The sequence below is a fragment of the Adiantum capillus-veneris genome, chromosome 10 (assembly GCF_014529385.1).
Source record: "Adiantum capillus-veneris isolate H3 chromosome 10, ASM1452938v2, whole genome shotgun sequence".
Taxonomy (NCBI): domain Eukaryota; kingdom Viridiplantae; phylum Streptophyta; class Polypodiopsida; order Polypodiales; family Pteridaceae; genus Adiantum; species Adiantum capillus-veneris.
The window spans coordinates 122799675-122871763 of NC_140940.1; the positions used below are offsets into that span (position 1 = coordinate 122799675).

A 72089-nucleotide genomic window follows, 5' to 3' on the forward strand; every position below is an offset into this window, starting at 1 on the left:
TGTCCTTTTGTTTTTAAAGAGTTAAATTGTGGGCCACCATACTTAAAAACCTATAAATTCTATGAATTTTGATAGGCAAGGGTGCCTATAAAAAATCACACACACACACACACACACACACACAAACATACACACACAAAGGACAACTTTTTAGCACCTAATGAATGGCACGTCAAGGAGAAGGGAGGAGAGAGAAAGAGAGAGAAAAATGTTTAAGGGTGTAGGAACAATCTAAAGAGACATTAAAGTTCTACACGATAAGTTTACTACAATTGGAAACCTATGGGGAGGAAGGGGAGAGGGGGAGAGAGAGAGAGAGAGAGAGAGAGAGAGAGAGAGAGAGAGGGAGAGGGATGGAGGGAGAAGAAGATAACTTTTAATTACATAGCTTCAATCCCAAAAGTTATATTTGACAACTTGGTAAGAATAAAGTTATGCGTGTTTTATCTTCTCACTCTCTCTCTCTCTCTCTCTCTCTCTCTCTCTCACTCACACACACACACACACACACATAGATACACACACACACACACACACACACACACACAATTCTTGATAAGAGGAGAAATCAAACATTGTTGGAAATATACAATGAGATTTCAAAGATCTATTCGATGGTCTCAAGTTCAAGACTAGAGAGGGGGGAGGAGAGAGGGACCAATCATAGCCATCTATACGCTCTTTAAAGAGGTTGAGAAAAAGGAAATCGATTGGTCTGTCCACGATCCTCAGGGGGGAGGAGAGAGGGACCAATCATAGCCATCTATACGCTCTTTAAAGAGGTTGAGAAAAAGGAAATCGATTGGTCTGTCCACGATCCTCCTCTCTTCAATCGTAGCACCAATCTTTCAGTTACTATGTCATGATGGTAGGTCACATGTGTATGCACGCACAAGCTCCAAGCAAGATGCTATCCACTCAACACATGGGTGTGTGTGTGTGTGTATGTGTGCATGTTAGAGAGAGAGAGAGAGAGGGTGGGCGGGTGGGGGTGGGGGTTGGGGGGACACAAGGGGGGCATATAAATTTTTAATTTCATAGCTACTAGAGATTTTGACATCATAAGAACACCTGTAATTGCTATCAAATATCTATCCATAGAGTCTTGAACTCAAGTGCACACTCTATGTGTGTGTGTGTGTGTGTGTGCGTGAGAGAGAGAGAGAGAGAGAGAGAGAGAGCGAGAGAGACCTTAACATATACCTTTCATCTCTGTATCATTCCAACTTTATCAAATGCTTCAATCTTTTAGATAATTAAGGATTCTTGCTATGATGTTAGAATATTCTATAACTTCTTTATTAGGATTAAAAGTCTCCTAAACAATTGATATGTCCACATGTAGCCCTCCCCTTGTAGATTTCCATAGTGGACGAGAGAGGATGCTTGCAACCCAGCATATCAACAAGAAAAATTTTGTTTTCCGACGTGTGATTTTATTTTCCGGCGAGTTATTTTCTTCACGCACGATGGCTCCTCCTCATAATGGGGGCCTTACAAATATGAATTTTTAACACAGAAAGTTACAAGGGGTAAATCAGGCTCCATACTTAACAAACTCCCACTTGGAGACTGATCTCCAAACCAAACCCGTGACTGCTTTCCATCCTGGCTTCTTATCCTTGAATGCTGATTACACATGAGCAAAAGCTGAACTTCTCCTTGTTGACCACCTTTGTAAACATGTCTACAGGATTTTCACTTGTATGCACCTTTCCTAGCTTTAGCTGTCCTTCTTCCAAAAGAGTGCGTATGAAGTGATATCTCACCTCAATGGTCTTTGTCTTGAATGAAAGGCTGAGTTCTTTGCAAGATGGATAGCGCTTTGGCTATCACTGTACAAGACACAATTGTCTTGTTTGAATCCAATCTCTTCTAAGAATTTGTGAAGCCACAGAATTTCTTTGCTTGCCTCCGTCATTGCTACATACTTTGCTTCCATGGTAGAAAGTGAGACCACTTTCTGCAACTTTGAAGCCCAGCTTACTACTATTCCTCCAACCATGAAGACATAGCCAGTAGTGCTCCTTCGTGTATCTTTGTCACCTGCCATATCTGCATCAGCATACCCTTCTAGAAAAATATGAGTTCCTCCAAAATACAAAGAATTTCTTGTTGTCCCTTTTAGATACCTAAGTATCCACTTCATAGCTTTACAGTGCTCTTTACTTGGGTTTTCCATGAATCTACTTACAACTCCCACTTCATGTGCAATGTCTGGCCTTTTCCAGACCATAACATACATAAGAGAACCTGCCGCTGCAACATATAGAACTTTAGACATATAGGCTATCTCCTCTTGTGTCTTTGGACACATATCCTTGATTAGTTTAAAGTGACCAACCAAAGGTCTAGAAACCGTTTTTGCATTTTGCATTGCAAACCTTTCTAGTAACTTCTTGATGTAATCCTCTTGAGATAGCTTTATTGTCTTCTTCGTCCTTTCCCTTGATATCTTCATACCAAGTATCCTCTTTGCAGCACCTAAATCTTTCATTGATAAAGATTTACACAGCTCCTCTTTTTTGTCTTTGATGTCGTGAATGTTAGCACTTGCAATCAACATATCATCAACATACAACATTAGGATGATGAACTTGCAATCTCTCAAATTCTTTGTGTAGACGCAATGATATGAGTTGCATCTTCTGAATCCATGATCTAACATCCATCGATCTAACTTCAAGTACCATTGTCTTGATGCTTGCTTTAAACCATACAAGCTTTTCTTTAATCTGGAAACCATCTTCTCCTTACCTTTTACTTCATATCCCTTTGGTTGAAGCATGTAAAATTCCTCCTCTAAGTCACCGTGAGGGAATGTCGTATTTACATCTATTTGCTCAAGATTTAGATCATGAGCAGCCACAAGGCTTAAGACAAGCATAACTGAGTTTATTTTTACGACAAGAGAAAATATTTCATTGAAATCAACACCTTTCTTTTGAGAAAACCCTTTTACCACAAGCCTATACTTGTACATTTTCTTCCCACCTTCTTCTTCCTTCAACTTGTACACCCATTTGTTTTGAAGTGCCCGCTTACCTTTAGGCAGTTCAACCAATTCCCATGTTTGGTTGCGATGTAGTGAGTCCATCTCCACTTGCATGCTCTTCGTCCATTCTTCTTTGGATTCGTGTTGCATAGCTTCTTCGTATGATTCGGGCTCTCCAGAATCTGAGATCAAGAGATGGTTGAAGGAAGAAAAAACCTTTCTGGAGGTCTACTTTCTCTTGTAGATCTTCGGGGAATAGGTTGAGGAACCTCATTTGGTTGACGTTGTTACACATTGTCACCGTTTACAATCCTTAAGTCTTCACCGTCCTCCAGCTCCATGTACTCATCACTTGTTTCCTTTGTTTTTTTAATTTCCAAGTAATCTTTCTACATATTTTGTTCGTTAAAAATTACATCCCTACTCCTTAAGATTTTACCATCTTCAGGATTTCATAGGCGATACCCAAAGTCACCTTCTCCATAGCCAATGAAGAAACACTTTTGGACTTTGCATCTAGCTTTGATCTTAGGCTTCTATCTATGTGCATGAAAGCTTCACACCCAAAACACTTTGAGAAATGCATAATTCACCGGTTTACCTGTCCATGCCTTTTTTGGAACTCCCCCATCCAATGCTGTTGAGGGTGACCGATTGATTAAGTAAACAAACGTACTTACAGCTTTCGCCCAAAGCTCAAGCGGTAGGCCTGCATGTAGCCACATGCTTCGTGCTCGCTCCATGATTGTCCTGTTCATCCTTTCCAAAATCCCATTTTGTTGAGGTGTCCTTGGGGTTGTCCTTTGCCTCCGAACGCCATTGCTAGCACAAAATCTTTCAAAAGCTTGGCTGCAATATTCGCCTCTATTGTAGGATCTGAGGCATTTAACCTTGGTACCTGTCTCATTCTCCACAAAGACTTTCCACCTTTGAAATATGAAAATATATCAGAATTATTCTTCATTACATAAACCCATGTTTTTCTAGTCGCATCATCTATGAATGTTACATAGTACAATGAGCCACCAAGTGATGGCGTACTTGCAGGACCCCAAACATTAGAATGAACCAACTCAAGTTTTTTATTTTTTCTTTCATTCCCTGATTTTTGACATTTTACTCTCTTTTTTTACCATAAACACAATCTTAACAGAACTCTAAGTCCACTTCTTTCAAACCTCGCAGAAGCTTCTTTGTTTGAATTATTTGCATTCCTTTGGCACTCATATGCCTAAGCTAGTAGTGCCACACCGCACTGTGAACTTCTGTAGTTGTTGCACAAGTTGAAGGTTGCGTGCTGATAATACACAAATAAAGTATACCGACCTTTTCTCCCTTGGAAACCACCAAAGATACCTTTGAGATCTTCCACCGTTTGTTTCCGAATGCAATGTTGTGACCTTCATCGTCCAATTGTCCTGTAGAGATAAAATTTTCCCAAAGAGAAGGAACATGTCTCACATCTTTAAGCTTCCATTCATTTTCATTAGAAGTTTTGCCACAGAAACTGTACCTTTGCCGACAATCTCACAAGCTTCATCATCTCCCAAGTATACATATCCAAAATTACCTTTGGTGTAATCTTGAAAATATTGCTTTTGTGGTGTCGCATGGAATGAAGCCCTGAAATCTACTATCCAGGAATTAGACACATTGTCTAATGAGAGAATTAGAGCATCTTGCTCTACTTTACCTACCACATTGGCCTCCGATGTTGGTTTGTTGTTTTGAGACTCGGTCTCCTTCTTCTTCTTGGACCAGCAATCCTTTTTGGCGTGGCTCTTCTTGCCGCAGTTCCAACATTCAAGAACTGACTTTGTGCGTGACTTGCTCCGTCTTGAGCGATCATGACCCTTTTGGTTTTTGAACCTCTCCTTAGGCCTTCCTCTTGTTTCCACTGATAGTGCAACACTTGATGATTCTCGTGTGCTTCTCCTTCGTATTTTCTCGCTTAGGAGAACACTCACAAAATCATTAAACTTAAGAGTATTTGTGCCATCACAAGGCTGTCCTAACTATCCGATAGAGATGATAGTATAAGGAGAGCTCGCACTTCGTCATCAAAATTGATTTTCACCGATCGAAGTTACTAATGTTTGTGTTAAAGTCATTTAGGTGTTCTACAACTGAACCATTCTCGGTTAGCTTTAGATTGAACAAGTGCTTCATAAGAAATACCTTATTGGATACCGATGGTTTCTCATAAGAGTCATCAAGTGACTTCATCAAGTCCTCCGTGATCTTCATCTTCAAAAACATTGAAGGCCACCGCTAAAACCACTTAATTGAATTGTTCCCAGTGCCTTTCAATCAAGAAGAATCCATGCTTCATCTGCCATTGTTGCGGGCTTCTTCGCAATACTACCTAGTGGCAAATAGAGGTCCTTCTGATAGATATAGTCTTCAATCTGCATCTTCGAATGTTGGTAGTTTTTGCCGTTGAACTTCTCAATCTTGAGATTCCCTTCCTCCGCCATAACTCCCATTCAATTCAAGGAATCCCTTCCTTGAGATATTTTAGCTACGAGCAAACCCTGCTCCTGATACCAATTGTTAAGAAATATGACGTAGCTAAGTAGATAATTGAGTAGATTACTTAATGGAGAGTGATAATTTACACACACAATAGATTATAGAGTAGAGAGAAAGAGTACACACGATATACGTGGTTCACCCAATGTGGGCTACGTCCACAAGAAAGCAGCGAAGTAGGTTACAAAGGGATTATACCCGTTTGGAGCTCCCGCCTTGCTTCACTCTCACCACCTCACATCCACCTTGTTGCATCAACTTCACACACTATGAAATGTGTGTAGAAATAGCCTCCTTTTATAGGCCAAAAGGGCTCTCCTCTCTCATGAGAGGCAGCCATGTGTAGCCGCCCTTGTGTAGATAAGACCCTCCAATCCGCCCATGTGTGGCCACCCTTGAGAAGACAAGTCCGCTTTTGAATTTAGCCATCGGCCATTGAATTCGGCCACCGACCACCTGCCATTGACTTTCGACCACTGGCCAACCGGCCAACTGATCGGTCGTTTTCCGACCACTTTTCGGCCGCCGTCCGGCCATAATATTCCTACGAAAAGGAGTATTCCGGCGAGTTATTTTCGTGATTGGGCATGAAAATTTTGGTTTCGACGAGTGATTTTATTTTCCGGTGAGTTATTTTCTTCATGCATGATGGCTTCTCCTCATAATGGGGGCCTTACAAATGTGCATTTTTAACACAAAAATTTCAAAGGGTAAATTAAGCTACATACTTAACATCTTTCACTTGTTTATTTAATAAAAAGTTGATTCCTATAGATATATTTGGCTTTATCTTCTCAAGGAGCCTTTTTCAACACCAATATTGATATATTTTAGAAATTTGTGCAAGTTTGCATTTCTTTAAAGTTTAAAGAGATTGAAAAAAAAGGAGAAAGCTCGACTATCCATGCATCGACTTGGGGATGTTTCACTTTGAGGACATACATGTAAATGAAGATCCATGTTATTGACCATGAGAGAGAGAGAGAGAGAGAGAGAGAGAGAGAGAGAGAGAGTTATTGTCTAACTCATAGGGACTTCGTCTCGCCTTTCAAATTTTTCAAGATATTGATTTTCTTGGCATTATAATGGGTAGATAACATTTTTCACCCATAGAAAAATGACAAAATGCCTTGAAATAGTTGAAATGTACAACAAAAACCAACTTGACATTGGCACCTCGAATGAGAAGAGAGATTTTCTAGTTGATGGACCTTTTACCAATTCCGTGGTATTGTGTCCTTTTTATTTTTAAGAGTTAAATTGTGGGCCACCATACTTAAAAGTCTATAAAAATTGAGTTTTGATAGACAAGGGTGCCTATAAAAAATCACACTTACACACACACACACACACACACACACACACACACAAAGGACAACTTTTTAGCGCCCAATGAATGGCGCGGCAACGAGAAGGGAGGAGAAAGAAAGAGAGAGGAAAATGTTTAAGGGTGTAAGAACAATCTAAAGAGACATTAAAGTTCTACACGATAAGTTTAGTAGAATTGGAAACCTATGGGGAGGAAGGAGAGAAAGAGAGAGAGAGAGAGAGAGAGAGAGGGAGAATAAGAGAATTTTGAATTACATAGGTTCAATCCCAAAAGTTATATTTGACAACTTGGGTGAGAATAAAGTTATTCACGTTTCATCTTCTCTCTCTCTCTCTCTCTCTCTCTCTCTCTCTCTCTCTCTCTCTCTCTCTCTCTCCCCCCCCCCCCCTCCCCACACACACACACACACACACACACAATTCTTGATAAGAGGAGAAGTCAAAACATTGTTGGAATGATCCAATGAGATTTCAAAGATCTATTCGATGGTCTCAAGTTCAAGACTAGAGAGAGAGGGGGGAGGAGAGAGGGACCAATCATATCTATCTATACTTCTCTTTAAAGAGGTTGAGAAAAAGGAAATCTATTGGCCTGTCCATGATCCTCCTCTCTTCAATCGTAGCACCAATTTGTCAGTTACTATGTCATGATGGTAGGTCATATGTGTATGCACGCACAAGCTCCAAGCAAGATGCTATCCACTCAACACATGGGTGTGTGTGTGTGTGTGTGTATGCGTGCGTGTTAGAGAGAGAGAGAGGGGGGGGGGGGGTTGGGGGGACATGAGGGGGGCATATAAATTTTGAATTTCATAGTTATTAGAGATTTTGACATCATAAGAACACATATAATTGCTGTCAAATATCTATCCATAGAGCCTTGAACTCAAATGCACACTCTATGTGTGTGTGTGTGTGTGTGTGTGTGTGTGTGTGTGTGTGAGAGAGAGAGAGAGAGAGAGAGAGAGAGAGAGAGATCTTAATATATACCTTTCATCTCTGTATCATTCCAACTTTATCAAATGCTTCAATCTTTGAGATAGTTAAGGATTCTTGCTATGAGGTTAAAATATTCTATAGCTTCTTTATTAGCATTAAAAGTTTCCTAAACAATTGAATTGTCCACATATAGCCCTCCGATTTCCATAGTGTTGATGAGAGAGGATGCTTGCAACCCAACATATCAACAAGGAGCGGTGGCCCCATGTGTGTCTCTGTAAAGAATGAGGATGCAAGAGAGCTCCACAAGACAAGCACAAAGCACACAGATATGGAAAGCTTCTTCTTCTTCGTACAGAAAAGAGAGTACAAAATGACTTAGTGCTAAAACTGAAAAGTAGCACATATGTACATGTGGTCACTAAGTGTGAACTCGCTAGAAGCGTACTAAGCTAGCACTATAAGTGTAGTCCACCTGTAGAATCACTGGCAGACATCCTCCGTGTTGGTCACCTAACGCGCCACTGAGTAAATGTCGTAAGCGGCCAAGACCCGTAGTGGATGCCAGCTCAAGAAGTAGAGCTCGACATCTCAACACTCCCCCTCAAGCTCTGCATGTCGCAAAGTCCAAGCATAGTCCGAAAACGTCGAAGCTTCTCAACTCCGAGGTCCTTGGTAAAGATATCCGCTATCTGCTCCTCTGTGCTGACGTAGACCAAGTCTATGTCGCCCGCCAACACTCGCTCTCGAACGTAGTGGTAATGGACCTCTATGTGCTTGGTCCTAGCATGGAACACTGGGTTCCTAGCCAACTGCATGCTGCTGAGGTTGTCACAATGGATGACAATCTGCTGGTCCACCTGCACTCCCAAGTCCTCAAGTAATGTGCGTAGCCAAGCTACCTCGCATGCCGCAAACTGCTGCACCTCTGTACTCGGCCTCTGTGCTCGATAAAGAAACCGTAGGCTGCTTTTTGCTGCTCCAAGTAACAGCAGCACTCCCAAAAGAGAACATGAAGCCACTCGTAGATCTCCTATCAACAATGCTACCTACCCAATCTGCATCTGTATACCCATACAATGCTAATGGCACATCTTCTGCATAGAACAATGCGTAGTCAAGAGTCCCTTGCACATACCGAAGTGTGCGTCGTACTCCATCCAAATGTGGCTTCCTCGAAAGCTGCATGAACTGACTCTCCAAGCCTACTATGTAGCTCAAGTCTGGCCTCGTGATAGTCAAGTAGATTAGACTACCCACAATCTTCCTGTACATCTTGACATCCTCAACAACATCACCCTTCTCTGCACTCATCTTTGCATTCACATCCAAGGGAATAGAAATTGGCTTACAATCAGCCATACCATACTTTGACAACATGTCCAAAGCATACTGTCTCTGTGACAGCCATACACCCTTTGGAGTCTTGATCACCTCAATGCCAATAAAGTAGCGCAACTCGCCCAAATCTTTCATTTCAAACTCCTGTTTGAGAAGACCCTTCACATGGTCAATCTCCATAACATTGTCACCCACAATAATAAGGTCATCTACATATATGGTAATGACCACAATCCCCACATCACTCTCACGTACATAGAGTGAATGATCAGCATGAGCTCTCTTAAAACCAATACTGACAAGATACTTGGCAATCCTGTCATACCATGCTCTAGAGCCCTGCTTCAAACCATACAAAGCTTTGAGAAGCCTGCATACATAATCTGGGTAACCTGGATCGACATAACCAGGTGGCTGATCCATATACACTTCCTCTTGCAACTCTCCATTCAAGAAGGCATTCTTTACATCCATTTGATGCATAATCCATACTCTAGATGTAGCCCCACTGCTATGACAGCTCTCACAGTCGTCATCCTTGCCACTGGTGCAAAGGTCTCCTCATAGTCTATGCCATATGTCTGTGCATAACCCTTTGCGACAAGTCTTTTCTTGTGGCGCTCAATGTTACCATCAACCTTATGCTTGGTTTTATACACCCATTACAGCCAATAGATTTCTTGCCACTTGGCAATGGCACCAACTTCCATGTGTCGTCTGCTTCCAATGCAGCCATCTCTTCATTCATTGCATCATCCCAATGCACATTTCCAACTGCATCCTCAAAACATGTGAGCTCCACATCCTGTATCACCTTAGCCATGTAGGCTTGGTGATGCGCTAGATACCCATCATAAGTCAATTTCTGAACTGGATTTCTGACTCTGTTAGATCTGCGCAGTCCTGGGTCGCAGTCCTGGGTCACTCCTTTGCCCTCTAACATCTTCTTGTACTTTCCTTACACCAGGTGTCCTGATAGTCGAAATTCCAAATTCCTCATCAAGACTTTGTTCAGAACCATCTGAATCCATGTCTACATGTGAAAAACCTGATGATGCATCAGCCATAAAGGGAGGTTCATCAACCTTTTCCTTTCCTTTTCGTGATACATTCCCTGTACCTGCTGGTGGAGTAACCTGCGTACGTAGCCTACCATTCCATGGCTTCTCAACGGAGCCACGAGAAGAGGACTCTTGTGGTCCACTCAAAACCTGTGACTGTGGCCTCACATTTTGTAGAACCACATCATCTTTTACATCAGCCCCAATAGTGCCATGTGCATTACTGTACTAGCTGCTCATCTCATCAAAGACTACATCTCTGCTCACTCGTAATTCTCGTGTAGTAGGATTGTAGCACCTGTACCCCTTTTGTTCAAGGGAATATCCCACAAGAATACATTTCTCTGCTTTAGGATCCAATTTCCTACACAACTCATCTGGTACATGCACGTAAGCTATGCAGCCAAACACTTTCAAGTGTGCCAAATCAGGCTTTGTACCTGTAAACTTTTCCTCGAGTGTTACATCATGCACCGCAATTGTAGGTGTCCTGTTCATAATGTACACAGCTGTATTTACAGCTTCAGCCCTAAAATGATGAGGCATGTTCTTGTCATTCATCAATGCACGTGCAACCTCTGCAATGTGGCTGTTTTTCCTTTCTGCGACCCCATTCTGTTGTGGAGTATATCTGCATGTAAACTGCCTGCGTATACCATGCATTCGCAGAAAATATGAAAAATCTTTGGAGAAGTATTCTCCCCCTCCATCTGACCTCAATGTCTTGATTTGCATATCTGTCTCCTTCTCAATCATGACTTTGAAGTCTTGAAAGTGTTAAAACACTTCACTTTTGTTACGCATGAAGTAGACCCATACTTTCCTTGTATGGTCATCAATGAAAGAGACATAATACCTGCAACCATGTATACTTGCAGTATCGGTTGGACCCCAAACATCTGTGTGCACCACCTCAAGTGGCGTTTTACATACATTGTGCTCATGTGGAAATGAGCCCTTTGACTGTTTTCCAAACTGGCATGCTGCACACACTTTATGCATACCATCCACCTTGAATTTGGGCAAACCTTTTACAATCTCTTTTGATTGCATGCTGCGGAATCTCTGCTCATTGACATGGCCAATGCGTTTGTGCCAAATGTCAACATCAGCCACAACACCTGTGCCCTGTGCAAATAATGCAGCTTTTACCTCAGGAATGTCTACATTCAGCGTAAACATTCTGCCCACACATTTTCCCTCTGTGATCAGCTTACAACCATTCTAGAAATCTTCTACATAACAGCCATTTGGATTGAAGCGAACCTGCAAACCCTGCTCAACCATTTGTCCAACAGAAACAAGATTCTTTGTAATGTTTGGGACATGAAGTACATCTGCTAAGTACTTTGATTTCCCACTCTTCGTATTTAGAGGTATGTCCCCTACATGAGCAATGGGGTGAGCTGTGTCATCTCCTGTCTGCACATAGCCTGACACATCTCGTTTACGCATATCTCTAAACCACTCTCCACGAGATGTCATGTGATTAGAGGCACCTGAATCCACATACCAAACATCATCTTGGGTGGAATTCTCTGTAGTCATTACATGCTGCATAACAAACATGCGCTCGTTTTTGCTTTCATCTGCATCTCTGCTAGTAGATGCATAGTTGCCCTGTTCTCTCTTTCCACTTGCTTTTCCCTTTGGACAGTCACGTGACATGTGACCTCTTTCACCACAAGTCCAAAATTCTCTGCTATCTGGAGTATGTTGCTGCCTACTTGATCCTGCACCACGAACTCTTTGACTCCCCTTGCCTTGAGACTGGTTCCCTCTGCCTTGAGACTGGTTTCCCCTGCCACCTGTATTGTTTTGATTTGATTGACCTTCTTGAAATTGGCCCCTGCAACCCCTTGGGCCTCGACCAGGACCTCTACCTCTACCTCTGTTGGAGTTATAATAGGAGGCCTGTTCAGAATTATTTCTGCCATGAGAAGAAGATGTATCAAGGTTCTTCTCCTCAAGAATAAGCATAGAAATCAAATCTTGGAACACGGGGATGTCATCTCTTGTATTCATGGAAGACTTGAAATGTACATACTCATGTCCTAAGCCATCCAAGCATGCACGGACAATGTCATCGTATTCCACTGAGACTTTAATAGATCCAAGAGCCTCAATGGTACTCTTGATCTTCAAGGAATAATCATTAATTGAGAGGTTGTTCCTCTTAACCTGATTTAGCTCCGACTTTAGTTCAAGCTTCCTGGCCTTGGTGTTCACCTCGATCACTCTGACTAAGTTTTTCCATGCAATGGCGGGGGTTTCAGCATCCTGTAGATAGCCCATCATGCCATCTTTGATGCTCATAGAAAGCCAATGCATCACTTTGCTCTGGCCTTGTTGTGCCAGTCCCTCAAGGCTTTTCTTTGTTCTGCTGTATCATTTTGCTCGAGAATCTCTGGTTCCTTTTCATTGTCTCCTTCTACATAGTCCCAATAACCTTTTCCTTTTAGGAAATTAGTTATTCTGAACTTCCATGCAGGGTAGTTATTTTTCTCAAGCTTCTCAGTAACAATCTGACTGAAACCGTCAAGATATCTTGAAGCACTAAGACAAAATAGCTGCAATTTGCAAAAACCTGCAAATCTGTTGAACCTGCTATCGTGGTACCTGTAACAATTTCTACACTCAACGAGTGTCCACAATCAAGCGTACATACAACCATTGTACTTGTACAGTAAATCTTTGTGTACTGCACTTTGGAGACCTGTTCCGAAACTTGTACGAAAAACCCCTAAAATTGCGAAGGAAGAGATTGTGATGCTCTTGCTCTCTTAGCCTCTCTTGCCTGCACCAGGCTCTGATACCATGTAAAGAATGAGGATGCAAGAGAGCTACACAAGCACAAAGCACACAGAGATGGAAAGCTTCTTCTTCTTCATACAGAAAAGAGAGTACAAAATGACTTAGTGCTAAAACTGAAAAGTAGCACATATGTACATGTGGTCACTAAGTGTGAAATCGCTAGAAGCGTACTAGGCCGGCACTATAAGTGTAGTCCAGCTGTAGAATCATTGACAGAGATCCTCCGTGTCAGTCACCTAACGCGCCAGTGAGTAAATGTCGTAAGTGGCCAAGACCCGTAGTGGATGCCAGCTCAAGATGTAGAGCTCGACATCTCAACAGTCTCCCTTGACTAGGCGATATGCTTCTCTCTCTCTCTCTCTCTCTCTCTCTCTCTCTCTCTGACCAAGCCCTCACGACCTTCCTTGAATTTTCCCTTTGTAGCCAAAATACCCTTTACTTTTTTGATGTATTTGCAATGCACATCTCCTCCCCGTTAAGATGCACACCAAAAGTACTAATAAAAGTTGCAATTTTAGAGCATTTTGTGACTAATTTTATCCGGTTTACTTCTTATTAACCATGAAAAAGAGTAGGATGACCATCAAGCAGAAGCTAGCCAAGGTCCAGATTGTGTAGATAGGAAGTGACTATTAGGTAGCATGACCTAGATGATTGACATTAACAACTTAGGGAAGGAGTTAAGATAAGTCTTTGTGATGGTCACATACCTTCACTTGATTCTCTGAGAAATTGGATTGCATTAAATTGGGAAAACAAAAATCTTTTCCCTCAACAAATCCAATACTTATATAATAACTTTTATATGTTTTTCTTTGAGGATGCTAATAGTGCACTCCTTTCAGGTTATTACAGAGGGCCAATGGCTCATAAAAAATACCCCCAACTCTTTTTTCAAGTGGTATAATAAAGGTTTCAACCCTAGATGGAAAAATCCTACAAAATCTCACGTGTAGGTGGACTTTCAAGATCTACCTCTAAAGTTCTACCCATGGCTCAAACTGAGTGTAGCTGTAGCTAAAGTCTTTGGGCACATGACTAGAGGGTGGATCAACCCAAAATGGGATTCCCAGTTGTTCATTGAAGTAGACCTAAGTAAGGCCCCCAAATTGTCTATGCCTATTAAGGATTGTTCTGGACTCCAGTTGCATGAATAGAAGGTGCTTTACAAGAACTTGGCCACCTCCTACTTTCACTGCTTTTAATAGGTCCATTTAATCAAGGATTTCTCTACTTTGCATCATGCTGAATAGAAAAATAATGCTATGAGGAACCCAAAAAAATGCTCAAAAATAGTTTCAGTATGTGCAAAGAAATAATGCTAGTAAGTACCAAAAGAAGATGATAGGGTGCTAGCTCTAACTACAATTACTTTGATGTCTTGTTGGAAAAGGTGTTTGATCCTTTTAGCATGATAGATAAACAAAACAAGCCAAACACCAATGAGTCCAATGTGCCCACAACTAAAGATCAAGGGGAGTCCAGTGGTATAAAAGATGAGTAAGAGAACCAAATACATTCTGACAGTCCTAATGATCAAGCTAGGGGACTTTTAGACTCTGATAATGAAGGGGAATATCTAAAAAGTACACAAGGGTACACAAGATCCTACAAATGATATGATAAAAGTAAACTTGAACTGGCAACTTCTTGATCCCCTTCTGTTAACATCGTGATGACCCAAGCTGAAGAAGAGATTCTACCCAACATGGCTAATAATAGAGCCTCTCTGTCAATGGCTAAACCAAATAAGAATAGTAAAAAATGAAATGTTCCAATCTAAATGGAGTTTCTTGTTACCATATACATGTGGTAGTGATGTGTGTGAACACACTAGGACCACTGGGGCATTTTGTTCCTCTTTAGGAGGTTTTTCCCCCTCGTGCATTGTATATACGCCCATCACTCTCGGGCTATCTATCTTTCCATTGCACACTAAGTAATACACTCTCTATTGTGTGCCTTGAGCTTCCTTCATCTTCTCCAAGCTCTGTGTGTTTTCTCGCAACCCTAATTCCAACAATTGGTATTAGAGCAAGTTGCATCTTCCCGAGCTTAGTCGCCAGCAATGCTGTTTTCTACATAACAGGTGCCTTACAGCCTTCTACGGTTTGTGCTATATAGAACGTGTTGTTCCCGCTTCGTTTCTCCTCTTTTCGGGCAATTTTCACATCAGGTGCAACATTTACCATGGTTGACAACAACACAGATGTGTAGTAGATCTTTGCTATTGAGGACATGTTGGATGGGGACAATTACCCTATGTGGGCTTATATGATGCAACATGTTCTTGTGTCAAAGGGCATCTGGAATATTATGCACGGCATTAATGTACGTCCCTGTTCTGAGAAAGTAGGCGATGTTGAGGATGTTGCAGGTCTTGCTGCAAGGATTGTTGCCATTAGAGTTGTTTTGCCTACCGTAGAACAAGCTCGTTGGGGATGTAAAGGATGCGTAGGCTCATGCATTGATTGTGTTTTCTATGAAGCGCACCATTGTTCCTCATACTCATTCAGCAAAATCTACAAAACAGGCTTGGGATATTCTAGTAGGTCTTTATGCAAGCCGCAATGAGGCTAAAATTGCTTTGGTGCATAAAGAGCTGGAATCGAAGATTATGCATGAGGAAGATGATATGGACACTTTCCTTGCTGGTGTCAAGGATATCAATGAGCAACTTATTTCTGCAAGTGAAGTCATTTCAGACAGTTCCCTTGTGCACACTTTTCTTGATGCCTTACCAGATTCTTACCAGAATTTTGCTAGTACTTGGAGACTTATGATCCAAGGAAATCCTGAAGTTATCAAGTTTGATGCATTATGCACATTGCTGTTGCAAGAGTCACTTTCCAAAAAAAATAGGACTAGGCAGCATGTAGTTGAACATGCTTTTATTGCTTCTCAAAGAAAGGGTGGTAACAGTAATGCAGCCACTTCTTATGGTTCTTCTGCGAGTGGCAAAACTTCTGTTCCTAATGCTTCTGCTGGTAGCAATTTGTCTACAAATTCTGGTGATAAGGGCAAAAAGAAGATGTGTTGCCATCATTGTAAAGCTAATGATCACTTGATCAAGCAGTGTCCTAAGTTAAAGGCCAAAGAGGCTAAGAAAAAAGAGGGTGGTTCCAATGCAAACGATGGTTCCACTACAAATGCATCCATTGTTGAGTCTTCTGTGAAAGGAGACTGTGATGCTGATGTTGATGCAGAATGGGCTTTTAGTGCAGAGTGCACTTACAATCTTGTTGTCTATGATGCATGCATGTCAATTGCTGTCGATTCACAGGTGTGGTATTTTGATAGTGGTGCTACAAAGCACATTACCTCACATCGTGAATTGTTCACCTCTCTTGAGTCTGTCCCTCATGGGAATTCAGTCACTTGTGCCAACAATGCCTCTTATCTGGTTCAGGGAGTTTGAAAGCTTGTGCTTACTGTTGAAATGCCAGTTCCTTCACACTTGTTGATGCACTTTATGTACCTGGGATCAAGAAGAATCAAGTTTTGTCTGTATCTGCACTTGCTAGACTTGGACTTGTAGTCAAATTTGTGGATCACAGATGTACAATTCATGATCTCAGTTTTGCCGAAGAAATTATTGCATCTAGGATTTTGTTCCGTGGGTTGTATAAAGGCTCACTTTGTATGACAAGTGTGGACAAAATTTTGCATATCTAGTTGCAGATTCAAGGGATATTTTCAGATGTAAAACTTTGGCATGCACGTTTTGCTCATCTGAATTTTTCCAGTTTGCAGCGTTTGCAAAAATCTGATATGGTTGCTTCTTTGCCGCCTCTTGAAGCACCTGTTAAGCATGTTTGTGAAGGCTGTATTTTGGGCAAGATGCAGTGTTCGAAGTTTCCAAAGGATGGTTCAGTTAGGTCCACATGTAGGTTGCATCTTGTGCATAGTGATGTTTGTGGGCCCATGCAAACTCCGTCCTTGGCCAATTACCTTCACTTTGTGACTTTCATTGATGATTACTCTAGGCATACATGGGTATTTTTGCTTAAAGAGAAGTCCGAAGTTTTTATGTGCTTCAAACAGTTTCTGGCTACGGCTGAAAATGTATTAAAATGTACTATGGACACCCTCCGTTCCGATCGAGGGGGGGAGTATATGTCTCATAAATTTAATGCATTTTTGGCTAGTCATGGGATATAACACCAATGTACAGTGCCTTATACGCCTCAGCAAAATGCTGTTGCTGAGAGGAAAAACAGGTCACTTACGAAAATGGCACGATGTACGGTCAAAATTCAAGCTTTGCCACATTCTTTTTGGCTTGAGGCTATCATGTGTGACACTTATGTACTAAACAGGTGTCCTACGAAAGTTTTGCAGTCTATTACTCCATATGAAGCATGGCATGATAGAAATCCTTCTATTGAGCACATGCGTGTTTTTGGTTGTTTGGCATATGCTTTGGTGCCACAAACACAACGCAAAAAATTGGAAGATAAGGCTATCAAATGTTTTTTTTTTTGTTATAGTGTGGTTACAGGTTGTATCATTCGCAAAAAAGCGTATTCTGGTTTCATGGGATGTAGTGTTTGTGGAAGATTCTGTTCAGCCCTTGCTGTCATGTACTAGCGACAGTAATGTAAGCTCACAGGACATTTATGACACTTTGTGGCCTCTTTTCAGTGGTGGAAGTCCAAATGTAAATTCCAATGAGGGAAATGTACAGTCTATAGGGGTTTTCAAAAATGTTACAGATCAGCGTATTATTGATGCAGATGTACATGATGTACTTGATGAGGAAAGGGCTGAAAATGAGCAGGCTAGAGGTATGCCAAAATGGATGGTGCATACATTGCGTGACAGTAAATTGGATGCACCTTTGTCTAGTCGTACTTGTTCAGGCTCTCGCCATTCATCTTATGCATCAAATTGTTATGCTTTGGTTGTGTCTAGCTTACATGATGTTGAAGAATCTCTCTCTTTTGATGAAGCACAGAATTCAGAAAATTGGATGGCTGCCATGCAATCAGAATATGATGCACTTGTAGAAAATGACACATAGACTTTATATGATTTTCCTCCTGGAAAAAAGGCCATTGGTACAAAGTGGGTTTACAAGTTGAAACGCAAGCCAGATGGTGAGGTTGATCGCCATAAGGCTCGACTTGTTGTAAAGGGTTATGCACAGAAAAAAGGCATAGATTATGAAGCAACTTTTCCTGCCACTTGTCGTATGACTACTGTTCATTTTCTATGTGCACTTTCTTGAATGGTGACATATTTGAGGAAGTTTATGTAATGTAGTCTCACGGTTTTGTCATAAAAGGACAAGAGGACAAAGTGTGCAGATGTAAGAAGGTTGTGTATGGGCTGAAGCAATCTCCTAGTGCTTGGTATGAGAGAGCTGACACTCATTTGGTCAAACAAGGTTTTCGTAACAGTCCAACAGAAAGCACATTGTATGTAAAGCATGAGGGTGATGTACTTCTCATCATTGTTCTTTATGTTGGCGATTTGTTGATCACTGGACCAAATGAGAGACATATTGCTGAATTTAAGGCTGATTTGAATGCTACTTTCAAGATGAAAGATTTGGGACTGTTGCATCATTATTTGGGCATATAGTTTAAGCAGTGAGATGGTGGTATTGCCTTGTGTCAGAAAAGTTACATAGAGACATTGCTATGCAAGTTTGGACTTGGGGATTGCAAACCTATTTCCACTCCCATGGAAACAGGTTTGAAGTTGAGTCTACATGATGATTTTGATCCTACTGATGTCACTCTTTACCAAACTACTGCTGGATGCCTCATTTATGTATGCAACACGAGGCCGGATATTCAGTTTGCAGTCTCACAGGTCAGCAGATTTATGCATAGCCCAGGGTCTAAGCATTGGCAGATTGTCAAGAGGATTTTTCGCTACCTTAGTGGCACTTTACATCTTGGCTTGTTTTATCCCAAGGAGGGATTTTTGTTGCCTGACTTACATGATTTTTTAGACTCAGATGGGCTGGTTGTTTTGACACGAGAGTGTCAACAAGTGGTTTTTGTTTCATGCTTGGCAGTTCATGTATACCATGGTTGAGCAAGAAGCAACCTACTATGGCCATTTCGAGTTGTGAGACTGAGTACAAGGTAGTCTTCACAGCTACGATTGAGTGTGTATGGCTCAGACGCCTTATGGCTGATTTGGGTGTTGGACAGGACACTGCCAACACTATCTACACTGACAGTCAAAGCCCATTGGCAAATGCGAGGAACCCAGTTTTCGCTCTCACAAAGCACATTGAGGTGCATTACCACTATGTCAGGGAGAGGGTCTCAGTAGGAGAGATGAGCTTGGCTTATGTGCCAACACAGGACAACCTTGCAAATCTTTTCACAGAGGCATTGTCTCATGAGAAGCTTCAAGCTTTTCGCAAAGCTTTGGGCTTACTCCCCTTTGTGAACTGATCATGTCCTAAGGGCATGACACTTCCCTTTACTCATGTGCCAGTTCCGTTCATCGCATCACTCCAGGGGGGATTGTTTACCATATACATGTGGTAGTGATGTGTGTGAACACACTAGGACCGCCGGGGCATTTTTCCTTTAGGAGGTTTTTCCCCCCGTGCATTGTATATATGCCCATCACTCTAGGGCTATCTATCTTTCCGTTGCACACTAAGTAAATACATCTATTGTGTTCCTTGAGCTTCCTTTGTCTTCTCCAAGCTGTGTGTGTTTTCCTGCAACCCTAATTCCAACATTGCTCTTAATTGTAAGGGTCTCAGTGAAAAGATTCACAACCTCGAATAACAAGTCACCCTATGTCTAAAAGAAACTTTAACATATATCATTTAAAAGAAAAAGTTTGTGAAAAGGAATTACTCCTTTCATATCCCCTCTTAACTACTCCAAAATCATGGTGGGAATGCAAAATAGAAAAGAGAACCACCTTTGTGCTTTTATGAAACTCACATGTGAGAGGAGTTGTAAACCTTAGAAGATTTTTGCTCGTAGACAGCAGGGTTTTCGCTTGCATGAGAAATCTTGTCCTTTTGCTGTTCGCTGTTGTGTGAATGCTCAATTGGGGCAGGGTAGAGAGCCATTTCAACAGAATTAAAATGTTGAGCAAGGGTAGGCTTATGCTATGGGGCGGGGGTTAACTCTGCCTTGTGCGAGCTGCCTCTTAAGTGTTTACATAATGTTGTATAGATGTCCTAGTATCTTTGACTTATGTCACAATCTTCTAGAAATCCTAGAGCTTTGCTTAGCATGCATGACGTGCACACAGTCCCTCCCTCTCTCTCTCTCTCTCTCTCTCTCTCTCTCTCTCTCTCTCTCTCTCTCACACACACACACACACACACACACACTACACGAAGTCTTGACTCCCTCTCAACACTATTTAACACGGGGTCTTAATGACCCCAAGGTTGTGAGATCAACTGTGGCGGACTTGTTGTGAGAATATCGAGGACGAGCAACAGAGAATAAAGTCAAAGCATTGAACTAGGATGCCTTCAGTTGGCGACTCGAACTCGAGACCTCTTGTTTGGCAGCCAAACGCCCGCATGGGGTTCCTTGTCCCCAAGATGAAACCACTGGCTAATAAAGTGAACTCGGACAAGGAAAAAAGTAAATAGAGACAAAAAAGGTTAACATGGACAAAAAAAAAAAAAACAAGGACAAATCGGACGGTGTTCGAAGAAACGTGCTTCACTTTAGCACAGTAGATCACACCGCATATACTTCGTTCAAGATCTCGTGTTAGATAGTTCTCTTCCCCCCCCCCCCCCCCCCAAAACAAAACCCCCAAAAAAGAGCACTCTCTCAGGCTGTCTATGTAGTTCGTACTAGTAACTACATATATATATCTAAACTAACATAATATGATGGAAGGGAGAGCCTTTTACAGTTGTTGAAGTCTGAAACATGAAAGCTAAACACCAAAAATGAGAGTAGCTCGTCCATACTAGTATACAATATTACACTATGTGTACATTTGAGCTTGAACTCTCTAATTTTAATGGAGTAGTAGCCTAGAAGGTACTATATAAATGCGTATCCATGTTTTTCTCCATAAATATAGAAGAGGTTTCTAAACTCCACTAGCACTTTGAAAAAGGAGGGGTATAAGCTATTATTTAGGTAGTGAAAGGCTCTCCTTAAACATAGGCTAGTCGTCTCAAATCATTACTACATTTGCCCCCCTATAGCGACAGCTACAGCGACGAATTTTCGTCGCATTAGCGAGGGAAAAAGGCATCGCTGTAGCCGTCGCTACTATACGTCGCATAAACAAGGCATTTAATGATGGCTATAGTGACGAGGTACCGTCGAATAGGAAACAAAAATAAGACGTTTACTTTTCGTTGCATAAGCGGCGCGTGGCATAAGTGACGCATGGCAAAATGCGTGGTATAAGCGGCGCGTGGCATAAGCGGCGAGATGCTTAAGCGACGAGTTGTTTTTGTTAAAAAAAAGACCGCATCAGCGACGCTTTGAACATGCAACGACTATATGACGTGCAGGGTTTCATAAGTGATCTCTCTCCGCTCCCTCTCTCTCTCTCGCACACACACACAGTACATACAACAATCTAGCTCTAATGCTCTCTCTCTCTCACACACACACAGTACATACAACAATCTAGCTCTAATGCTCTCTCTCTCTCTCTAGCTCTTCTACACACACATACAAACTCTAGCTCTCGAATGGAACACACACACCCACAAACTCTAACTCTCTCTCTCTTGTCGGTGTTCTTGCATTTGTGATTGCTCTCGTTGCTCATATATTTGTTGGCATTTCGCATATTAGTGCGGACGTTGATCGGACCGGTGCATACGTAAGCGATATAAATTTACAATTTCGGCTTCAAGATGAATTATGGTAAACAGCTCTCTCTCTCTCTCTCTCTCTCTCTCTCTCTCTTTGCTAATTTTTAAAGTTAGAACATGGACATGGACATGGACATGGACATTCCATGTGGGCTCACAAGAGCTCCAACGGCTCGCCGATGGACCGTTTCTAGAGTCCACAAAAAAAAAAAAATGTTCCTATTTCATACAACTCGGACATGTGGGTTTAACATGAAAATAAAGAAAACTTGGTACATGTCGGTACTTGGTACTTGGTACATGTTGATACTTAGTACTTGGTACATGTCGGTACTTGGTACTTGGTCCTTGATTTAATTTGGATGTAGGTTCCATAATGAAACTTCGTACTTGCAATTGGTACATGGTCCATGGTATTAATTGGTCAATGTAACTCTGTGGTACTATAATAAATTAACATGAAAACAATAAAACCTCTTTAGTGTTAGATTTGGTATAAGGTACTTGGTACTTGGTACTTGATTTGGTACTTAGTACTTACAACTTGAAACTTGGTACTTGATTTGGTACAAGATATGTAGAATCTGACACTTAGCGTAAAATCTGCTACCTTTACAAAAAATATGAAAATCAAAAGCTTGTTAATACTAGAGCCTGATATAGAAACCAAGAAAATTTGTTAGTGTTAGATTTGGCAGTTGATTTAGAGTTTGGTATCAGGTTCCATAATAAAACTTGATAGTTGTCGTTGGTACATGGTACCTGGTGCATGCTTCGTAACTTGAAACTTGGAGCGTATGATGCTTGTAGTTGGTGCGTGGTACATGGTACGTAACTTGAAACTTGGAGCGTATGATGCTTGGTACTTTGAAACGTCATAGTTCAAATCTTCATCTTAAAAGAAACATTGGAAGCCTTTTTAACAATGTGTAAACCGACCGGGCGAAAAGCCACAGGCGGTGACCCAAACCAGGACAACAACAACAACTGAACAGAAAGACTAACGTCCCTAGCGATATTTCTTTTATATTCTTAAAGACTTGCACAAGAGTGCTATAAGATCAAAATGCCTTAATTTTGAGAAGTAGAGCAACTAACAGAAAACTTAGGACTAGGTTTCACATGCCACATCATCATTTGGTAGCACAATGACCATGATTTCAATCCATCTTTTTAAAAAATATATATAAGGACAAATAAATAACATTGAGATGGTTACTTAGGTTAATTATCTTGTCGACAAATAATTAATTGTTTGACAATAGACAAATTCAGTGATGCAACAAACACATGTCAGTATATATCATCAGTAAGTTTATGTACATGTGTCCAAAATGTGTGGTGATCAATCCTCACATATACAAAACAAATCTCATCATCACATACGATGTAGCAATGCACACTAAAAAATACATATATACGGATCCCAAATATGCAAAATAAATCTCTACGCAGGATCACTATGTGATCCATCACTATTGGAAGATTCACTATCATCGGTCTCATGATCGCTAGTGCCACCACCACTTGTCCGAACCGTGGGACTACGACTGTCCCCATCTCTACGATCGTCACCATCATGGCCAGTGATTAGGCCGTTGCTCCTCTCAGCCTCTCAACATCGCCCCTTGGCCTCGTGTTGAGCCACCTCTGTCATATCAGCCTCCCCATGCTGATCATGTACTAGTTAGTGAAATAAAAAAAGAATATATTACAGTTACCATGAAAAGAAACTACAAAGCAAAACAAAGATACGTAGAAGTGGATCTGGAGTGTTAGTAAGTGTGTGACACAAAGCACGATAGCCGTAGTATGTGGCGTACTCTATCTCCTGTGCCGTCGGTGCACGACCATAGTCTTTCGTTTACATTAAGACACAACCAAAGACTTATTAATTTTTGCATTCAATAATACTACCTTTAAAAGTTAATATGTGAATGGTCTATACTCACAAATGTGGCCAAAAATCCATCCCGTCCCATCCGCCCTAGTCTAGATGTGTGACGTAAAGCTACTCTCTTTCTTGCTGCCTCCTAAGCAAATTTGAATAAACAAAATAACATAGATTACAAAAAGTTAGAATCAATCTAGGAAAGTTCATATTAATTCTAATATATATTGCACACACCTTTTGTTGGGGAAAATTAATGCGTAGGCGCATCTCCTTGCGGAAGAATTGCCATGTCTCCATGCAAATGGTTGCCTTTCTCTTGTTTGACGGCACCATACAATAGCGCCTGTTTATTTTTTAAATTACAATAAGTGTTAGAATATACCATATAACTACTAGACTTCAATGTTTTGTTACTTTATTGAATTTTTTATTTTGGTCATTTGATAAATATCTCATGTTTTTATGGTAATTGAAATCCAGATTCGGATCAATCAGAGGGTATACCACCACCTCCTACTAGTGGTAGCCGGGGTGCACAGAGTTCTGATACTGCACATGAACCCGTTTACGATGATTTCTACTATGATGAGCCTATTATATGCTGGTGTGCTCATTGTTGTGGCATGTATCGTAGGCCACGATGGGAGTGCTTTTCACATCAAATGACTTATGGTACTTTTGAGCAAGCACCACCACCTTAAGAGCGACATCGACCTATGGTATATTTCTGATCTCCCTTTGTTTGATATTGGAGTTTTAAAAATCAAAGAGTAAAATATATAATGTAACTAGATTATATACGTAGGTATCTTCACTTGATGGCGAGGATGACTTTACTACCAATGGTGCACATGTCTCTCACACACGCCACGGACAGGTCATTTGTCAGTTGCAGCTCAAGGTTTCTCGACATCCTCTACCTCCTCCATCGGAGACTGAGATGGGTGGAGATCATCCACTGCCTACTCATTTACAGGATCTAGTACAGAGCTACGATCGTAGACGATACGGAGGCTGGCAAGGAGGACCACTTCCTTCAGATGGAGTGGTTTTTGGCTTTTGGGGCAATCACTACATGATTTCTCCATCCACCATCAGTGGAGCAGGACGAGGCGTCTTTATTGCACAGGATTTGCATGTGCCCCCTCATTCAGAGGTCACCCTTATGTCTTTTTGTGGACCTATATATAGATGGGGTCCATGGCATTAGCTCACTCGCTACATCCAGAGCATGACTACTTATGGATTATGTCTCAATGCAGCCTCTCTTCCTGCTAGAGGGATTACACATGCAGAAGGCCATAGACTATTTGTTGATGGAAGACCTTACTCTCAAGGAAACATAGCAGGTTTAATCAATAGTAGTCGAGGGAGAAGTGCAAGAACCAATTGCACATTTGTGGAGTGTGTGAATAGTCATGAACCAAGACACATGACTAGGGATGTACCAAGATATATAGTTGTCCATGCTATTAAATCATTACGTGCTGGTGATGAATTGCTAGTCAAGTATGGATGGCATAGACCTCCACGAGCACCCTTAACAGATGAGGGTTAAGAGCTCATTATATACAATTCCTAATGTTATTTTGAACTCTTGTACCCTAATTCTACACTTTAATTTTCATTACGTTTCGTACTATCGCTAATTTATTTTGATATTATTTTTTGTTGTTTCCAAATGTTATGAATTCCATGCACATATCTCTCTCCTTTTATATATAAGCATGCTATTGATACAATCTTCTCTACCTTCAAATATGCAGATTTTAGATTATGACATCGATAACATCACAAATCAACATTCACATGACATATCTCAAATGTCAATAGAGTGCATGAGGATCCTACGCAAGAGTGATCCTAATACGTATGCAAGACTAAAGGAACAATATTCTAAGGACTTTAATGGACGTGATGATATCTTTGATAATGATGATGCCATGGCTGATTTTATTGAGGATTGGCATCAAAATGATAGTGCGAGCGATATTCCTAACAACGAGAAGTATCTTCGAGAAGAATCTCTAAAGCATATCTACGAAGGAAGCCAACTGACACGACTAAGTGCAAGCTTACTTATTCTTAATCTTCAAAACCATTTTGGATGGAGTAATGTATCCGTTTCAGCACTATTGAAGTATGTATACATCTAACATATTTGTTTGCTACACTCTAAACATTGGTGCTTGTTATTGATCATATTTTTAATCAACTTGCAGGCTAGTCTCTCAAAAGTTCTTGCCGACAAGCAATTCCTTTCCTGCATCACACGATGAGGTGAAGAAGATGATAAGTAGTCTTGGACTTGACTATTCTTCTATACATGCATGTCCCAACGATTGTATTTTATATAGACATCAGTACTACCAGGACAATGTGACGTGCCCAAAATGTCAAACGCCTCGTTATAAAGATGAGAAAGGTAAGGTCCCTAGAAAGGTATTGAGACATTTTCCCTTGGCTCCGCGTATAAAACATATGTTTCAAAGTCCTGAATTAGCTAAGCTTATGACATGGGGAGCGGAGCACAAGAGAAAAGATGGAGTAATGCGAATTGTGCAGGATAGTCCTGCATTTGAGCATATTGATTCTCTATGGCCAGATTTCGCAAAAGAATCACGCAATTTAAAGATGGGTGTAGCATTAGATGGTGTGAATCCGTTTTCTATAAAATCAAGTAAATGGTCTACATGGTCCGTGGTGGTAGTTATTAACTATAATCTACCCCCATATCTTAGTATTAAGAAAGAGCATTTAATGCTCTCACTCTTAATCCCAAGAAAGTGACAAGTTAAAGACCTGAATGTATATTTGGCTCCTCTCATTGACGATCTTCAAGATTTGTGGAGAGGAATTGATGTCGTGGATATGTCAAGAAGCATTGGTGAAAGAAAATTCATTGTTCGTGGGATTTTAGCATGGACTATCCACGACTTTCTAGGATATGGTTTTTGCTTAAGTAAATGGTTTAGATATATACATTTTCTCATATGTTTTTTGTATATTTATTGCGCTAATAATCTTTGTTATGTTTTTCATGTAGGAATATGTACCAAGGGTTATAAAGCTTGTCCTGTGTGTGGTGATTGGTTGAGATCAACTTATAGCAAAAACCTCAACAAAAATATATATCTTCGACACAGACGATTTTTACCTGAAGAGCATCATCTACGAAATAGAAGGCAAGCCATACATTTCAACGGGAAGGTAGAAGAAGGGAAATATCCAATACCAAACACACCAAAGGATTGGTATCTAAAGTGGACTGTTGGGCCCGCTATCGATCCGGAGTCGGATAAGCGGTGATGATGATGACGCTGTGAAGGTGCGAGCCAAAGGAAAACGTTCTCTGGCTCAAAGCCCTTCGATATGGTACACTTTGGAATATTGGAAGGATTTGAAGATATGTCATCTTCTTGATCCTATGCATATATTTAATAATGTTGGTCATTGGTTATGGCAACACCTTGTTGGCTTGAAAGACACAGTGGCAGCAAGAAATGACTTAAAGGATCAAAACTCAAAGCCTAATCTATGGCCACTTTCTGATGAAACTGGACGTGACACAACCTATGAGCCTGCCCCATGGTACTCAGCGCAGAAGAGGTGCAGACTATCAACAAGAGGATCCAATTGATTCATACGCCTACAGGATATGGAGCATCTTGTCGAAACATGTTCACTTTAGATGAGAAGTGCTTGTTTGGTTTAAAAACACATGATTGGCACAATTTTGTGAAGGTAATGTTTTATCAATCTTCGTAAGTATTTATTTTCTTGCATGTTTCGTTGATTGGATTAATCATGTATACAACATGTTCTACCCCTTGTTATTGATGGATGTACTACCCAAGGAGTCCGAAACGTAATATATCGCTTTGGATCGATAGCATATGATTGTTTGCGCTTTGCTCAAGATGACTGCTCCGAACTGCGCTCAAGGTTCCTTTTAGTTCTTATGGAAGGGAGAGACTTCCGTTCTTAATCGAAAGTGCTATGATCACAAACAAAGTGAATGGACACTGTGCGTGCAAGTGTAGAGACTGAGAGATAGAGAGAGAAGAGAGATACGACACCAGAGACATTGTAAAACCCTCCTCCGAAGGCTCCACTCTCGTCGACGAGAGTGGTCTACTATTGATTGCACAAAGTGGTACAATGTGGATGCAATGGGCTGATGCAACATGGGACTATGCCGGTGACGACGACAGTGATGACGACGACGACTTTAGGGTTGAAATCTGTGGTCTTCTATCTGCTGAATTTCGGGACTGTTTCGGTGGCTGAAAATGACTATTTTGGTTGCGTTTTCGAGGGCTGAAAATGGAGATCTTCTGCAACCAACTAGGGCTGATCCAGGGCTGTTAAAAATGCTGATCTGCTGCATTTTTATACTACTGAATTTGTGTTTTTCTACTGCTTGTATAGCTTCCCTTCTCGAGTGTGGCTTGTATAGCTTCCCTCCGCAAGGGTGATCACCCGAGGTAGAGACCTCTCGTCGGCCAAGGTTCCTCGAGGTCGCGTCTCACGAAGCCGACTCAAGAGGACGAGTGATTGTGGAGGGTCTCGAAACCCGCCTATGCATAGAGACCCATAACACTCTCCCCGCCTCTACGAGAGAGCATGATGTCCTCATCGAGTATATTCGATTTGAGCGCAATTGTAGCCTTGTCCCTACTGTCTGCTTTAACCGATCAAATTGCCCACTCCCCTGTAGACATGGATGTCACGTACATAGCATGTAAACTATGTCATAAAGCATGAGTTGTAGTCTCCCTCGAGACCTGCCAGTAAACAGACTCAACCAGATGCAAACGAATCGTAGACATTGCTAACTCTTCAAGATCCTGCCAATCATCATCACGCATAGACTTAGGCTTCACCGATAAACCATGCAAGGGTTTATCCTGCCCCAAATCCGCCAATGCAACAAGCATATGCTCCTTCTAAGCAACAAAATCTGCACCATCAAACTGTGTCAGACCATAACGCTGGAAGTCAAATGAAAAATCAGCCATAATGCTCGCAAAAAAGAAACCAACAATGACTAGAAAATGCCAACCAAATCGACCCTAAATTGGCTCGAATCGCATCAACAAAACTCTGCAAATATGGCTCAAAACCTGATACAAAATTGCACCAATAAACCTGCAAAACCTTGCACAAAATCACAAGTCAATATGACTCAATTGCGCATAAATATATGACAAAATTTTGGCAGAGTCTCCTTTGTAACTGGAGCAAAGTCTCAACAGTAAACCTCAAAGAGACAATAATATATGCCACAATGGCCAATCCGGGAGTAAACTCGACTGGAATCACCTCACAAAGTCATACATATGAGCATACCCGCTCTTGCCGGAGTACCACTCAAGGGCACCTCAAATGACATACATGTGAGTGATGATTGTTGCCAAAATACCTTCCAATCGATGACCAAATGTCTGCCAGATAACTTTAGCAACATTTCACAAAACCTTGCAAGATATGCCGCTATGCGCAATGCGAAATACGGCACACAAGGGCATACACAAGTGACTCCAAACTCCAACCAAATGATGGCTGAAAATCACCTATCAAAGTGGGAGTAAAATCAACCACTAAACTGTCAAAGAGCAGGCTGCGGATACATAGAAGCTATGGCGAGAACCTGAATAAAATCCAACAGAGTTATTGAGCCAAATCTCAAATAATCCCAGCCATAAACAAATACACAAATCCATATATGGCATACATAAAACGCCAAGACCATGGCAACATAGCTCACTTTCGCATGAGTGGCTCTCTGAACCATGCAGCATATCCAAAAACCTGTGTACACCTATGAATCTGCTGGTTGCTGCAGAAAATACTCCGTGTGTGTGAGATATACCAAAAACAGTGTTTTTGGGACCCGAAAGGGCACAAACAAACCTGCTGCTGTACCTGCTATAATTCAAAGAATAATTTCAGCAAATAGACATCTCCATCGATTCCGGAGCATGCCAAAACCCTGACCTAGACTCCTGGATCATGTAGATCTGATTCTATATGACGGAGCTACGCAAAAAACTGCGTTTTAAAGCCCGAAAATGGCAAAAAACGAGTTGCACATAGTCTTGAACCTGCTCTTGCTCCACTCTGCATGATGTAATGTCCTCTCAATGCAAGCTCCAATGAAAGATCTCTGCCACAATAGCATCCAAGCACTCGAATGTCAAGCTCTCCTCCGCCGAGCACTTCTCTATCGAGCTCCACTGAGACCTCAAATCTCCTCTCACCAAGGAAGCCGCAACCGCCTCCTCGACCAAGCTTGACCACACCAAATTCCTAAGCTCCAAAGACAATCTGCCTCAAGATTCTTCCCATTGGAATTCCTCCCTTTACATCTCCCTTGACTGTAACCTCCATGAAGTGCCAACCATACCAGTAGCATAACCGTCATCAGCGTGCCCCCACTACTTACTTGGGGACCCCACGCCCGTAGGCCTGCTAGTAATCTCATCCAAAATGGCCTGGCATACATCCCGCTGCCCGATGTCGAATAACCCCATTCGGGCCAGTATCGGTTAAGGTATAATGTCATGTGCCTAATCACTCGCACAGCATAGCTCCCCGAATGAAAGGTGGGCTAGTGCTGATCGGAATCCGCCCTCTTGGAATGCGTAGTCGTGTTGCATTCGCACTCAGTGGCTCGCCTGTCTCTTCGAGGGGAAACACATCGTCCATACATAACTTGCCCTAGCATTGTTGTTCTTCTCGTACCTGCATATCTCACCCTGCACCTTAGTTGTTTGCTGGCCCTCCGACTCAGCCCAATATCTCCTAGTTGTGGTACATCCCCGATTATGCGATCTAGTCCTTGGCTACCTGGTATGATGTCGAGTCCACCTGACTCGCTCCGCATCCTCTTGCAACCTGCCTTGTCACGGTGGGATCCAATGGCCATCTGTGGCCTGCATTTGTGCCAGCACTCCTCTTGCTACATTCCGTCTGTCAAACCAGCAAACGGCTCTAACCCTTCGGGCTTAATCCCGCATCCGCCAAGTATATTCCAGCGTGCTGTCAACTCAGCACCTCTGTGCATTCAGGTCATTCCATAAACAAATGCATCCCCGCATGGGTAACCTTCTCCCGGGTCCCATATGCATATCTTCACCTCCAGTAGGTCACTATCCACAACCCCAAGTAGCCCTGCTTGCCACACATGACTTGGGCAGTCGCATTTATTAACACCCATCATCGAACCACACGGCGAACTGTAACCATGCGGCGATTAATCCCATTGGGTTTGCCTCAGCTAGCTTATGGCTCGCGTACACTAGTCTATAAGGCCCCTTCAGGGACATTCCCAATCGGGTTTCCATGACCTCCTTCGTGACCCAATGACCTTGCACCACTGTCAATTCATAACCCTAGTCACACCTTGCTGACCACCTTTTCCGGGTAATCCTACAATCATCCTTCCCATGTGTGCTCCAAGCCAGTAGGCTTGTTGCTGACCAACCTATTTTCCTGACCGCCATCTGGTCCAAGCTATTCATAGCCATATTGTGAACACCATTTGCTGAGGGGTTCGGCCTCATGCACACACCCCAACTTAGCAGTATACTGTAGGTTATACGCATATCAACACACCCTGCCTGGCTCACATTATTTATCTTCACTTCACAATCAAGGATCACGACCACAGTGCCACATTCCAGGTTCGCCACATCTCCTCTCAATTCTTCGCATATAAATGGCTTATTGCCATGGATTTCCACAATCCCCTTCTCGGCTCGGGCAATTCGAAGGTAGCAACCTGTAGGTCGCTGCGTGTCGCATGCTCAACTCTCCCCCCTCGTGTGGGGGATAGGAGTCTGCAGGGTTCACCTGGTGCTCCTCCTCAATTTCTTCACTCGTCCACACACAGGACATTCATACATTCTTCTGCTTCGTCCATACACAGGGCATCCGTCTCCTTCTCTTCTTTTGCTTGTTTTTCCCCTTCGCTCAGCTTGGCATGCATCATCGACACCTTTTCAAAAAACCAGGTCATCACTTGCTCTTGCCGACGGAACTCAGCATCCATAAGCATTTTCTTTCTCTCGAGCTCTTTTCTCGTTCTTCTACTTTCCAGCCGCATCGCCTCTACATCCTTGTAGAAACTCTCAGTCGTCCTCAAGAGTGTCTGAGTCGAGGTCTACATAGCCTTTTGCACCGCATCCCTGTCATATCTTGGTTTTCCTTCTCTCCATCTAGCAAAGCGTTCCCTCACGCGTCGTATCGCTCTTTCAAAGCATAAGAGGGCAACCTCCACGTTGAACCATGCCTTCAGTGAGGCCATATCCAAAAGCTTGAAAAAACAGATTGGCCCTTAAAACAGTAGAATCAGTCACGCCACTTCTCCTACGCAATTGCAGCTATGAAGTCACTTAGTGTAGATGCATATCCATCGACAACAGAAGCTCAGCAACCATCGACAGAAGAAGCTCAGCAACCTAGCGTTTTTGGAGACCCATCACCTAGCGTTTTTGACAGTTTTCAACATGGCGTTTTTCAGCAATGAAAGACCAGTAGATTGAGCCCCTAAAGAGTAGCACATTCAGCCCCAAGAAACCTCAGTTTTCAGCCCTAAACCTGCAGATTTTCAGTGTCAAAGACCTACAGAACAATCCCAGAATCAGCGTTTTTGGACATAGTCGTAGATTTCAGCCCATAGCATATTTGGACAGCAGATACGAGATTGCAGATTTCAGCCCTTAGGACAGTGTCGTCATCCCCTTCGTCATTGCCGACATAGCCTAGACTTGCATCAGTTCCATGCATTCAGCTTGATCCAGTTGGTGCTCTCCTACGCAATTGCAGCTATGAAGTTACACCTGCCTCCAATGGGTTACTAGCATGGGAGCTTTTTATGGACCAGAAAAACCAAGTCGATCTTGTTCTGATGGAGGTCGTGATGCCCTATTTATCAGGCATAGGTCTATTGGGGTGAATTATGAACCATGGGGCCCTCAAGCACATTCTGGTTATCATGATGTCCTCTCATGACTCCATGAATTCCATTTTCAAATGCTTGTCAAAGGGAGCTGTGGACTTTCTTGTGAAACAAGTGAGGAAAAATGAACTGAAGAAGCACTTGCAGCATCTTTGGAGGAGGTGCCATAGTTCAAGGACCCGAGCATTGGGAAGATAAAGATTTTGATCTAAGAGGAGTGGCTGCTGCAAACGAATGCACCTTTTCTAGACCTTGTGCCGTCAACACACAAAAATTCTAGGACAACTGGAAGCGTTGAGGATGCTCATTTGGCTGGACACCATGTACATTTGATTTGTCTCATATGGTCCCAAGCGGCGAGCATGATAGAAGAGAGGAAAAATCATGCACCCCAACAGTGCATGGTGCACCCTTGCGAGAGTTGCCTACAGCCTGCCTCTACTATACGCTACACCTACTCAGAGAGCAGCTCCGACCGATTTCCACCTTGACAGATCGAGAGTCAAGAGACGAGAGAGAGAGAGAGAGAGAGAGATGTTAAAATTATTTCTTTCTTTCTACTTACCGTGCTGCGTCGCGTCGATGACCCATGAGTTTGCACATTTGCTTGACCATCCACTTGGGACTCCATCCTATCCCATACTGTGTCTCTAGTGTGTTGAGAACATATTTCTTGTCATCCTCATGCTGATCACTACAGTGCAAAATAAAGCCGATTAGTAATTCAACTAACAAACTAAAATTTATAATTTTTATGTTAATTAATACTTACTCCCATGGTATATGAACCTGTTTTAGATAAGACGAGCAGAGGTCTCTCATCCGAAGTTTGAGGGCGATGCCGGCTCCGAGCTGGAGGATAGCCCCGTCATGCAAGATGTCGCATGTGACACCCAAGCTGCGAATGCACGTGCGCATTGGTGGAGGTGGAGGCACTGATGGGGGAGCTGGAGGCTGAGGCGGTGTCTCATGAGTCGATCGGCCTGGTGGCGTGCTACTCTGCCGGTGATGCCTACATGCAATATAAACATACGGCAGATTAGATGAGAGTTCTTAAAAACTACTTGATATTTAATTCATAATCACCATAATAGATATACCTCCGAGACTGACAGCCACTAGCTTGTGAATCAGGTGTCAACTGAGTACTAGGAGGTACATTAGGAGTAAGCCGCTGACTCTCATGATGTGATGTACCTGGAATAGGAGTCCTAAGCAAACAAAGACATCAAGGGAATACATATATTAAGATTTTTATATTAAAAAAAGGAATTACATTACTACTTTATCAATCGAAAAGATTACCGATGTGCTATGGTCTGATCTGCATGAGAGGAAGTCTCCACTCCTTTGTGTGGCTGGGAGGATGTACCCTCTCCAGGATGTACAGGCAAACTGAATCGCCCAAGAAACTCGATGGAGCTGTCTAAACTAGCGTCATCCATCTCCATATAATCTGACATAGCCTCCGTCAAAGCCTCTCCTGATAGTCCAGTGGTATGTAGCAAAGTCTTGCTTCACTCTATGACCCTGGTCACTGACCCTGGTCACTCATCGTGTCTATATATTTTAAAACAAACAATATGTCAAACTAACACAAACATCGTATCTGCATGTAACATCAATGCAAGTAAAAATATTAATAGATCAAGAATCTACAAATGAGGTCGAAGCAGCCATGAATGGAGTGGACTACAACAAAATAGATCAAACAAAAATGCTACAGATGCTTCAAAAGGTTATGAATCAAATGCAAGATCAGGTAGAAAAACTAAAAGAGAAACACACTCAGTAACAAATTCAATGCAAGAGTAAGCTACATGAGAGATTTGATGGTTTGTGGTCGAATGCAGCACGAGTTTATAACCATATGGCAGATGTGGACAAAATGAAGCAGACCTGGATGTATTCCTGAAAAGGACTCAACCTGAGCTATATGCTATTGTTGGCAGCGCTTTCGTTGCCTACTCTCACATGGTATCAGATGCTGAGGTTCTTCTCCCAAGCCGGCGATCCCCTGCTGATTGCTTCCGTCACAAAAAACTCTCTCAAAATTGAGATCGCTCCCCCTTGGTGGCTGTGTTTTCTACAAACAGCATCATTTTCACCTCTCAGGCTGCGTTTTCTGTGCTATGGAGACAGATCAGCCATTGCTACTCCCTTCTCTCTCAGCCCTGAAGGGATTACCCCAGCCATCGCTACTCCCTTCTCTCTCACCCCTGAAGGGATTACCCCAGATCAGCCATTGATAAAGCACTTGCAGCAGCGTTTTCAGCATTAGACACAGTACCAGATCAACCCCTTGAAGCATTGTAGAGAACCCCCATTTTCAGCCATAAAAACGCAGCAAAAAAGTCATTTTCAGCCACCCGAAACAGCCAAAAGATTTGCAGAATTTTAGCAGTTATAAGACCTAAAGTCCTAAAGTCGTCATCGTCATCGGCAGGTCCTAGGTTGCATCAGTCCATTGCATACGCATTGTACCACTTTGTGCAATCAAAAAGTAGACCACTCTCGCCGACGAGAGTGGGGCCTTCGGAGGAGGGTTTTACAACGTCTCTGGTGTCGTATCTCTCTTCTCTCTATCTCTCAGTCTCATTCACTTGCATGCATAGTGTCCATTCACTTTGTTTGTGATCATAGCATTTTAATTTCTCATTAAGAATGGAAGACTCTACCTTCCATAAAAACAAAAGGAATATTGAGCACAGTTCGGAGCACTCATCGTGAGAAAAGTGCAAACAATCATTCCGCTGCACCTAACAAGAGCTTTATGTTTGAGATGTCTCTTGAGATGCAGTGACTGCAGGATATGCCCAACATGGGCAGGGCCAAGGAGCTCTGGTCGTTTTTCACTAGACGAAGCGAGGATATCTCTCTAGACGCAGTCAGATATGAGCAAGAGCAATCAAAGGCCATCGAGCAGATCCACTCGAGCTTTTAGGACAAGTGGCTAGGCCGTCTCCCTCAATGTCTCACCTACAACTAGCAGCTTATGATAGCCTACACTCCTACTCTCTTCCAAATGCAATCACATATGCTCTAGAATGTTTTCAGCTGATGCAGAGAGAGGGCATCTCTTGAAATGCAATGTTATCTCAAGGACTGCATTGATTGTAGTAGTGTCAGGTCAGGAAGGGAGGGATTTTTTTCAACAGATGCAAGGAGAGGGCATCTCTCTTCAATAACAGATCTTGAGTTTAACTCGTCGGATAGATCTTTGAGGTCTCTTGGGATAGTTTCCTACGACATTAAAATCCTCTTCTTCTTTTTCTTCTTCTCTAAATGAAATCAAGTACACTTGCACCCTGAAGGCATATGGTATTGCACAAGATGATGATATGGAGAAAAGAATTCATTTTGATATTGTTAGTCAGTGGTTGTGCTTGGCACTACCTTGGTCGACATGTTTACCTAATGTGGTGCAGTCCATAGATCACAAAAAGTATACTTAACGTAAGAGGTCAAGACAAGGGTTCAAGAGACTTCGCTTACACGCTCGTTCTACTTGTTTCGCCCACTAAGATTTGGGAAGGCTTGCTGGGGTGGGTTGACGAACGGCACATGGGCTTGCAGTGGAGGCAGCGTGGATTGTGGGCTGAGGTCAAGGGCTGAGGTCAAGAAAAGGGTTCACGAGCCTTCGCCTACAGGCTTGTTCTACTCGTTTTGCCCACCACTAAGAGCAGGAAAGGCTCGCTGGGGTGGGTTGACCGACGGCACGTGGGCTTGCAGTGGAGGCAGGGTGGATTGTGGGCTGAGGCCGATGCGGAGGACAGCCCTGGGTGGGGGCACCTAGCTGCAGAATCCTCTTCGACTGCCCTGGCTCTTCATGTTTTGACAGCAAGAGTTGGCTTGCTCTCCTTTCTCCTTCGGAGATCAACATGTAAGCCTCGGTTCCTAGCATTCTATTGGGTTTGGGAGGGGGTGTGGCTCCAGTGGCAGGGGAGCCCCATTCGAGTGGCACTCTCAGATCCATGTTTTGGTTTGAAGATGGGATTGGCTCCTTAGCATCCAAGAGGTTCTTCTAGCGGCTCAGATCGAGAGGGTTTGTGCGTGGCAGCCGTGCATTTCAAATCAGTGCATTTCAAAAGACATCATCCTGGACAGGAATCTCATCAAGCACTTTTTCCTCTTTATGAAGTGCACCACATTTGGCATACATGTCGACCAAGGAAGTTCCAAGCACAATGTTTTCTTTCAACAACCACTCACTAACAATATCATCATAACTTCTTTTGCCCATATCAGCATCTTGTGTACTACCACATGCCCTCAAGGTGCCACTATACATGATTGCATTGGGAGAGATGAAGTATCTTTGCATCTGCTTAAAAAAGCTCTCTCTCTCTCTCTCTCTCTCTTCCTGACCTAACCTTGTAGCAATCAATGCACTGCTTGAAATAACATTACATCTAGAGAGAGACCCTCACTTCGCATTAGCTGAAAATAGGATAGAGCGTATGTGATTGCGTCTAGAGAGACACCCTCACTTCATCCACTAAAAAAAGACCAGAGCTCCTTGGCTCTGCCCAAGTTGGGCATATCCCCCAATCAGTGCATCTCAAGAGACGACATTTTAGACAAAAAGCTCCTCAAGCACTTCGTGTGCTTCATGAAGTGCACTACATATGGCATACATGTCGACCAAGGCAGTGGCAAGCACGACATCCCATTCCATTGAAAACAGCCTAGAGCTCCTGAGCCCTGTCCAAGTTAGGCATATCCCGCAATCAGGCGACATCTGTGGCAGGAAGCTCTTAAAGTACTTTTTGTGATCGAGGAAGTGCACCACATTAGGCATACATATCGATCAAGGTAGTTCCAAGCACAACCATTGACTAACAATATCAAGTGAATTCTTTTGTCCATATCAGCATCTTGTGCAATACCATATGTCTTCAAGGTCGACTCTGTAGATGAGCTCGCCGATGAGTTTCGACTCTTTGTCAGCCAAATGAGAGGCTGTAGGCTCTCACTGACTCCCCCAACAGGAACCAACACCTAATTCTCATGGACTGCCACCATGTCCTTCATGATGGTTGGACTCTCGCCCAACAACACGTACTGAGATCTTTCTCTCTCTCTGTCTCTCTCTCTCTCTCTCTCTCTCACACACACACACATACACACACAGGCACAAGCACTCTGCTATCACATGAGAGGCTGCCAAATGAGACGCTGCAGCGCAGTTGGCCAGGGTAGCCATGGCGCTAGCAAATGAGGAGGTGATGAAAGGCAAGAAACACTCGTGCAGCTCATGCAAAGAAAACACATCATCTAGATCTTCTATCTTCACCCCTTCTCCTTCAAAGCTCACTACCAGACTTGATGGTGGTGAAGATGATGATGGCTCTTGCATGCGCTTGCGTTGTTGACGTTGTTGCTCGATGCCTGCAACTCCATCTTTGACTGGTGCTTCTCGTTTCACTCTCTTCTTCTCTTTGTCTCCACCTCTTTCTCTAGCATTGGAGCCAAGACATTGACGGGAAAGTTCAGCAATGTGTGCACCCCACGCATCTTCAATGACGCTCGATCATATGCCAAAGCTGCCTCCTCAGCCGTGTCAAAGGTCCATAGCCAAACACGGGCCCCTTGCCTTGCAGAGTCTCAGATCTCGGCTACATATTTGCCCCACGGGCGACGCCGTACTCCTCGGTAATGCTTCTTGTTGGAGCTCTTGGCAAGCTCTGCAGGTGTTAATGATGAGCTTGAAGGGGCAGAGCACAATGTAGAGGCAGCACCATTTTTTATGCCTTTCTTTAGAGGAGTTGTATTTTGCGGTGTTGATGATCTGGGTGCAAGGTGACTCTCCGTCGATGCATCTTCGCATTTTGGGGTGCGTGGAACCCAGCCTGTCTTGTTCACAACTTCTTTAAGAATTCCATACACCATCATGTCATCTGAGTCATATGCTTGGATCGATTATATCTGTTTTGATGGATGAGGTACCTTGAATAATGCAAAGCCAAGGCTAGTCTAATGTAAAAAGTGCACAAAATATTTGCTAACTTAACCTAATTTATCACAAGAAGGTTTTGACATTTTCTTGTGTAGGAAAATGGGCTCTTTCTCATTGTTTGCATGTACTGTTTAACATCACGAGCTTCCACTTGAGAGGCACCACATACCTAGCTAGTGCGCTTGGGGACCACCGGCCTGCCCACTAGTCCGGCGATCCCCTGCCCCCAACCGCACCTAACTAGGTATGCGGCACCCTTGCTAATAGAAGCCCATGATGTTATGGTAGGTCACAATGTGAGAATTCTTAGGAATTTGTCCAAAAGCTCTTGTATATGGAAAGAAGTTTTTTTTGTGTTTGTCAGAATGAGAAGAAAGCAATGCTTTCTTCAGCGATATCTGAATGCTTGGACTTTGGAGAGGAGATTTTCACTATAGGAAGCTGGGAACATAAATATTTGGTGAGTAGGGATGGTAACATGAAGTTCTCTACATCTGTATTTTTTGCCTCTATTGATCAGAGGAGCGAAAGAACAGCCGGCGAGAGTGCGTGCACGGCCCTTGTTGTAGTGATCGCTGATTGGCTACACAAGAATCTAAAATTGTATGCCCATCAAGGCCGAATATGACACCCTCATCCGAGAAGGATTTGCAGAGTGGCGGAAGCTATTTGATGTTGAGGACTACAGAAGCAAGTTTGTGGATGGCCACTTTGACCTTGAGACTGTCATAAACGCAAGAATACGACCACTAGCAGTGGATCATGAGCGTTCCTTCATTGGCTTTTTCCAACCTGAGGGGCTAGATGACACCTACAACAATTTCTTGCAATGTGCGAAGTCTTTTGAAGAGATTTGGGCAGTAATAGATCAACAGAGTGTAGGCTTGCAGCTCAATGGGGGATTTCATCTCTACATTGTGAGCTGGAATGATCATTTTTTCCTATTGAAGGTATGCAAAGAAGCTTACTACATTATTGACACACTGGGGGAGAGGCTTTATGTGGGATGTAATCAGGCATACGTTCTTCGCTTTGATAGCAAGACGAGCCTCTACCATGTGCCAAAAACAGAGGCTTCAAAGGAGCCTGCTAAAGATAAGAAGGAGGTCTTCCCTACCAAAATAGAGGAAAACCAGTCGTCTCAAGCTCAAGATGTGGGTGTATCCTTCCACCACAGCAACACCTGTAGATTAGTTGTTGCCAAGCTGCACGCAGGTGTATACACATACACTGCTTGAAGCTAGCTTTTGCCCCATTATATATTGCGCTCTACTTCTTCTATCTGTATCAATGCGCACTCTTACTTATATGTTGGTGAAGTTTTGTGATGATAGAAGTTTGATTTTGAGTTTTCATTGCATATGCACGCGCACACACACACACACACTCTTGTACATGCACACAGTATTAAGGTCTCAACACACAACCTACACGCTGTTGGGCGCATTTCTGACACCTCGTTTTTTGTAAATTTGTACATATGGACATGACGCCCAATGTCAAAAGGGCGTGTGGACTTTCTTTTTGTGGGTTTTAAGATTGCTTTAGCAAGAACATGTACATGCACTGCAAGTCGCTAGTCTAATGACAATTGTCGGGCTACTGTAAGTTCCCGTGAGTGAGTTTTTTGAAGTGAGCCTTGTATATAACTTAAACTCATGTGAAAACTTAAAAAATTTCATCCAAACATCAGAAATTTGCAGGTTTTAGCTCGTTGTGTCTCCTTGGTGCTCTTGGATGCAGTTTTTTGCCCAGACTAGCCTTCTCTAGGTGTAATCGTGTTGGGACAGCTTTCTGTTCGCGTCAATTTTGCTCATGGAGGCATATGGAATCAATTTTGGTCATCTTCAGATTTCTCGCCATTCATTTTTCAATATTTTTTTCAAGCTTTAAAGTGCCCCAATTGGAGTTGTGCTCTTCAGGTTACGACTAGTTCTCTGCAGGGTTATGGCTATGGCAGCCTAGTGGCAAATTGTGTGTAGACAGATTCGGAGGGCATGTATCTATGAATTGTGGAATTGATGTTGAAGTTATGGGTTTGTGATGTTTGATTGTGAAATGAGAGGCTCTTGTCTTCATCAGCATTGGTCGGCGTGTGTTATAAATCCGTGCTTTGACAGGGTTTTGCTCCTATGTGACATAGTCTCTTGGGTGGGCGACGGCTAGTAAATTCCCAAGGGGACTACCCTTGTTGGACTTGTGGTGTTTCAAAGGAATTTTCCAAATATTTTGGTGTTGTTGTAGTTCTCTTTCAACGCTCTTGGGTGACATCGCTATAGAGGCGTTTGAGTTTGCTTGTTTCCCAACAGTGTTTTGGTGCCCGCCACCGAGGAATCGCTTCAAGTTACCTTTAGTTTTCAGGTTTTGAAGACATGGTGTTTAATTTTCCGGAGTTTAGTGGGAAATCAAATGAAAGTTCCAAATCTTTCATTGAGAGAATGGAGTTTTCTTGCCTTCTTGCTGACAAGCAAGAGCCAGCGTTGGTGCTGCGAATCTTCTATTTCTATTTGAAGGGATATGCTAGGGAATGGTTGCAAGGCTACGAAAAGGAGCTACAATCAGCCCAGCCTCCTCAAGTTATGACTTATGAAATGGTAAAGCATGCTTTTCTTACACACTTTCAACAGGTGGAAGACCCACAAAAGGTATGGCAGTCTATTCAAGACTTAGTACAAGGTGAAGGCCAAACCATAGAAGACTTTGTGAAGGTGTTCAATGCATTGTGGACAAAGTGGTGTACATCTTTGGGGGCTGAAATTCCTCCAGCCATGTTGAAGAAGGACAGGTTTCTTGCAAGTTTGAGGAGTAACCTATGCTTGAAGGTAAGCAGTCAAGGACCTTTGAGGAGGCAGTTGAAATTGTAAAAGAATAAAGAGTGGAAAGCAGAGCGTCTTCGTCAACTTGGAATTAACGTCGAGCCAAAGCTTGAAGTGAAAGTGGTAGAGCAACCAAGGGTCCTCATCAGGGAGCTAGGTTATGATCAACAAGCTTCTCATGATGTGAATGCCTTTCACAAGGAATGCAAGAGGTTGTAGGTCTTATGAAGAATCTTAGTGTGAATATGATGGGAGGTGGAAGAGGTCAAAGCTATGGATATGGACGTGGTTATGGAAGCAATGAGGGTTATACAGGTGGTAGAGGAAGAGGCATGGCTGGAAGAGGGGATATGTTTCAATGTTACAATTGTGGTGAATGGGGTCATAAAAGCCCTCAATGGGACAAGCCAAAGAGAATGGGTGGTGACATGTTTCCTCTTCCTCCACAAATTCCTTCTCGAGCTGAAGATTATGGTATTGAGATTAAAGTTAAGCAGGACCAAGTGGTTTGACAACAGAAGAAAAGGGAAAAACAAAAGTGGTAAGAATAATCCGTTTGGAGAAGAAAGAGGATGATTTGGGAGCTATGGTCATGCCTGTAGGTAAGAGGGTTACAAGAGATCATGACATGAGTGATGCAAGTCCTAGCCATAAAAGAGGGAAACAGGTTGAAACAGGTACAAGTAAAGAGAAGAAGAAGCGAAAGCCCAGGAAACATTACAATGCATCCGACTTTCCTTTGGGAGAAGGGAAACCAAATTATAGTTTAAGGGCTGATTTTGTGGGTAGAAAGACTGATGTTACCTTTGGTCAATTACCTTTGGTCAACTCATGGAGATGTGTCCCAAGTTAAAGAGGCAATGGAAGCACGTAGTCAACCCCATGAAGAAGGAGCTTGCAAGGGGTTCGGTGAGAGTCTTGTCTTTGAATGAGCTACCTGATATATGCCCTACTATGGATGCATGGCATAAGAGGAAGTGCATTGGAGAGTTTTATATTGATGGAGGTGCACAGGTATGTGTTATTACTCAAGCTGGTGTATCAAAGTTGGGACTCAACATGGTGAAGAATTCAGGTTTTCGCATAAAGCTTGCCAACCAATCAAGGGTGAGGTGCTTGGGAGTTGTAAAGGACTTGGAGGTGGATGTATTTGATGTTAAAGTGCTGGTCAATTGCCATGTTATGCCCGTAGGTATTGGTGCTTTCCCTCTCATCCTTGGAAGACCATGGTTACATGCAACCAAAGCTATACAGGATTGGGGACATGGTACCATCACTCTCTACAATAGAAGGGGTGATAAGAAGAGGTTTGACATGGCTAGCAAGCAATCTTTGGATTGTGATTTTGATAAGAAAAGTGACGAAGAAGAGTCCTCAAGTGAAGAAGAAGACGATGGGGATGATGGCAGTGAAGTGGAAGATAGCAACGATAGTGATCTAGATGTTTCCTCCTTGTTTCTTGAAGAAGAGCATGATGAGAAACAAAGATTTCTTGGCCTTATGGATAATGAGGATATCTTTGGTCCTTATGAGAAAATTGAAGAGCTGATGCAACCCAAAGCTCAACCTAATGTCAAATAGGAGCTGATACAAGGTATGTTGTCTCCCGACTTGACTAGTCACGAGAAGGGTGAGTACCTACATATGATACAACAATTTTCCCATTTATTCATCACTTCTTATGAGGAAATTAGAGGCTTTAAGGGAGATTAAATCCACATTCCAATCAAGGAAGGAGCTTAGCCCGTACGCCAAAAGCTAAGGAGAATGGGACATGTACAACTTAATGCTTTAAAGGAAGAGGTAGACAAGCTTCTTGAAGCAGGTTTCATATGTCCTGTGAACACTGCAGAATGGGTGAGTCCTGTTGTTTTCACACCCAAGAAGGATGGAAAGTGGAGTATATGTGTTGATTTTAAGCCTCTAAACGCAGCCATGAAGAGGGATCCATACCCTCTTCCTTTCATAAATGACATACTTGATTCTATTGCAGGGCATGAGAGGTATAGCGTATGTGATGGATTCTCTGGATATTTTCAGCTCACTTTGGCTTTAGAAGATCGAAAGAAGACCACATTTATCACACCATGGGGATGCTTTTGTTATTGTGTGCTTCCTTTTGGTCTTATGAATGGCTGTGCGTGGTATCAAAAGCGCGTCAACAAGGTGTTGTCTCCCTTTCTTGGCAGATTTGTGAAGGATCTTATTGATTACTTTTGTGTTTATAGCTCTAGAAAGGATCATTGTGCAAAGCTTGGGATGGCATTGAAGCAATATGATGAAAGTGGAGGTCAACTCAACCCAAAGAAGTGTCATCTCGGTCAACCAAGAGTGAAGTTTTTGGGGCATATGATCTCAGAGAATGGGATTGAAGCGGATCCTGGCAAAGTGAAGGCTTTGGTGCTCCTCCCATCACCTAAAGATACAAAGCAACTTTCTACTTTTATTCAAAAGGTGAAGTATATGGCAAGGTTCATTCCTTTGTCCTCTCAACTTCTTGATCCTCTACAACAAGTACCAAGGTTGGATCCTCTACAATGGATAGATGAATGTGAAGAGGTTTTTCAAGGTATCAAAGAGGTTCTTGGTTCTCTTCCTACTATGCAAGCTCCTAATTGGGATAAGGATTTTTATGTGAATCCATCAGTAGGTGAGGATGCTATTGGAGCTATGCTTCTTCAATGAGGTAACAATTCCCACTACATGAAGCCTATCTATTGTGCTAGCAGGGTGAAGCTAGAGGTGGAAAGAGGCTATACTGAGGTGGATCTCATTATGGTGAGTGTGATTTATGCATGTAGAAGGTTTAGACACTACCTTCTCCCTAAACCATTCACATTCCTCACTAGCTACACTCTTCTACCTCAATTGGTGAATAGCCCTACTTTGTCAAAGAGGCTCATGAAGTGGATTGTGGAGCTACAGGAATTCCAATTCTCTTTTCTTGTTGAGGAGAGTACAAGGGCTACATTGGCTGATTTGCTCACTTATAAGGAAATCCCTCTTCTTCTTAAGGAGGATGCAGTGAAGAAGCAACACATGGAAGCTCCTGACATAAACAATGCCTATCTATATTTTTTTTATGGCTCTTACAGGAAAGCGCATGGTGAAGCTTTAGGAGGTGTGGTAGTTTATGATCCTCAAGGTGCTTTGGTAACTAAAAGGAGTTTGAATCTTACCGCACAAAGCAACAATGAAGCTGAGTATGCTACTTTGGAGAAAGGTCTCAACCTTTGCCTTGAATCTTACTGCACAAAGCAACAATGAAGCTGAGTATGCTACTTTGGAGAAAGGTCTCAACCTTTGCCTTGAGCTTGGCATCCGTCGTGTGAGGGTAAGAGGTGATGCTCTTTTGGTGGTTAAGCAAGTCCTTGGGGTGTGGAAAAGTAAGAATCCAAGGCTGAAAAATATGTGTTTTCAAGTGAAGAATCTGCTTAAGCATTTTGAAGATTGGAGTTTAAGGCATGTGGACAGGTCTCAAAATGAAGAAGCACATGGCGCAACGCAAGCTTCAATTGGGCAATTGTATGCGATAAGGGCTGATTCTCCTCTTTATTTGGGAAGGGAAGCTTTAGAGAGGGAGGAAGAGTTTCTACAAACAGGTATGCTTCCATCAGAGTTCGAGAAGCCAAAAAAGTACGCCTTCCTACGTCGTGCCAAAAGGTATGTGCTACTTGGTGATTCCTTGTATATGAAGGGGGACTGATCTTGTGATGAGAAAAGTGCCTTGGAAAGAGGAAATTTACAAAATTTTAGAGGAGAATCATGAGGGTTCTTGTGGTGGTCACTTTGCTTCAAAGATCACTTTGCATAAAGTCTTGCAGGAGGGTTATGTGTGGCGTGTTCAACGTGATGTTCATCATTGGTGCAAGTCCTGTAAAGACTGCCAAAGCATGGAAAATAGGGTTCTCAAATCAGACATTAGGGGCACCATTGTGGCTTATGATGTGTTTGAGAAGTGGGGTATTGATGCAATAGGTCCTCTACCTATGACAGCTAGATGCAAATGTTACATACTTACTGTTGTTGACTATCTATCCAGGTGGGCCGAAGCCAAATCTGTTAAGCACATCACAAGTAAAGATGTTTCCTTATTTATATATGAAGATATTTGCTACAAATTTGGCATGCCATTGGAGTTACTTTCTGACAAGGATCCAGGTTTCAGGGGAGAGTTAGTGGATTATCTATGTGAAAAGCTTCATGTGCATCGCAAGTTTACTACTCCATATTATCCCCAATGCAATGGCATGAATGAAAGGTTTAATGGAGATCTCATAAGGATGCTTACAAAGATGACAAGAAACAATGTGAAGACTTGGGATTTAGAGCTACCTTGTGCTCTATGGGCTTATAGGACTGCCATCAAATCAGGTACTGATTTTTCTCCCTTCCATCTAGTTTTTGGCAAAGAGGCTTTACTTCCTATTCAGGTGGAGATACCAGCCTTGAAGATGATGCTAAAGCTTGAAGAAGAGCCCAATGATGCATTCAAGGAAAGGCTTCTATATTTTCAATGTGTACAGTTGGATAGGTTGTTGGATTTTGAGCATTATAAGCAGGTCTTGAAGAAGAATCAAGCAAAGGCAAATGAGAAGGTAAAGGACAAGGACATCAAGAAGGGTGACATGGTGCTTCGTTACAATAGTAAGCTTGATATCACTTTTCCAAAAGAAATTTCAAATCAAGTGGCAAGGTCCTTTCTTGGTCTTAAACAAATTTCCAAATGGCACATATCAGCTTGCTGACTTGGATGGTACCCCACATAAAGCACGTGTGAATGGCTATAGGTTGAAGAAGTATATTGCAAGGTTGATGACTGTGATTGAGGATGAGCCTTCTTTTGAAGAATTTACTGATCGTGTGGCTAATGATGAAGATGAAGTGAAGACTCTCTCATGTGGTTTACAGGATCTCTTTTGTGCTGCTGATCATGAATGATCTAGCAGGCTAGGGTGTGGCAAACTATGTTGGGCGCATTTCTGACATCCCGTTTTTTGTAAATTTGTACATATGGACATGACGCCCGATGTCAAAAGGGCATGTGGAATTTATTTTTGTGGGTTTTTAGCTTGATTTAGCAAGCACATGTACATGCACTGCAAGTCGCTAGTCTAGTGACACAGCTGTCGGGCTTCTGTAAGTGCCCGTGAGTGAGTTTTTTGAAGTGAGCCTTGTATATAACTTAAACTCATGTGAAAACTTAAAAAAGTTCAGCCAAACATCAGAAATTTGCATGTTTTAGCTCGTTGTGTCTCCTTGGTGCTCTTGGATGCAGTCTTTTGCCCCAACTAGCCTTCTCTAGATGTAGTCGTGTTGGGACAGCTTTCTTTTCGCATCAATTTTGCTCATGGAGGCATATGGAATCAATTTATGTCATCTTCAGCTTTCTCGCCATTCATTTTTCAATCTTTTTTTCAAGATTTAAAGTGCCCCAACTGGAGTTGTGCTCTTCAGGTTACGACTAGTTCTCTGTAGGGTTATGGCTATGGAAGCCTAGTGGCAAATTGTGTGTAGACAGATTCGGAGGGCATGTATCTATGAATTGTGGAATTGATGTGAAGTTATGGGTTTGTGATATTTGATTGTGAAAGGAGAGGCTCTTGTCTTCATCTGCATTGGTCGGCGTGTGTTGTAAATTCGTGCTTTGACAGGGTTTTGCTCCTATGTGACATAGTCTCTTGGGTGGGCGACGGCTAGTAAATTCCCAAGGGGACTACTTTTGTTGGACTTGTGGTGTTTCAAAGGGATTTTCCAAATCTTTTGGTGTTGTTGTAGTTCTCTTTGAACGCTCTTGGGTGACATCGCTATAGAGGTGTTTCAGTTTGCTTGTTTCCCAACAATGCCTACACACATGCACACTCACACATTGAACTGTTTTCTTGAAACATAGCTCTGAACCTATTTTGCAGGCACTAACAAAGTGCAATATTCAAACCCAAGCTTGGAGACTCCATTTTTTGTGCCTCAGTTTTCACATGTTAAGCCCATGAATTGAAGCGGAGGTTGAGAGGCATGGCCATTCTTCGGGTTCTTTTCCTCTCTTCTTGTATCCACGTCGCAGGAGCTTGTTGTGACTCTCTCTCTCTCTCTCTCTCTCTCTCTCTCTCTCTCTCTCTCTCTGTGCATGCCCACATGCATAAGCGCGCGTGCACACACACACACACACACACACACACACACACACACACACACACATAGCACGGATGCACGTAGTCCATGTGATAACTTCCTCTCGCTCTCTGGGAGCCTCTCAGGACACACACATACACTCAGCGCTACAGACTCCTCTCCCTCTCACTATGGTTAACAGAAATTCATCTCTCTCCTACCCGTTTGGTCACGCCTTTGAATTACATAAACCTGCGGTATTGCATTTTTCACTAAAGAGGCAAGTGATGAAGAAGGGGGGGGGGGGGAGAGTACCTGCTCTTGTTTTGCGTATTTTGCTGTAGCACTGCCGTGGAGCTCGCTACACTGTATAATTTCCCGCGAGTCACATTTCAAAGGCTTTGCAACAATAATATAGAAGTGCCTTGTCGCATGAGAGAAGGGGCAGTGTGCAGGCGCGTCGCAAGGAGCCTCGTCTCGCTGCGTCGTTTAAGCAAGGCCCAATTTGAAGCGTCGATTATGCCACGGCTACAAATTCAAGTCATCGATTATGCAACGACAGTGGTTGTTTATGCAACGGCCGATTTTTTTTATATAAAATATCCTTGCTTATACGACCGAAACCTCGTCTATGCGACGCGTTCGTCATCGGTTAAACGACGCCCGTCAATTATTAGTCCCTCGCAAACCCCCCCTATGGCTAGTAGTCCAGTAGGTGTCCCCAATTTTGGAAGCAACTGATTAACCGGTATCTTGGGAGATGCTTTGGATAAATTTGAAGTGAAAAAGGGGGAGCAAACACGTGGAAAGAGGAAGGGGGAGAGAGAGAGAGGAATCTCGTTTGGAGCAGGCACGTGGAAAGAGGAAGGGAGAGAGAGAGAGAGAGAGAGAGAGAGAGATCTGATTTCGGAGGTGACTTGCGACTGTGCCTGGGGCATAGGGCTTGCCGCCTTAGTTGTGTGAGGGCAGAGCGGAAGAGAGAGCGAGAGAGCTCGCCTGAGCTCGTCTGACCGAGTGTTTGACTGCAGGAGGGTTTGGTGATAGTTGCGGATGTAGAGCAGAGGGCAGAGCAAGAGGCTGCGAGAGCTCTCATTTGAGCTTGTGTGAACGCCCGTGCGATGTGTGTAGCTGCAAGAGGGTGTGGCGATGGCTGCGTAGGTAGGACAGAGGGCAGAGCGTCCCGCGGAGAGAGATGGAAGAGAGAAGAGAGAGAGGGATGATCGAATCTCCGTAGATTCCACTTAATGGGGTTGTAGACCCAATATCTCTCATGATCTTCTTGAAAATAGATAGCCCTACACTTTTCATCCCATATTATGGGTGTGGCCATGTGCAACACTAACCCATGGTGCAACCGGTACTCTGTACTAGGTCAGCATGCGAATGCAGGAAAGAATGAGGTAATCATCAGAAAAGGCGCTGCAGTGATGAAGACTCTCTCATTGGAGGCAAGTGATTGATGAGTGATGGATCCCCCCACGTCTCTTCCACGTCTTTTGCCAAGGCCCGCTTGCAGACGCCTTCTCTCTGTAGAGGCACCCCTCAGCCCCCCATGCAAGCACTCCTTTCTCTCTCTCAATCGAGACACCCCATCAACGTTTCGCGCTCTTTCTCTCTCTAAAGACAGAAGACATGGCGTCATGCCCCGCCCTTTTCGCAGATTCGCATAACCATAATGCGCTCGCAGCTCGCTAGTCTCTTCTCTCTCTATCTCTCTAGAAATGGTAACATTGTTTCTCTCTCTCTCTCTCTCTCTCTCACACACACACACCGCATCGCATGTATATCATCTTCCCAGAACTGCCCTCCTGCCTCCCCCTTTCTCTTTTTATCTCTCTCTCTCTCTCTCACACACACACACACACATCGCATCGCATCATCATGTATATCATCTTCCCAGACCTGCGCTCCTGCCTCCCCATTTCTCTCTCTCTCTCTCTCTCTCTCTCTCTCTCTCTCTCTCTCTCTCTCGCGGCCCATAGCTTTACATCCGCAGCTTTCTCTCTCTAGGTGAAGCAAGATATAAACGTCAGCTCATCATCTAGATCAACAGCTACACAATAAACAGACTACATGAGTGGCTGGCGACATGTCCGTTGCTCATTTGAGGGAGAGCCTTAGTACTGCGTTTCGTAAGGAGATGTGTAGGTGTCACTCTGGGTGTGGATGTGCGAGAAGAGAGGCGCTCTTGAAGCCCTCACCTCAGCTATTTGTGGTTGAGCCTTATCCGCTTCCTGGCTTTGTACAAATCTCTCTTCCCCCGCACCCTCTCCCCCCCCCCTCTCTCTCTCTCTCTCTCTCTCTCATCCATCTCTTTAATTCTCTCGTTCATCGCTCACAGAAGGTTTCTTCTCTGCTCTCTCTGTGTGTGTGTGTGTGTGATAGCGCGCATACGCGCTCTGTCCCTCGCAAAAGAACTGCATTGTTGCTGCTTCTTGATCGACGCCCCCTTCACAGGATATACATTTACGCTCTCTCTCTCTCTCTCTCTCTCTCTCTCTCTCTCTCTCTCTCTGTGGAGTACCGAGTCGCACGTTAAATTTATCTTCTCTTCTCCCCCTCAAAACGTTCTTTTATTGCAGGGGCTTGGATGGATCGATCGGTTGTAGGCAACCCTTGTGCACAACTCAAGCCTACGCCGCCATCTTCATAATGAGCATGCAGACCTCTACAATTAAAGAGTATGGCCCTGACATGATTACCTTCTCACTAGAGCTTGTGAGGCTCTTAACGCAGAATTGGGTCATGGTTACCAGCGTTGTCTATATTATATTGTACGGATCGTTGCCAGGGCTTGAGCTGCGCACAAGTGCTGCATGCAACCGACCTCGCGACAAAGAGAAACCTCAAAGCGGCCATCACAGGTTTTCCCTCACGAAAGGGTCATTTCCTATTTCCTTTCTTTTGCCGTTTCCGTCCAGCTGCATGTGGGATTCGACGACTTGGGCGGTCGTTCGCTCTAAAAAAAAAAAGAGGTATTTCTCCTTTTGCGTTTTCTGCTTTCATCTAGGAAAATAAAGGACCAGATTTCAAAACCCCCCCTCACTGTCTCTCTCTTGACATTCTTACAAGTTGAGATCAACTATGAGGGCTTCATCTTTAATCGTTCTCTCCCTATCTTCTTCACTCACACTTCTAAGTGGCATAGTGCAGCCATTGCAGTGCCAAGGTCGGGGGGCTGGGGGACGTAGGAGCTCCTGACCATCAATCTAGTGTACGGTAAATCTCTCAAATTTTGCCCACAACCAACAGATGTCAGATAGCCCTAGCACAACGTGCCGGGCGGCTAGTCACCAGCCACAATAGGATTCTCAGGAATCTTCCATTGCTGGCTGCCATTCTTTAGCACAACTGCTCCGGTCAGCCCTCCAAAAGTGCTTTTTTGTGAAGAGCGTCGCTCTGAATGGGTGGGAGGCAAATGCTGGCTATGGTTGGAACAGGTGGGGCGTTGGCTACACCGGCCAGCCAACCAGTTGCTGGCCAAAAAGGGGGAGGCACACGTAGGCTGTCGCCCCTGTAGGATTCGTTTTGGCTGGCTGGCTGCACTCGTTGTGCTCATGCTAAGACACATCGGTTGTAATATGCATGACAATCATTGCCAATGGATGTATGAACATTGAAACCTCAGCATAAGAAATACATTTTGCATGTGTGGTTGTGCCACTGTGCTTATGTTGCAATCCAGTTTCAGGTGGAGCTTCGTGGCTAAAGACCATTTATTGCCCCCCTCCCTTGGACCTTGACCGTCGAAAAAAAGTCCTTCACTGACCTTTCCCTCCGTAGTCACTACCCTACATGTCTCCTACCTCTCGTCGATCGCAATGTAGAGGAATTGATTATGGGGAACGATCATGTCTACACCTTCTCTTGCATTTTAAGTTGTCAAATCCAGTATCTATCCATTTTTTCTTGTTTCATGTTTTTATGGGGGTGAGAGCACCTCCAAAAATGGAAGTCTATCTATGGAGTAATAAAATTTAGGTATCTTATTGTTAAAACTAAAATTAGACTACATATACAAAAGGAATTTTTTATTGCATTTGAAAACAAAAATCAACAAGAAAAAAGGCATTTTGTGCCCTCCTTAGAGTTGGACTCTTTGCCCCTCTCTCAGATTGCAGGACTTTATCTAGTTTGGTTGGCTTTCAAAGTCTTTTGGTTGGCATCTGTCCATAGAAGACCATAAATGCTCCAAGGCTGGTTTGAGATGATGGAAGGATGTTTACAAGGAAGGGGATTGGTTAAAAAAAGAGAAGGTGATGCTTCAATATCAAAACTCCCAGGGGTGTGCTGAATTGGTATGGAGAAGAGTCCAAAGTATTCAGAATGTGTTGCAAAACATTATTAACGGCCACCACTTAAACCTCCCCAAAGTTTGCAAGGACTTTCATGACTATAAAGGACCTTCAACTGGTCAAAAAGCTCAGCAGATGAAGGATTTCCTGGAATGCTAAACAATGGGCTCCTACAAATTCCAATGCGGATAGGCCTTTCCTCTAACCATCAAGCAGAGCTGCCTAATGTGGCTTATCACCCATCAAGATTTGTGGACACACTCATTAGGAGTTTCTAATAGGACCTATAGAAGGTGTAATGTGCATGAAGAGACTTTGGCTCATCTTTTCATCAATTGTAAGTATGATATTCTTCTCAAGAAGGAGCTCTAGAATGCCTACCCTATTGATCAGTCAAAGTGCACTGGGAGATCCACGTTATTAGGGGAATGTAGCTTTACAGACATCCCTCTATTTATGGCCAATTTGGTTACTTCTTTGTAAAGCTTTATTTGGATGCTATCTCTGTTCATCTTCTTGTCCCCTCATCATTAGATTCAGAGCAATTATGATGGAGTTTTCTGTTGAGATGTCGAGCTCTACACCTTGAGCTGGCATCCACTACGGGTCTTGTCCGCTTACGGCATTTACTTACTGGCGCGTTAGGTGACCGACACGGAGAATCTCTGCCAGTGATTCTACAGCTGGACTACACTTATAGTGCCAGCCTAGTACGCTTCTAGCGAGTTCACACTTAGTGACCGCATGTACATATGTGCTACTTTTCAGCTTTAGCACTTAGTCATTTTGTACTCTCTTTTCTGTGAAGAAGAAGAAGCTTTCCATCTCTGTGTGCTTTGTGCTTGTCTTGTGTATCTCTCTTGCATCCTCATTCTTTACATGGTATCAGAGCCTGGTGCAGGCAAGAGAGGCTAAGAGAGCAAGAGCATCACAATCCCTTCGTTCGCAATCCACGACCAGATGCCAAGTTTCTGAACAGGTCTCCAAAGTGCAGTACATAGAGATTTACTGTACAAGTACAATGGTTGTATGTACGTTTGATTGTGGACACTCGTTGAGTGTAGGAAGCGTTACAGGTACCACGATAGCAGGTTCAGCAGATTTGCAGGTTTTTGCAGATTGCAGCTATTTTGTCTTAGTGCTTCAAGATGTCTGACGGTTTCAGTCAGATTGTCACTGAGAAGCTTGAGAAAAATAACTACCCTGCATGGAAGTTCAGAATAACAAATTTCCTAAAAGGAAAAGGTTATTGGGACTATGTAGAAGGAGACAATGAAAAGGAACCAGAGATTCCCGAGGCAAATGCTACAGCAGAACAAAGGAAAGCTTTGAGGGACTAGCAACAAGGCCAGAGCAAAGTGATGTATTGGCTGTCTATGAGCATCACAGATGGCATGATGAGCTATCTACAGGATGCTGAAACCCCCGCCATTGCATGGAGAAACTTAGGCAGAGTGTTCGAGGTGAACACCAAGGCCAGGAAGCTTCAACTAAAGTCGGAGCTAAATCAGGTTAAGAGGAACAACCTCTCCATCAATGATTATGGTTTGAAGAGCAAGAGTATCATTGAGGCTCTTGGATCTATTAAAGTCTCAGTGGAAGATGATGACATTGTCCGTGCATGCTTGGATGGTCTAGGAGATGAGTATGTACATTTCAGGTCTTCCATGAATACAAGAGACGACATCCCCGTGTTCCAAGATTTGATTTCTATGCTTATTCTGGAGGAGAAGAACCTTGACACATCTTCTTCTCATGGCAGAAATAATTCTGAACAGGCCTTCTATTCTAACTCCAATAGAGGTAGAGGTAGAGGTCGTGGTCGAGGCCCAAGGGGTTGCAGGGGCCAATTTCTGGAAGGTCAATCAAATCAAAACAATACAGGTGGCAGGGGAAACCAGTCTCAAGGCAGGGGGAGTCAAAGAGGTCGTGGTGCAGGATCAAGCAGGCAGCAACATACTCCAGATAGCAGAGAATGTTGGACTTGTGGTGAAAGAGGTCACATGTCACGTGACTGTCCAAAGGGAAAAGCAAGTGGAAAGAGAGAATAGGGCAACTATGCATCTACTAGCAGAGATGCAGATAACAACAAAAACGAGCGCATGTTTGTTATGCAGCATGTAATGAATACAATGACTGCAGAGAATTCCACCCAAGATGATGTTTGGTATGTGGATTCAGGTGCCTCTAATCACATGACGTCTCGTGGAGAGTGGTTTAGAGATATGCGCAAACCAGATGCAGGCAGGAGATGACACAGCTCACCCCATTGCTCATGTAGGGGACATACCTCTAAATACGAAGAGTGGGAAATCAAAGTACTTAGAAGATGTACTTCATGTCCTAAACATTACAAAGAATCTTGTTTCTGTTGGACAAATGGTCGAGTAGGGTTTGCAGGTTCGCTTCAATCCAAATGGCTGTTATGTAGAAGATTTCCAGAATGGCTGTAAGCTGATCACAGAGGACAAATGTGTGGGCAGAATGTTTACGCTGAATGTAGACATGCCTGAGGTCCAACCGATACTGCAAGTATACATGGTTGCAGGTATTATGTCTCTTTCATTGTGATGACCATACAAGGAAAGTATGGGTCTACTTCATGCATAACAAAAGTGAAGTGTTTGGTCACTTTCAAGACTTCAAAGTCATGATTGAGAAGGAGACAGATATGCAAATCAAGACATTGAGGTCAGATGGAGGGGGAGAGTACTTCTCCAATGATTTTTCAGATTTTCTGCGAATGCATGGTATACGCAGGCAGTTTACATGCAGATATACTCCACAGCAGAATGGGGTCGTAGAAAGGAAAAACAGGCACATTGTAGAGGTTGCACGTGCATTGATGAATGAGAAGAACATGCCTCATCATTTCTGGGCTGAAGCTATAAATACAGCTGTGTACATTATGAACAGGATACCTACAGCTGCGGTGCATGATGTAACACCTGAGGAAAAGTTTACAGGTACAAAGCCTGATTTGGCACACTTGAAAGTGTTTGGCTGCACAGCTTACGAAAGTGTTTGGCTGCACAGCTTACGTGCATGTACCAGATGAGTTGCGTAGGAAATTGGATCCTAAAGCAGAGAAATGTATTCTTGTGGGATATTCCCTTGAACAAAAGGGGTACATAAAGTAAAGTGCGTGCCATTCCTTAGATGTAATTTGACATTTCCGACACCTTCATTGTCTAGTTCATAAGCATCACCAAGTCTCACTTTGCCACAAGAGTGAGAATAAGTAGAGAACCATTCTCTATGTGGTGTCTCGTTGAAACTCGCACCAAAATCTACTATCTAATTCAGTGCATACTACCCATCTTCTGTAACAAGAGCCTTGACAGGTAGATCTGCTATGAAGACCAATACGTCAGAGGTAAGTGGCATAACAACAGTTGGAAGAGTCTCTACAATAGGAGCATTTGAGGACTCTAGCACATTGATGCACATGGCACTATTGGGGCTGATGTAAAAGATGATGTGGTTGTACAAAATGCGAGGCCACAGTCACAGGTTTTGAGTGGACCACAAGAGTCCTCTTCTTGTGGCTCTTTTGAGAAGCCATGGAATGGTAGACTACGTACACATGTTACTCCACCAGCAGGTACAGGGAATGTATCACGAAAAGGAAAGGAAAAGGTTGATGAACCTTCCCTTATGGTTGATGCATCATCAGGTTTTTCATATGTAAACATGGATTCAGATAGTTCTGAACAAAGTCTTGATGAGGAACTTGGAATTCCGGCTGTCAGGACACCTGGTGTAAGGAAAGTACAAGAAGATGCTAGAGGGCAAAGGAGTGACCCAAGGCCGCGCAGATCTAACAGAGTCAAAAATCCAGTTCAGAAATTGACTTATGATGGGTATCTAGCGCATCACCAAGCCTACATGGCTAAGGTGATACAGGATGTGGAGCCCACATGTTTTGAGGATGCAGTTGGAAATGTGCATTGGGATGATGCAATGAATGAAGAGATGGATGCATTGGAAGCAAACGACACATGGGAGTTGGTGCCATTGCCAAGTGGCAAGAAAGCTATTGGCTGTAAATGGGTGTATAAAACCAAGCATAAGGCTAATGGTAACATTGAGCGTCACAAGGCAAGGCTGGTCGCAAAGGGTTATGCACAGACGTATGGCATAGACTATGAGGAGACCTTTGCTCCAGTGGCAAAGATGACGACTGTGAGAGCTGTCATAGCAGTGGCTGCATCTAGAGGATGGATTATGCATCAAATGGATGTAAAGAATGAATTCTTGAATGGTGAGTTGCAAGAGGAAGTGTATATGGATCAGCCACCTGGTTATGTCGATCCAGGTTACCCAGATTATGTATGCAGACTTCTCAAAGCTTTGTATGGTTTGAAGCAGGGCTCTAGAGCATGGTATGACAGGATTGCCAAGTATCTTGTCAGTATTGGTTTTAGGAGAGCTCATGCTGATCATTCACTCTATGTACGTGAGAGTGATGTGGGGATTGTGGTCATTACCATATATGTAGATGACCTTATTATTGTGGGTAACAATGCTATGGAGATTGACCATGTGAAGGGTCTTCTCAAACAGGAGTTTGAAATGAAAGATTTGGGCGAGTTGCGCTACTTTCTTGGCATTGAGGTGATCAGGACTCCAGAGGGTGTATGGCTGTCACAGAGACAGTATGCTTTGGACATGTTGTCAAAGTATGGTATGGCTGATTGTAAGCCAATTTCTATTCCCTTGGATGTGAATGCAAAGCTGAGTGCAGAGAAGGGTGATGTTGTTGAGGATGTCAATATGTAAAGGAAGATGGTGGGTAGTCTAATCTACTTGACTATCACGAGGCCAACAGACTTGAGCTACACAGTAGGCTTGGAGAGTCAGTTCATGCAGCTTTCGAGGAAGCCACATTTGGATGGAGTACGACGCACACTTAGGTATGTGCAAGGGACTCTTGACTACGCATTGTTCTATGCAGCAGATGTGCCATTAGCATTGTATGGGTATACAGATGCAGATTGGGCAGGTAGCATTGTTGATAGGAGATCTACGAGTGGCTTCATGTTCTCTTTTGGGAGTGTTGCTATTACTTGGAGCAGCAAAAAGCAGCCTACGGTTGCTTTATCGAGCACAGAGGCCGAGTACAGAGGTGTAGCAGTTGCGGCGTGCGAGGTAGCTTGGCTACGCACATTACTTGAGGACTTGGGAGTGCAGGTGGACCAGCAGATTGTCATTCATTGTGACAACCTCAGCAGCATGCAGTTGGCTAGGAACCCAGTGTTCCATGCCAGGACCAAACACATAGAGGTCCATTACCACTACGTTCGAGAGCGAGTGTTGGCGGGCGACATCGACTTGGTCTACGTCAGCACAGAGGAGCAGATAGCGGATATCTTTACCAAGGCCCTCGGAGCTGAGAAGATTCGATGTTTCCGGACTATGCTTGGACTCTGCGACATGCAGAGCTCGAGGGGGAGTGTTGAGATGTCGAGCTCTACACCTTGAGCTGGCATCCACTACGGGTCTTGTCCGCTTACGGCATTTACTTACTGGCGCGTTAGGTGACCGACACGGAGAATCTCTGCCAGTGATTCTACAGCTGGACTACACTTATAGTGCCAGCCTAGTACGCTTCTAGCGAGTTCACACTTAGTGACCGCATGTACATATGTGCTACTTTTCAGCTTTAGCACTTAGTCATTTTGTACTCTCTTTTCTGTGAAGAAGAAGAAGCTTTCCATCTCTGTGTGCTTTGTGCTTGTCTTGTGTATCTCTCTTGCATCCTCATTCTTTACATTTTCCAATCAAGTTTCTAAGGCAGCCCAAGTTGAACTTAAAATTATGTAGAAGACTTTGAGATGGCAAAGGTGGAGAGAGACCATTTTGTCCCATTATAATTCTTTGAGGTTGTCTACCATTGCTAATTATCTCTCCCTTTCCCACCCCCCTTTGATGTAATCGCGGCTCCTCTCTTGCCCAGGATTGGCCCTTGTCCTTAATCCTCAGGGGCACTTGTAATTTATATCCTTCCTATCTAATATAATTTTGTTGTTTCTCAAGAAAGGCCATTTTATTACCTAGTAGCTTATAAGTATGTGGATTGTGAGATTTTTTGATACCTTTGAATGCACCTTTGTGTCAAACCTCACATCACGTACAAAGAGGGAAGGGGGGGATTGTTTACTTGCTAATCTTTTCAAACAAAATAACTATTTCACAACCATCTGTTGTCAAATACATTAGTGGTATTATGCATGGCAATCATTGCCAATAATCCTATGACGTCTCAGTATATAAAACATTTATTGCATGCATGATGATTGTACTTGGATTGCATAAAGGACTATTTTTGCGTGCTTCTTAATTAGGAGGAGCTTCATGAGAGAAGACCAATTATTGCCCTCCCTCCCTTGGACATTGACGACCAAATTATTACTTTGTATGGCTCCTAGCTCTCTGTTGGTTGCCATACAGTGGCGATGATTACTGAAAAAGGTAATTTCTACAACTTCACTTGCGTCTTAAGTTGTCCAATTTTTTGGGAGGGGAGTGTGGGTGCATCTCCAAAAATGTAACTCTATTTGTTGAGTACAAAGTTATAGGTATCTTATTGATAAAACTAAAACAACACTATATATACAAGAGAACTTTTATACATTAAAAAAAAGCTAAATTTCATTTCCGAGAGTCATTGCATAAGCAAAAACACATGAGAAAATCACTAGGCTTGACACACATGAGAAAATCACTAGGCTTGCTCATCCAAAGTCAAAAAGATCCCTACAAGGAGGGGGGCGAGCCTACAAGGGGGGGGATGAGAGAGAACACACACTCACACACACAAGGGAAGCCTCAGCTTGAAGAGGCAGCAAGAACACTTGTCAAGTTCCTCCTCATGTTGCCCTCATGGTGTGCCTGAAGCCTATTGATTGGCCACCCAAGGGGTCCAATGATAATTTAGGATATTTAATTAATTGATTTTGCATTTATCAAGTCCTCTCTCTCAAAGGGGAAAGGGGGACACTTGTCCCAAGGCTACCCTTGTTGCTTGTAATGGCTCCTGCTTGTGATCGGCTAGGCCTGGAGGGGTCCAATGAGCTTTCATCATGAGCTACAAGGGGGGGTCGACCATGCAAGCTAGGGGGTTGCTTAGGGGGTATACTCACCCACACACACTCACAATCACTCTCATTGTGTACTATGCAAAGTGCAAGGGCTCCCTCTCCTTCACCAAGCAAGTAGAGGTTGAGAGTCTACACCAACACTCTTGGCTATGGAGTGCAAATCCACCCAAGAGCCATGCTTCAATGCTTGAGCTTGCCATCTCCTTCTTCTTCATTACTATGTTATTATGTATGCTAGTATGCTAGTACAAGAGTTATGATAAGAGAGGAATTAGTTCTTTCTCGTATGAAATGTTTCTTATTCCTCTTCCCTACCCTCATTCCCTGCTAGCTCTCTCCACCTTCGAAGGTGTTTGAGGTCTTGGGACTGAGGCTTGGCATGGTTAAAGCTTTCTTCAAGTTTAGGTTATGCTATGATGGTGATGCATGAAGCTTTCCATCTTCATTGCTTCACCTAGGTCACAAGGAACACAAAGAATGTATTGTAACAAGTCTCTCTTTATGGGAGAAAAGATAATACAAATGACTATTGGAGGGGGGACCGGCTCCACATAAATCCGGTCCTCAACTGTTGTTATGTTCTCTAAATTCTCTCTCTTGCAAAAGTATTGTCTATGCCAAGTTAACTAATTGCTATGATTATGTTGCTATCTTCAATTATGTCTACCCGCTATGCTCACAAAATCATTTCTTGAAAGTACTCTCATTAAATTCCGCTACTCTCAAATTGAATAGGCAAATTACATTACATTGGTATCAGAGCATTTGGTTTCTCTTTTCTTGCTTAAGAAGAGAGGTCCTTAAGTAGCCTATAAATGGTTGATGTTGTTAATTATAATAGGGTAAGTGGAACTGGGATCTAATATCGGTTTTGTTAAGCCCACTATGTGGGGGATGGTGCACACCTCGGGAGCTTTGGACTTAATAATGGAGTCTTTTTAGACTTGCCTACGGCTTTACCATTATTGAGCCATAAGAAGTCCGAAAGGAGCTAGCCCTTGGCAACTCTGCTATGTTAGACCTACTCCTCTACTCTCTATAATTAACCACTTTGAGCCGTGGGTGTAGATACTTAAGAGCCGATTTTCAAAGGCTAAGAGAAGTGGCAACTAAGGTTTTAAATTGCCAAAGCATACACTAAGTATAAACATAAATTTTGTTAACATGGCTGACAATAATCGAGAGAGTAGAATGAACATTGATAGCTTTGATTTTGCACATGAAGGTGCTAATGATGATGCTCCCATGTTTGTGAATTATCTCGTCACTAGGTTGCAGCAAGCTATGGGCAAAAGCTATGGGCAACCCTGCTTTGCAAGCTGAAGTTACTCAACAACTTCGTGCTTATGGTATTTCCCTTCCTCTCCCCGAGGAGAGAGAGCTTAGGAGGCCTCTTGAAGAGACCCCCAAAAGAAGACTCTCTCCCATTCGAGAGGAGGAATCCAAAGAGAAAGAAAGCAATGAAAGTCTAAGTTCTTCTAAAGATGTGGCTCCACGAAGACGGCGGTCTAGACGATCGCCTACTCCTCCCAAGAGGAAAAGAGCAACCCATAGTCCTTCTCCTCATCACTCTGAAAGGCAAGAGAGGAAACAAAGGAAGAAAAGGGCTAGGAAGAGGTCACCCTCTTCTCCTTCTTCTTCACCTTCTCTTCCGATGAAAGTTATGGCTATTCTCCTAGAGAATACAAGAGGGGAGGACATCGCAAATCATTTCCTACATGGCAAAGGTCACAAAAGCTATAGAAGTTCAAAGAGGGAGGAAAGAGTATCTCTTTTCTCACCTACGATGGCACCTTTGGTGCTACTGACAAAGTGTTGGCCTTCATCCAGCAATTTGATGCGGCCTTTGGGGACGAGGGCTTCACAGAGTCCTCCAAGCTACGCCATGTAGCTATGCACTTCCAAAAATCAGCTCGTCAATGGTGGGCTAGCCTTCTTGGCAATGGAGAAGCCCCAAAGACATGGAAAACTCTACGAGTTTCCATCATGAAGCAATTTCTTCCAAGTGATACTAAAGATAAAGTTCTTACCGAATGGCGCGGCTTGAAGCTTCTCTCTCATGAGTCTATCAACAAGTATGTAGACAAGTTTTGGGATTTACATCTCAAAGCTACTGTCTTTCAAAAGATAGACTTTGTCGAGCAAAGACAGCAATTCTGTGCGGGATTACCTGAAGAGATGGCCGAATACATCAACTCTCAACGGCGCGGTACTATTACTGAAGTAATCCACCACACCATGGTTGCTTCACGCATCAATTTCCATCAAGGGGCTAGACGTAATGTCAAGCCCATGGAAAACAAAGATAAAAATGATGCTAAGGGGAAATCCAATGCTCAAAATAATTCCCAAGGCACTTCCAACAACAACAACAACAACAAGAACAACAATTGGTCCAAGGAGAAGGGAGTTTACAAAGGTAAAAACAAACTCTCCCCTGAAGAGCTTGAAGCTTTTCGCAAGGACCATAAGTGTTTCAAGTGTGGGGAGCAAGGACATGGCTATCGTTCTTGCCCCAAGAAGAATGCTCACAATGAGACTCCTAGGGCTTCCACCATCGAAGCTCCAAAAGAGGATGCTCATTGCAAAGGATCATCACTTTCCTATGCTTGGGGAAAGGTAAGAGAGCATGATGCCTTCATCTTGTTTGACCCTGGCTCTACTCTCAACTTCATATCAATAGAGTTGGCCACCAAGTTGGGTAGTCAAGCTTTTGAGATGGGAGATATAGTAACAGAGCTGATGCAGCTTTCAAGGGACATCAAGCCTCCGTTACTCCCTTGATTGGGAAGTTGAGGCTTCATGTCCAAAACTATGTCGATAAAGAAGACTTCTTCATCTCTCCTCTCCAACATGAGGATGTTATCCTAGGGGCGCCATGGTTTGATCGCATGGCTGCCAACATGAAGTTCTCTGAAAGGAGAATTTACTTCACCTACAGGGGAAAGAACATGTATATAGATGCTAGTGAGCGTGGTCGCACTATTCCACTTGTAAATCCTCTTTCTTTTGATAAATCAATGAAGAGCTCAGTTTCTGCGGACATGATTTATGTCAAAGAGTCTCTAAAAGCTAATAATGTTTTATCAAATGTAAATGATAGGAATCAAGAAGAGTTAGACTTGTCTACTTTTCTAAAAGGATTCCAAGATGTGTTCATCGATGATATCCCTATGGAACTACCTCCAAAACGAGGGGATGATGACCATCGTATTGAGCTCCTTCCAGGAAGCTCACCGCCTAACAAACCTCCTTATCGAGTCTCACAAGCTCAACAAGAGGAGATTATGAGGCAAGTACAGGAATTGGTAGACAAAGGGATGGTGAGGCCTAGTTCCTCTCCCTTTTGTTCTCCAGTCCTTTTAGTGCAAAAGAAAGATGGTACATACCGTATGTGTATGGACTATCGAGCACTAAACCATATCACTATCAAAAACAGATTTCCCATACCTCGGGTAGAAGATCTGTTTGATAAGCTACAAGGCTCTACCTACTTCAGTAGGATTGACCTTAAGAGTGGCTATCATCAAATAAGGATAGTGGATGAAGATATCTTAAAGACTGCGTTTCGCACAACATTTGGTCTTTATGAATATCTAGTCATGCCTTTTGGCTTGACTAATGCACCAGCTACTTTCAATCGTTTGATGGAGAAAATTTTTAGACCATATCGTAAATTCACTGGATATCATCATCTACTCCAAATCTTTGGAGGAACATAAGCAACATCTCCAAGTGATTTTTCAAGCCTTGAGGGAGAACAAACCTTTTCTCAACCAAAAGAAAAGTGAATTTTTCCTTCAAGAGATTCAATATTTAGGTCATATTATCTCTCATGATGGTATTCGTATGGATCCATCAAAGTTAGAGGTAATAAAATCATGGCCTAACCCAAGGAATCTACATGAGCTAAGAAGCTTTATTGGTATGTGTGCATACTATAGACGCTTCATAGCAAAATTCTCTCAAGTAGCAGGACCACTACACGACTTAACAAAGAAGAACGTTAAGTTTGTATGGACTGCTAAAAGGAGCAAAATTCTTTTGAAAAACTCAAAGAGAAACTTACTTCCCAACCAGTCCTTGTGCTTCCTGATCTCTCAAAGCCATTTGAGGTCCAATGTGATGCTTGTGGTGATTGCCTTGGAGCGGTTTTGCTTCAAGAAGGGTATGCCATAGCATATGAGAGCCGAAGGCTCAATAGTGATGAACGAGTCTTGGGCATTTATGAGAAAGAGCTTTTAGCTGTTCTACATGCCCTAGACACATGGAAGCACTACCTATTGGGGACTCCATTTATCCTACGAACTGACCACCAAAGTCTCAAGTATTTCATGACGCAAACCAAGCTTTCTGACAAACAAATGAGGTGGGCAAATTTTCTTTCGCAATTTAATTTCCATATTGCTCACATAGCTGGTAAGCACAATCAAGTTGCCGATGCACTTTCACGACGACCAAAAGTTAATGCGGTGTCTATAGCTACTCACAATGATCTATCCTCTATGATAGATGAGTATGCTACTGACCCTGACTTTAGAGACATAATGTCAGCCCTTGCTTTGGGGAAGAAAGAGGAACCATTCACCTTGCAGGATGGTTATCTTCTCCACGGCAATAGGCTATGTGTTACCCATTCCCTTCGTGAGAAAGTTATGTATGAATCCCATGCTCCTCCATATGCGGGGCATAGAGGTATTTAACCTACTCTCCGAGGAGTAGAGACATATTTCTATTGGCCTACAATGAAAGTGGATATACAAGAGTATGTTTCAAAATGTGTAGTATGCCAAAAGACCAAGTATGATAGAGGGAAGCAACCTAGATTACTCCAGCCATTGCCTATTCCAAATTCACCATGGGAGAGTATATCCATGGATTTCATCTTTGGATTACCCAAGTCTATCCATGGGAATACAGGAATATGGACAATAGTCGACAGGTTTAGCAAGCAAGCACATTTTATTCCTATCAAAAAGACTATTAAGGCACATCAAATGGCAAATCTCTTCATATCTCAGATTTTCAAGCACCATGGATTACCCACATCCATCGTGTCAGATAGAGATCCTAGAATGACCAGTAATTTTTGGAAAGGTCTCTTTGAAAATCTAGGAACAAGATTGAATTTCTCTTCGGCCTATCACCCACAAACGGATGGCCAAAGTGAGATAGCCAATCTTACGATACTCGATCTACTCAAGACTTATGTTACTGAAGTAGATCAACGCTCACAATGGGAAAAGTACTTACCTCTTGTAGAGTATGCCTACAATAATACTGTACATACTTCTACGGGAAAAGCACCTTTCGAGATCATTGAGGGAAGACCTAAAAGTCCCTTGCTACTCAAAGTACATGGGAAGATCTTCGCCGCCGATGAGTATAGCCGTGACCTACAAGAATCTTTTCAAAAGATTAAGGAGGCTATATCCATCTCTCAACAAAGGAAAAAACCTGCTGACAAGCACAGAAGAGCCTTAATGTTCAAAGAAAATGATTGGGTCTTACTCAAGTTTCCTAAGGCTCGATTAAGGAAAACGACGGGCAAAAATCCTACAGTCCATCAAAAGTATTATGCTAAACTAGCAAAAAGATACTGATAGCCGTTTTTCGGCTCTCCATAATTGCCATACTAGATTACTCCACCCTACCAAATTCACCCAAACGCTATGGCTATCCCTACCATTTCATTGTACATAGGCGTGTGTGAGTTAGGGGGCTTTTCCCATATCTTCTTAAAAACCCTCAACTAGCTAGTCACTGGGCTAGGTGAGCCAAAAAAAATAAAAAAAATAAAAATAAAAGTATATTATGGCCTCTTTGTGTGTAAATATTTCATTGTATATATGGCCTAAATATAGGGATTTTTTATAATTATTTTGGTATTTTATTTAAATATTTCTACTTAGGTGTGTGTTTTATTAAACCTATGTACACCTTCTTTCATCCTCTTACACCATAAGTATATTTTTTGCCAATATGTACATATTCTAACCTCATATTTTTCCTTTATACAAATCACTCTCACATTTTCACCCTCACCCTCGTGAAAACAAAAAATTGATTTCTACTCATTAGTTACGTTTATTATATTATTTACTTGCATACCTTTTCCTCTTTCACCCAAAATAATTCAAGGAGGGACCATATCATATGATTCCAATATCTTTCCATATCCATAACTCCTCCATATTTTTATTATTATTTTTACTCATTATTCTAACACCATGTGCTCATTGAGCTAAAGTCCATGAATAGTCCATACACTAGTCCCACCATGTATATATTTCTTATTTCACCAATAATCCTCCTCCATGCATGGGTCAAGGGCAACTTGAATGCTTTGTATTATAATATGACAAAGGAGGGGCTCACTTTTGGATGCATTGTACAAATTCAACAAAGGAGGGGGCCACATAAAGACTTTTGCAGGCATAAAAAACAGGCTTTTTGGTGAGAATTTTGGCACCTATCTCCACTCCGAATTTGGAGCGGTGGTCAAAAGAGAAAATGTAGCCCACGCTCTGAATAATCACTTCAAATTTTTTCATGATTTTTGGAGCTACCACCGGTGAGCTATGATTTTTTGAGTGGACCCCAGTCTGCCCACTTTTCTCACAAGTAGCCCTTAGTCTTCTCTCACCCTTCTGTTACCATATACATGTGGTAGTGATGTGTGTGAACACACTAGGACCGCCGGGGCATTTTTTCCCTCTTTAGGAGGTTTTTTCCCCCGTGCATTGTATATACGCCCATCACTCTAGGGCTATCTATCTTTCCATTGCACACTAAGTAACACACTCTCTATTGTGTGCCTTGAGCTTCCTTCGTCTTCTCCAAGCTGTGTGTGTTTCTCTGCAACCCTAATTCCAACAATTGGTATCAGAGCAGGTCACGTCCTCCCGGGCTTAGTCGCCAGCTGCTCCAGCACACGCCTGCTCACTTTCTCCGATTTCAGTGAGCTTTGGCAAGCGTTCGCAGGTCGACAAATATTTTGGGTGAGCTCAAAGAGCTCGGTTTGCTCAGAATTTTGATTTGGGCTCATTTCGGCCACCGTTTCCACTACGGGCAGTACTGCACAGGTTATTTCGTCATTTTGTGCAGATTTTCTGTCAGTGCCGTTTTCTGCATAACAGGTGCCTTATAGTCTTCTACGGTTTGTGCTATATAGCACAAGTTGTTCCCGCTCCATTTCTCCTATTTTCGGGCAGTTTTCACATCAGGTGCAGCATTTACCATGGCTGACAACAACAACACAGATGTGTTCAAGATGTTTGCTGCTGAGGACAGGTTGGATGGGGACAACTACCCTATGTGGGCTTATATGATGCAACACGTTCTTGTGTCAAAAGGTGTCTGGAACATTGTGCAGGGCATTGATGTACGTCCTGGTTCTGAAGATGTAGGCGATATTGAGGATGTTGCAGGTCTTGCTGCAAGGATTGCAGCTGTTAGAGTTGTTTTGCCTACAGCAGAACAAGCTCGTTGGGATGTTAAGGATGCGCAGGCTCATGCATTGATTGCGTTGTCTATGAAGCGCACCATTATTCCTCACATCCGTTCAGCAAAATCTGCAAAACAGGCTTGGGATATTCTAGCAGGTCTTTATGCAAGCCGCAATGAGGCTAAAATTGCTTTGCTGCGTAAAGAGCTAGAGTCGAAGATTATGCATGAGGAAGATGATATGGACACTTTCCTTGCTAGTGTCAAGGATATCAATGAGCAACTCATTTCTGCAGGTGAAGTCATTTCTGACAGTTCCCTTGTGCAGACTGTTCTTGATGCCTTACCAGATTCCTACCAGACTTTTGCTAGTACTTGGAGACTGATGACCCAAGGAAATCCTGAAGTTGTCAAGTTTGATGCATTATGCACATTGCTGTTGCAAGAGTCACTTTCTAGAAAAAACAGGACTAGGCAGCGTGCAGTTGAACAGGCTTTTATTGCTTCTCAAAGAAAGGGTGGTAACAGTAATGCAGCCACTTCTTATGGTTCTGCTGCGAGTGGCAAAATTTCTGTTCCTAATGCTTCTGCTGGCAGCACTTCATCTGGCAATTCTGGTGATAAGGGCAAAAAGAAAATGCGTTGCCATTATTGTAAAGCCAATGATCACTTGATCAAGTCGTGTCCTAAGTTGAAGGCCAAAGAGGCTAAGAAGAAAGAGGGTGGTTCCACTGCAAATGCTGGTTCCACTACAAATGCAGCCATTGTTGAGTCTTCTGTGAAAGGAGATTGTGATGCTGATGTTGATGCAGAATGGGCTTTTAGTGCAGAGTGCACTTACAATCCTGCTGTCCATGATGCATGCTTGTCAGTTGCTGCAGATTCACATGTGTGGTATTTCGACAGTGGTGCTACAAAGCACATTACCTCACATCGTGAATTGTTTACCTCTCTCGAGTCTGTCCCTCATGGGAATTCAGTCACTTGTGCCAACAACGCCTCTTATCCAGTTCAGGGAGTTGGAAAGATTGTGCTCACTGCTGCTAATGGCAGTTCCTTTACACTTGTTGATGCACTTTATGTACCTGGGATCAAGAAGAATCTATTGTCTGTATCCGCACTTGCTAGACTTGGACTTGTAGTCAAATTTGTGGATGACAGATGTACAGTTCATGATCTCAGTTTTGGTGATGAAATTGTTGCATCTGGGCTTTTGTGTCGTGGGCTGTATAAGCTCACTTTGTATGACAAGTGTGGACAAAATTTTGCAAATGCTGTTGCAGATTCAAGGGCTATTTCAGATGCAAAACTTTGGCATGCACGTTTTGGTCATCTGAATTTTGCCAGTTTGCTGCGTTTGCAGAAATCTGATATGGTTGCTTCTTTGCCGCCTCTTGAAGCACCTATCAAACATGTTTGTGAAGGCTGTATTCTGGGTAAAATGCAGCGTTCTAAGTTTCCAAAGGATGGTTCAGTTAGGGCCACATGCAGGTTGCAGCTTGTGCATAGTGATGTTTGTGGGCCCATGCAAACTCCGTCCTTGGGCAATTACCTGTACTTCGTGACTTTCATTGATGATTACTCCAGGCATGCGTGGGTATTTCCGCTTAAAGCGAAGTCCGAAGTTTTTATGTGCTTCAAACAATTTTTGGCTATGGCTGAAAATGTCTCAAAATGTACTATGGGCACCCTCCGTTCCGATCGAGGGGGGGAGTATATGTCTCATGAATTTAATGCATTTCTGGCTAGTCGTGGGATAAAACACCAATGTACAGTGCCTTATACACCTCAGCAAAATGGTGTTGCTGAGAGGAAAAACAGGTCACTAACGGAAATGGCACGATGTATGGTCAAAAGTCAAGCTTTGCCGCATTCTTTTTGGCTTGAGGCCATCATGTGTGCCACTTATGTACTTAACAGGTGTCCTACGAAAGCTTTGCAGTCTATTACTCCATATGAAGCATGGCATGATAGAAAACCTTCTATTGAGCACATGCGTGTTTTTGGCTGTTTGGCATATGCTTTGGTGCCACAAGTGCAGCGCAGAAAATTGGATGATAAGGCTGTCAAATGTATTTTTGTTGGTTATAGTGCTGAAAGCAAAGGTTACAGGTTGTATCATCCGCAAACAAAACGTATTTTGGTTTCACGGGATGTAGTGTTTGTGGAAGATTCTGTTCAACCCTTGCTGTCATGTACTAGAGACAGTAATGTAAGCTCACAGGACATTTATGACACTTTGTTGCCTCTTTTCAGTGGTGGAAATACGAATGTAAGTTCCAATGAGGCAAATGTACAGCCTATGGGGGTTTCTGAAAATGTTTTAGAACAGCCTATTACTGATGCAGATGTACATGATGTACTTGATGAGGAAAGGGCTGAAAATGAGCAGGCTAGAGGTATGCCAAAATGGCTGGTGCACACTTTGCGTGATAGTAAATTGGATGCACCTTTATCTAGTCGTACTCGTTCAGGCTCTCGCCATGCATCTTATGCATCAGATTGTTATGCTTTGGCTGTGTCTAGTTTACATGATGTTGAGGAGCCTCTGTCTTTTGATGAAGCACAGAATTCAGAAAATTGGATTGCTGCCATGAAATCAGAATATGATGCACTTATAGAGAATGACACATGGACTTTATGTGATTTGCCTCCTGGCAAAAAGGCCATTGGTACCAAGTGGGTTTACAAGTTGAAACGCAAGCCGGATGGTGAGATCGATCGCCATAAGGCTCGACTTGTTGCAAAGGGTTATGCACAACAAAAAGGCATAGATTATGAAGAGACTTTTGCTCCCACTTGTCGTATGACTACTGTGCGTTTTCTATGTGCATTGGCAGCTCATTTTGGTTGGGATGTACATCAATCAGACATTGTTACTGCTTTCTTGAATGGTGACATATTTGAGGAAGTTTATGTAATGCAGCCTCGCGGTTTTGTCATAAAAGGACAAGAGGACAAAGTGTGCAAATGTAAGAAGGCTTTGTATGGGTTGAAGCAATCTCCTCGTGCTTGGTATGAGAAAGCTGACACTCATTTGGTTAAACGAGGCTTTCGTAACAGTCCAACAGAAAGCACATTGTATGTAAAGCGTGAGGATGATGTATTTCTCATTGTGGTTCTTTATGTTGATGATTTGCTGATCACTGGACCAAATGAGAGACATATTGCTGAATTTAAGGCTGATTTGAATGCTACTTTCAAGATGAAAGATTTGGGGCTGTTGCATCATTACTTGGGTATACAGTTTAAGCAGTGTGATGGTGGTATTGCCTTGTGTCAGAAAAGTTACATAGAGACATTGCTATGTAAGTTTGGACTTGAGGATTGCAAACCTATTGCCACTCCCATGGAAACAGGTTTGAAGTTGAGTCTACATGATGCTGGCGATCCTGCTGATGTCACTCTTTACCAAACTGCTGTTGGCTGCCTCATTTATGTATGCAACACGAGGCCAGATATTCAGTTTGCAGTCTCGCAGGTCAGCAGATTTATGCATAGCCCAGGGTCTAAGCATTGGCAGGCTGTCAAGAGGATTTTCCGCTACCTTAGTGGCACTTTACATCTTGGCTTGTTTTATCCCAAGGGGGGATCATTGCCGCCAGACTTACATGCTTTTTCGGACTCAGATTGGGCTGGTTGTTTTGACACGCGAGTGTCCACAAGTGGTTTTTGTTTCATGCTTGGCAGTTCATGTATATCATGGTTGAGCAAGAAGCAACCTACTGTGGCCACTTCGAGTTGTGAGGCTGAGTACAGGGCAGTCTTCACAGCTACGGTTGAGTGTGTATGGCTCAGACGCCTTATGGCTGACTTGGGTGTTGGACAGGACACTGCCAACACTATCTACACTGACAGTCAGAGCGCATTGGCAGTTGCGAGGAACCCAGTTTTTCATGCTCGCACAAAGCACATTGAGGTGCATTACCACTATGTCAGGGAGAGGCTCTCAGCAGGAGAGATCAGCTTGGCTTATGTGCCAACACAGGACAACCTTGCAGATCTTTTCACAAAGGCATTGTCTCGTGAGAAGCTTGAAGCTTTCCGCAAAGCTTTGGGCTTACTCCCCTTTGTGGACTGATCCTGTCCTCAGGGCATGGCACTTCCCTTTACTCATGTGCCAGCTCTCGTTCACCGCATCACTCCAGGGGGGATTTGTTACCATATACATGTGGTAGTGATGTGTGTGAACACACTAGGACCGCCGGGGCATTTTTTCCCTCTTTAGGAGGTTTTTTCCCCCGTGCATTGTATATACGCCCATCACTCTAGGGCTATCTATCTTTCCATTGCACACTAAGTAACACACTCTCTATGGTGTGCCTTGAGCTTCCTTCGTCTTCTCCAAGCTGTGTGTGTTTCTCTGCAACCCTAATTCCAACACCTTCCACACACCTACTCACTCTTACACATCCCTCCCTCTCCTTCCCTCACTCAAACCTGCAATTTCCATGGCTTCTCCCACCCTCTTCACCATTACCCTTCTCTCTCATCCCTATAGTTCTTTTATGAACCTCTACATACATACACCCTCTCCATGTCTCTCTCTATTGCTTCTATGTTACAATTTCATTTACCTCTCCTAAAATATCTAAAATTCAGCATCTTAACCATGATAACTTCTGCAAATTGAGGATTTTTCATCAACAAATCCTCTTTTCATCGTGGTGGTCAACCGTGGCGGCGGCGTAAAGAAGCGAAGAAGAAGAAGAAGACCAGCGGTCATTTTTTCCACAATCTACACAAGGGTGAGTTCAAGCTTCTTCAAAGCTTCACCATCTCAATGATTCTCTTTTAATTCACCCCTCTTCCTTCATCAAATCAACTCACTCTACCCATTGTAAATGTAACATTAACTTTCTAGTGATTACTAACGACTAACATACTAACACAAAATAGCATTGACCTAACCATAAAAGACACCTCACCTCAAGACATGTATAGTAACTCTCTCTCTCTCTCTCTCTCTCTCTCTCCTTCCTTAAAAATTACTTTCACCTTATCTACCATCAATAATGCTCTCTTTTGAGCCCACACCCATGACTCAAGCAGACAAAGAAGGCCCGCAATGTTTTGATATTCAAAAAAATCATAATCCTGATTTGTTAGCTTGTAAATTAGGATTTCCAATAATCTTAATGAGGGGTCTCCAACCTATAAATAGGCCCCTCTCCTTCTTGTAAAACAACCTCCAACATCTCACATAGCACCCCAACACTCTATGCGTGAGGAGAGACTTAGGTGTAGCAACCACTTGTGAGCTTCACTCTTGGTGTGAGAGAAGCCTTCAAGCTACACATTGCAAGGAGAGAGCGTGAGTTCCTCAAATCTCAAAACCACTATTGTATATGCTCCTTCATCATCAATAAATTGAGGTTTCGTGCATCAAAGACGTGATTCGACGTTCAAATCTTCGTCCTTCCGTTTGTGCAATACGGTTTGGTGAATTCAAGGTGACTTGTGTATTTGAGTTTCTATCGGTTGATCTTGATTTTAGAAAGTGTTTTAGTGTGTTTTTCATTGCCAATTTTGTGTCCATTGTAAGAGGGTATTGTGGTGAGAGGTCTCCCACACCCTAAGACAGTGTGTGTGTGTGTGTTTTGGCAATGATTAGCAATCACTAAGCATTGAGTGAGTTTTTGTACAAGCTCTACGATAGCAACCTAACGAACCATCTCCATTTGCAAGTCACAAATAAGGT

At 42.9% G+C, this 72089-nt stretch overlaps 2 pseudogenes; one reads left to right on the plus strand and one right to left on the minus strand.

Moving 5' to 3' along the window:
• Nucleotides 1–23246: 23246 nt before the first annotated feature.
• On the minus strand, nucleotides 23247–34194 carry LOC147449571 (uncharacterized; annotated as a pseudogene).
• Nucleotides 34195–38984: 4790 nt separating this feature from the next.
• Nucleotides 38985–39855, plus strand: LOC147449572 (uncharacterized; annotated as a pseudogene).
• Nucleotides 39856–72089: the final 32234 nt, after the last annotated feature.